This window comes from Garra rufa, chromosome 7 (genome assembly GCF_049309525.1).
Source record: "Garra rufa chromosome 7, GarRuf1.0, whole genome shotgun sequence".
Taxonomy (NCBI): domain Eukaryota; kingdom Metazoa; phylum Chordata; class Actinopteri; order Cypriniformes; family Cyprinidae; genus Garra; species Garra rufa.
In genome coordinates this window covers 1166777-1238865 of record NC_133367.1, presented here as the reverse complement: position 1 = coordinate 1238865, position 72089 = coordinate 1166777, and positions in this window count along the sequence as shown.

The following is a 72089-nucleotide window of genomic DNA, read 5'->3' as shown; positions in this document are numbered from 1 at the left end:
AATCATTTTGGTCTGATTTGAACGGCAGCAGACATACAGCAGGGTCACAGAATCTGATTAGGGGTTTGTGCTTAATTATGGCCCAGGACAGTGGTGCTTCCGGAGCAGAATTGGACACCCCTCTGTTACACCAACTAAACATTTTCATGTAACTTGTCAATCTTTCTCAGTTGTCACTAAACAGTTTTTGTCTTAGCAGTGTATCCTATTATGATATAAATACAACAGACACATTAATTTATCATGAAATGATTTAATCTTTCTGAAACAATTCTTTTCTTCTTTTGTAAAGGATAAAAAAAGAACTGATGTAACTTTCCAAATATGTACAAAATAATTCAAATATTTAAACTATTTACAATTATTCACCCTATTTACAGTAGGGGAAGCTTAAATCTGGCAAGCCACACAGCTGTAGAATTTGGTGGGGTCAGGCTCATCAACACACAGCATGTGATACCACCTGGCACACACATCACACTGGATCTGCATCAAAAAAGAAAAACAATCCAGCAGCATTTCATTTTAAGATACCAAGATTTTGATATTAATAAAAGTATATATATTTACCCAATTCGATGTCCTTCTTTGCTCCCCCACAGTGTTGCTCTCCCCACAAAAATGGCACAACTCACTAAGATCATCTGGTCAACATTGAAAACATTTTGACTCATCAACAAATGTATCAATGAGGTAATCATTTAAATATTTTATTAAAAATAAGGGACAAATCATGGTCAGCTTTGCAGTAACAATGAATGACATGGGGGCAAAAAGGCCAATTCTATAGAACAAATCAGATTCTTTTATGCAAAGTCACCCATTCATTATCTCACTTATGCCATGGTAATTTTCCAAATTTGTCTATAGACATTTTCCAGAAAAAGTCAAATGTTTCTAGAATAAAGTAGAAATTAAACATATAATATTTTGAGAGTGTATCCTATATTGCATGTTCAAATGGTCTGAATTGAGAGCACCAGCAGAAGTTGCCAGTCCACCAGAATTTAATTTAATAAGCTAGAGCAGGGGTGACGAACTCCGGTCCTGGAGAGCGGCGCTGCGGCTATCCCTAGTAACCTAGTAACCCTTTAGCTTGTTAAGGTGTTTGATTAGTGTTGAAGATAAACTTTGCAAGGCTGCGGCTCTCCAGGACCAATGTTCGGCACCTCTGAGCTAGAGCGATGACACTTATTCTGCACATGCTGAGTAGGATTCTCTTTTTGCCTGTAAAAAAAAAAAAAAAAAACACGATTATTTGACCTCACAATATTTTTTGAACAAAATACGGATTTTGAGGTATATAATAATTAATTTTGGGATATAGAATACTTCTCTTCTGCAGACAAAAGTTTAGATGACTACATTTAAACTTATTGATTAAAAAAAAACTAACATGAACAACCTATTATAATATAGGTGTGGCTTTTAGCATACAATATTTTATCATGACAAATGCAAATACTATATCCCAGTGCTCCCTGTCCGAAACATGCGCAATAGGCTATAAAGTATGCTCTCAAAATAATTTAACTTTAATCTTGTAATTCACACTTTTGACTTTATTCTCCAAATATTTTGACTTTATTCTTGTAATTTACACTTTCTTCTCCTAATAGTTACACTTTATTCTCGTAATTTCGACTTTATTCTCGAAATATTACGAATTTAATCTCGCATGATAATCTTAGATTTGTTTTAATGTGGCCTTTAAAAAGGCTTTATCAGAATCCGTGACCCTGCTGTATGTCTTCTGCTGTTCACATCAGACCAAAATGATTTCTACTGTAAGAAAAAGAGGACATTAGACATGACCAGAATGAATTTGGAAAACATTCAGTCATTCTGAGTGAAATAGAGAGGGGTCACTGTTGGAGAGGAAAGGAGACTGCTAGGTTCTGGCTCTAATTATAAATCAGTATACACTCCTGAGGTGTCAGTCAGGACACAAAGAATGAGGAGACCGGAGCTTCTTTCCAAAATGTATTCAGTATTAGTCTAAAATAACAAAACATAACATTAAGAAAAAATAAAGTCATTTACAAATGAATCATTCACTTCCTAGTCAAGAATGCTAACATTCGGTATCTTTGAATAACAGATAAAGCTCTAAATATGCAGCAGATGTGCACTTGCAGGTGATATACAGATCATACAACATGACTTCAGTAGGAATGCATATTACTAAATCCAGGTGCCTAAACGAACAGTGTAATTGAACAAATAAAATCACAGGAGCAATATTACTGGTTAAAATGTATGCAGCAGCAAATTTGACATATAACTGACTGATTACAAGGTAAACCTGATTCTGTAACTGAGTAATTAGCCTAATAACGTTGCACATTTTCGGACGATCAACTATAAATCGTTACACATCTGTGCATAATCATATTAAAGTACAACGTACAAAAAAACACTTCAAACCTGGTTGAAATTATTTAGAAATAAAAGAAAACTTACTTGAAGGTCATTTACTAACACTTTAAACTCCAAAACACCAACAAACATCCAAAGTACAGGCAGGACAAAACTTCTATGTCCACCGCTGATCAAAATCTACAATGACGCAGCAGGTAATAAACTATAACGATGATGCCTCCTACTGGATACATCAGGAACTGCACTCTTAGGCTAATCAAACAGAAGTGTCTTTATAAAGGTCTACCTATTTCTAGGAGCCTTTAATACAGCCGCCCCCAAAGGTGCTACGCAACTTTGTTCCTACTAAAGGCGACTCCACTTAGGGCAAGTTGGCAGGACAGGTTCCGTTATCTGGCAGAGCTGGCAGGATCACTAACCGTGCTACTGGCCGAGTATACACTTGCCCCCTTATATCTACATCAGCAGACCTGACATGTCCATCCGAACTGTGGTGAGTCTTGATGACATGTCCAACAGGCCAGAGAGCCCTTGGCATCTGGGGATCTACGATCATGACTACCATTTTCTCTTTCAAGTCCGGGGGAGAGGACTGCCACTTTTGCTGTGTCTGGAGGCTTGGAAGATAGTTTCGGATAAACCTGGACCAGAAGTTATCAGCCAGGACTTGTGAATGCCTCCAGCGCCTCCGACCCAACAATTCAGACTCTGGGTAGATTACCTGTGGCAAAGAATCATCCGGCCGCCCCATGAGCAGGTTGTTCGGTGTCACTGGGTCAATGTCCGCAACATCAGAGGACACGTAACCTAGAGGCTTTGAGTTTAGAATTGCTTCCACCTCTAGAAGGACGGTCAGCAGGACTTCCTCTGGAACTGATTGAGCACCTACGGTGGTGTAGAGGGCTGACTTTACAGAACGTACCTCTCTCTCCCACACTCCTCCAAAGTGTGGGGCTGCTGGAGGATTGAAACGAAACTGAATCCTTTGGCGAGCAAGTTGGTTCTGTAACTCAGGAGCCATTTGACCAAAGGCTTCCCTCAGTTCTCTTTCACCTCCTCTGAAATTTGTTCCTCGGTCGGACCACAGTTCGGCTGGTGTCCCCCTTCGTGCCATAAATCGCCTGAGGGCCATTAAGAAGGAATCAGAATTCATGCTATGGAGGAGGTCCAAGTGCACCGCTCTAGTGGTTAAACACTTAAAGATTATCCCCCAGCGTTTTTCTGTGCATCTTCCAATTTTAATTAGCATTGGCCCGAAGCAGTCAACACCACATGAGTAAAAGGCAGGTTTGTGGAGACGAAGACAGGCAGAAGGCAAGTCTGCCATCTTAGGAATAGTTGGCTGTGCCCTCCAACGCTGACACTTTGAGCACCGATGCTGGTGCCGACGAATGGCCTCACGGCCACGGATAATCCAGTAATGGCGCCGCATTCCGGCAAACACGCGCTCTGTTCCTGGATGATGCAGCTTGGAGTCAAAATGCTTGATTAGTAGCTGCGTGACTGGATGATGAGTGTCCAAGACAAGGGGGTGTAAGGTGGAATCATCAATGGACTCAGCTTTCCTCAGTCGGCCTCCCACTCGGATTAAACCACTAAATCTGTCTAGTTCAGGAGCTAAGGTAAGCAGACAGCTGTCAGACGCCACTGGTTTCCCCTTTCCCAAACGTTCCCAGTCAGTGGGGAAAGACTCCTGCTGAACCTGCTTGAAGATAAGGACCTCCGCTTGACGATAATCATCTGCATCAGGAAAGGAAGTCGACGTAGGGTTTACCTGAATTTCCTTGGCAGTGGCATCCAGGAGATCTTGCCAGGTATTATAGTTCCAAGCATCAGGTATACTGGATTGGGGTGGCACCACTGTAGCACCACAGAAGGCAGACTTCCGTAGCTCGTTGGGGTCATCTGTCAAGTCTGTTCCTGGCATCACTGGCCAGTTAGCTGGATCTTGGAGTAAGAAGGGAGGTCCTTGAGACCATCGATTGGTCTCTGTAAGGACTTTTAGTGGTTTGCCTCGGGTGAGGTCGTCAGCAGGATTGCGAGCAGAATCCACATAGCGCCAAGAACAATTTTCAGTTAGTTCCTGGATTTCAGCGACGCGATTGCCGACAAAAACTTTGTACTGGCAGGATTCTGAGGTCAGCCAAGTGAGGACAGTGGAGGAGTCGGTCCATAACACGGTGGTCTCTATTTGCAAGGTCAGTTCCTTTTGAAGTAGCTGAGCTAACTGAGCGGCCACAAGAGCTCCACAAAGTTCCAATCGAGGAATTGAATGAGAGCGTTTGGGGGCCGCTCGGGATCGAGCTACCAGGAAAGACAGGTACACCTGGCCTAATTTGTCAGTGGTCCTCAAATATGCCACAGCTCCATATGCCTGTTCTGAAGCATCTGAAAATACATGGACTTCGTGAGTGGAGCCATCATTCTCCACCTCAGGAGGGACGTAAGTCCTAGGGAGGCTGATGTTTGGTAGGTACTGAAGTTCATTCTCCCAGATGTGCCATGACTGCAAGAGCTCGGGTGGCAAGTTTGGGTCGTCCCAACCCCGCTGTTTATTCCATAGCTGCCTGATGATGACCTTAGCTCGTGTGGTGTAGGGCAACAGAATTCCCAGAGGGTCATATTGAGTAGCTAGGACCTTATAAATATTCCTGAGGGTGGGAATCTCATACACAACAGGTCGATGCTTGAACGCCAGGGCATCAGTCTGCCAATTCCAGCGTAGGCCTAAGGTTGACTCAGGTATGTCGATCTTGTCTTTAGCTAACCAAAGCTCCAAGCTCTCCGCTTGAGCTTCTGTGGGTAAGTGACTCAGAACCTCTGGAACATTGCTGGCCCATTGTCTTATTTCAAATCCAGCTTGGGAAAGCATGTCTCTCAGTCCATCAACCAAGTGCCTTGCTGCCTCAGGGGTGTCCAGACTCTGAAGGCAGTTGTCCACATACAAACATATCTCCACTGAGAACTTGATGGACTCATCAGCCATACTGTGCTTGACCACATGGTGCTGAAGAGCGTAAGTCGCACAGCAAGGACTGCATGTGGTGCCAAATGGCAACACCTGCCATTCAAAGACCTTAGGGTGCTCATCTACTTTCAGATCACGCCAGAGAAATGGCAGTAGGGGACGGTCTTCAGGAAGAAGGCGGACCTGATGGAACATCGCCTTGATGTCACCACTAACTGCAACTGGACGTTCCCGAAATCTGATGAGCACACCTAGCAACGATGCGCCAAGTGTAGGGCCAGGCAGCAGATACTGGTTGAGACTCTGCCCATGATATTGGTGGGAACAGTTGAAAACAACACGAAATTTCCCATTATGACTGACAATGTGGTGAGGGATATACCAACATTCGTCCGTGTCTGTGGTCTCTTCAACCACCTCCTGAACTGCTCCCGTCCGCCTGAGCTTCTCAATGTCTTCCTTATAGGTCTCTGCCTTCACCGGATCCTTCAGCAAACGTTTCTCAATACTACGGAGGTTAGGCATGACCGACTCCTTAGGGGCGTGCAACTGAGGCATATACTTCTGCCGTAGTAAGGGGGTTGCCAAGCGAAGAAGGCCGTTCACTTCTGTGTGGATGGTCTTGGCTTCAAGTAGCTTTAAAGCCTCCTGATCCAGTTTGGATCGAGTCACCTCTTTCTCCTCCCGGTGGGGAACAGCTTCTAGCTGCCAGAGTCTTTGGACATTCCTAAAGAGCTCATCTTGTATTGGAGGGACAGATGTCAGCAGGCAATGTTGGGAGGATGCAGGCCACCCCATGAATGATGCAGGGCCCTGGAGGGTCCAGCCCAGGCGTGTGTGGACAGCCGCAGGTCCGCCTGGAGAACCTAATCTGACCGGCTCAAGGGGGGTAATGAGATGTGGCTGATCTGACCCAATCAGAAGTAGAGGCTGAGCATCCTTCACCGGCAGAATGGGAAGACCACGTAAGTGTTTATACTTCTTCTGCAGCTGATCCACAGGATAAGACTGCTGTGACAAATTGAGGTGTTCTGCAGTGAAGGCATGATCAACTTTGTAAAGGGTTTGCGGTTTGTGATTTGGGGATACGTGAAAGGAAATAGATGAGCCGTGAAGAACTTCAATGTCTTGTCTTACAGTGTGCAATGGGAGAGCTTCAGGTGTGCCTTGTATACCGAGGGCTTTAGCAGCAGCTGGAAGCAGGATGGTTCTCTCAGAGCCATCATCCAGAAGTGCAAAGGTATCTAATGTACGGTCTTTATAATGAACATGTACAGGTACTACTTTGAGCATGACACGGTTCCCAACAATGGGTTTGTCCAGGTAAAATCGGTCTGGAGCAGAATTGGTAAGGCAGGTCTTCTCAACACTGACTGTATCCTCCTGGGAGGATCTGACATTTACATTGTGTAGAGGGCGAAGGTGTTTGCCTTGACACAGTGTGCAGGGCTTCCTCAGATCACACTGAGCAGCATGATGAGTCCTGGCGCAGCGCCAACAGCGATTATTATGTCGAATCCAGTCTTTGGCTTGGTCGGTGGTAAGTTTAGCAAAAGCTTTACATTGACTCAAATAATGCTCAAGGCTATCACAGAAGGGACAGAACCGTTTCGCTTCAACTGGCTTAGTCCTTTGAGTAGGACCCTTCTGAGGGACCTCGGTAGTTACAGGTTGAGCCTCTCCCACCCCATGAAGAATAGCTACAGACCTTTTACTCTGTGCAGGTCGAGAAGTATGTCGGTCTTGAACTCCATGTGAGGCAATCTCAACATCAAAGTCATGGCACCAGGCTTCATAGCGGAGCCAGTTTGACAGGTCATGGAGATTAGGTACGGTTCCAGCTTGCCGGAACATGTGACGGCGGAATTCAGCTCGTTGGTCTGAAGGTAGTTTGCTCAAAAGTCGGGCAACATGTGACCCACAATTAAGCTCAATGTCACCTTCAGGTCCTAATGTCTTTAACAAGCCCACCAACGACTGTACCTGAAGTGCAAATTTCTGGAATGCAATGGTATCCCCTCGCTTTACATCAGGGGCTTCCAGGACACTGGCAATTTTCCTCAATGCTAGCTGGTGGGGCTGACCAAACTTCTCATTGAGGGCCACCATGGTATCAGTAAACGGAGTAGGGGAATTCAGGAATGCATCGGCAATCAGTTTAGCCTCATCCAACTTTAAGTGGTCTACTAGTATTTGATATTTAAAAAGTTCAGTCCCATCTGGCGGGAGCAAATTCTCCAACGCTATCCGAAGTCTAGCGAACTCGCTTGGATCTGGATGGCTGAACTTGGGAATAGAAGGGGTAGGCCCTCTATAGACATACTCTGACCGTGAGGTGGGGGTTAAAGGTGGACAGTTTGACTCTACCTTAAATGCAGGTGCTGGATGGTTCGACTTCCCTGGCATGGTTCCATGTCGGGCAAAGGAAACTGGAATTTGGGTTCGTGAAGGTTTCCAATACAAGGGCGGTGCAGCTGAGGAAAACAACTCCCTGAGGTCTTCAGGTGTTGGAGGAGGAGGTAGAACATCTGTATTTTGGGAATGATACTGAGAAGATCGATATGCTGGTGTAAGGGGAGCCTGAGAACCCTTGAAATCCGTTGGTACGTCTGATTGGTAGGTATTAGCGCTGGGGTCTGCTAACTGTAAAGTCTCCATACCTCTTCTCAGTCCTAGCTCGAGCTGCGGCCAAGGGGGAAGCTCAAGCAGCTCTTCATTCGCAACTGAGATCAGCTTTGCCTGGTCTACGTGGCTGGGAGGACTGGATGGCAATTGGGGTACTGGGCGCACTGGAGGACTATAATGGCTTTGAGATGGGCTAAGGTCAGCTCTAAGAGATTGGGCAACTTTAACAAGTTCTTTAAACTCAGTACGAACCGCTTTCAACTCCATCAGGTCAGCATGAAAGGCTTGTTGTGACTGTAGCAGCTGTGCATTCTCTCTACGAAGAGCTTGGAGCTCGTGATAGTGGTCAGGCTCAAGGGAAATGGGCTGCTGGGTTGCTGTGAATGACTGGGGAAGGGTTTCCCTTTGCTCTGTATAACTAAAACTTGGTCTTAACCGAGGGACTGTGCAAGGAACAGCTTCATCATTAGGGTAGTCAGGATTGCCCCATGAGGACTGGAGAGGTGTCATATGGGAAGGTACCTCCCAAGAAGGTGAGATTGCAGGTTCAATTACAGGTCTGCCCCTTACATACTGTACTTCAAAATCTTGAAGTCGTGCTGGTGGATGTGTTCGGCGTTTTGGTCGGGTCGCCCCCATGATCTCCTCATCAGACTCCATGGTTTCAGGAATGAACACTGATCCGGCTCGAAGGACCAATTTGTTGGAGAGGAAAGGAGACTGCTAGGTTCTGGCTCTAATTATAAATCAGTATACACTCCTGAGGTGTCGGTCAGGACACAAAGAATGAGGAGACCGGAGCTTCTTTCCAAAATGTATTCAGTATTAGTCTAAAATAACAAAACATAACATTAAGAAAAAATAAAGTCATTTACAAATGAATCATTCACTTCCTAGTCAAGAATGCTAACATTCGGTATCTTTGAATAACAGATAGCTCTAAATATGCAGCAGATGTGCACTTGCAGGTGATATACAGATCATACAACATGACTTCAGTAGGAATGCATATTACTAAATCCAGGTGCCTAAACGAACAGTGTAATTGAACAAATAAAATCACAGGAGCAATATTACTGGTTAAAATGTATGCAGCAGCAAATTTGACATATAACTGACTGATTACAAGGTAAACCTGATTCTGTAACTGAGTAATTAGCCTAATAAAGTTGCACATTTTCGGACGATCAACTATAAATCGTTACACATCTGTGCATAATCATATTAAAGTACAACGTACAAAAAAACACTTCAAACCTGGTTGAAATTATTTAGAAATAAAAGAAAACTTACTTGAAGGTCATTTACTAACACTTTAAACTCCAAAACACCAACAAACATCCAAAGTACAGGCAGGAAAAAACTTCTATGTCCACCGCTGATCAAAATCTACAATGACGCAGCAGGTAATAAACTATAACGATGATGCCTCCTACTGGATACATCAGGAACTGCACTCTTTAGACTAATCAAACAGAAGTGTCTTTATAAAGGTCTACCTATTTCTAGGAGCCTTTAATACAGTCACATATTATGATGGCCTTTAAAAAGGCTTTATCAGATTCCGTGACCCTGCTGTATGTCTGCTGCTGTTCACATCAGACCAAAATGATTTCTACAGTAATAAAAAGAGGACATTACACATGACCAGAGTGAATTTTGGGAACATTGCAGTCATTCTGGGTGAAATAGAGGGGGTCACATATTATGATGGCCTTTAAAAAGGCTTTATCAGAATCCGTGACCCTTCTGTATGTCTGCTGCTGTTCACATCAGACCAAAATGATTTCTACTGAAAAAGAGGAGATTAGGCATGACCAGAGTGAATTTTGGTGCAATATTAATTATAACTGTTATAATTACTGTTAATTTACAAACACATACACACACACACACACACACACACACACACACACATATATATATATATATATATATATATATATATTAGTGGTGGGCCGTTATCGGCGTTAACGTGCTGCGTTAACGTGAAACTCTTATCGCGCGATAAAAAAAATATCGCCGTTAATCTATTCTCAAATTTGGGTTGGGAGCTGGGTCTAAACTACGCAAGCTATGATGACTTTCACCTTGATAGTTTAACGCGGATGTATACCGAAGACTATAGAATATGGTCGTGCGTTTAAGTCTCCTCCGCCAAAACACAGACGGGATCGCGTCGTCCTCCATTCATAAAAACCGAATCTACTATAGCGAAATGCCACGTAAATTTGTCGTTTTTTGGATTCATAAATCAAATGTTGGTCAGTCACTTAATTCAAATCGCGATATGGACTAGTGTATGTGAAAACTAAAATGCAAAAAGACCGTTTTAATATGAATCCGATATGTTCCGTTTGCCTAGCTGTATGTATGCACTGCGGAGACGAGCTTTTACTACACGCATACTGAAACACACGTGACGCTCCCGGTAATTTTTGGCATTTTCATCTCACATGAACAGATAAACTCAATCTCCCAAACTGCTGTGAGTGTTACTTTTACCGTTTCATTTTTATGAAAACTAGCATCATATCATACTGTATGACACAGAAACTTCACGGCAACCTGTCAAAATAAAAGTATGGTGTAACATGTAATGGCCTGGGTAAGTGTTGACGTTAAAAAAACACAATCTAATAGGTAGAAAAAATAATTTCATTGTTAGTTAGTTAGTAAACACAAGTACATCTAATTGAACATAATTTATTTTCATCAACAAATTATCATAGAACAGCTTTATGAGCTTTATGATCCATTCTCAAAGACTTTAAGTCATTATTTGGGTAGCACACATATTCTGAATGCCTTCAGCAGAATTCAAATTAGCCATTTTAATCTAGATTAATCTAGATTAATTCCAAGATTTAATCTAGATTAATCTAGATTAAAAAAATTAATCTATGTCCACCCCTAATATATGTGTGTCGCCGCTGCGAGAGCAAAGCGTCTTTTTAAAGATGCCTTCCTGCGGCTCGTGCAGATGCCAATGGCGACTCTTAGGATTCGCCTGGCCTTCTTGAGTGAGACTGCTCCCCCGCCCGCCACGGTGTCGCGCCATAAAAAGCGCAGTGCCCAGCGGGCCCTGGAACCTTCCGACCAGCCGACAAAGCTCGCCGGTTCGCGCACCTGCTTCACCGACCTCGTCAGCCTCTGTTCGGGAAGTAGAGCGGCCACTGTCTGCCACCGCTTCCATCGACGCCGCTGATGAGGGGGTTATGGAGGAGGAAGAGGCTTCCCGTTTACCGCCAAAAGGGGAACGCGCATGTGGCTCAGCGAGAGTGCGTCCATCCACTTCTTTGGCGTTCTCCACAGTGGACGACGCCGAGAATAGAGGATACCTCTCTCGGTCGAAGAGGCGATAGCAGCCCATTTATGTCTGCCCTCCGCTGGACGGCGTGCTAAGTCGGCCCTCGCCTCTAAACTTGCCGTCAGACGTGAAACCTGCTCCACCGCGCTTTCGCCGCCGCCAAGCCACGTCAGCACTGCATAACATGGCCTCTCACCGTTGCTTAGAGGCACCTGTGGCTAATGCTTTCTGTCATGTCTGAGTCTGAGCATACCGCGTTTCTCGACACGCCGCTCTCACCCGGTGGCCTATTCGGATCTTCTATCAGGCCCAAGGCGCGAGACCGTGTTCACGCTCGTCTGGCCGCCGGACACGGCCCACGGCCCAGGATTGAGTTGAAACCTGAGCCTCCGAAGTTGTCCTAGCACAACTAGGAAAACGACAGTGTACGAGTCCCGCTGTCACCAGACCCCCACCAAAGTTATTCGCTCGTCCAGTTCCAGAAAATGTGACAGTTCCAGTGTTTTCTGCAGCCAACAAACCGGCTCCGTCGCCCGTTTGCCTGCACACAAAAGTCGTTCTCACGGCTACCCAGATAAACCCCCAATAGAGTGTATTTTCTGGTGTCCCGGCCACGGCCGATGGTGTTTCATGTGTAGTAAGCATGCCCACTACCCAGTGCCCATCTCTACACACAAGCACAGCCTGTCACACAGGTCCCGCGCACATAAAATCGACTCAGATCGATTGCACTTCACAACCGGCCACGGGCGATGATGTTTCATGTGTAGTAAGCATGCCCACTACCCAGTGCCCATCTCTATACACAAGCACAGCCTGTCACACAGGTCCCGTGCACATAAAATCGACTCAGATCGATTGCGCTTCACACGTGGTAAATGTGCCCGCTTCACAGTGCCCACAGACACCACATTATGCACGTCACACGGTTTCTGTAAAAACGAAACCAGCGTGCATTCGCTATATGGAGGCAAACGTTGTTTGGAGTGTGTTAAATGTGCCCGCTGCCCCACAGCCACATCCACACACAGACATAATAGTTCCCGCTATCAGCGTGCCCCATGCCTCAAATGTCACGAGCACGTTTTGCACGAAACCAACGTGCATTCGCTCCACGCAAGCGAACAATGTTTGGAGTGTGTTAAATGTGACTGTTCCAGTGTTTTCTGCAGCCAACAAGCCGGTTCTGTCGCCCGCTTGCCTGCACACAAAGGTTGTTTTCATGGCTACCCAGATAAACCCCCAATAGAGTGTATTTTCTGGTGTCCCGGCCACGGCCGATGGTGTTTCATGTGTAGTAAGAATGCCCACTACCCAGTGCCCATGTCTACACACAAGCACAGCCTGTCACACAGGTCCCGCGCACATAAAATCGACTCTGATCAATTGCGCTTCACACGTGGTAAAAGTGCCCACTTCACAGTGCCCACAGACACCACATTATGCACGTCACACGGTTTCTGTAAAAACGAAACCAGCGTGCATTCGCTCTATGCAGGCGAACGTTGTTTGGAGTGTGTTAAATGTGCCCGCTGCCCCACAACCACACACAGACATAATAGTTCCCGCTATTAGCGTGCCCCATGCCTCAAATGTCACGAGCAAGTCTTTTGTGCCACAGCACACCGAAACCACTCCGTTACTGAACGAACGGAGCACGCTTCATATTCAACCTCTAGCTATTCATGCAGACGCATGGGGAAAGCTTCCCGGGGCTTCAAAATGGGTGCTGGACATTATAAAAAGAGGCTATTCGCTACAGTTTCACCGACGCCCGCGTCGCTATACAGAGCGCATCGAGACCACGATACAAACAGAAGTAGCACACCTACTTCGAGCCGAAGTGGCGAAACTATTGAGCAAAGGGGTCATAAAAAAACAACAACAACTAGATCTAAGGCAACTGAACAGAGTGCTTGTGAAGCGACAGTTCAGGATGCTCACGACCAGAAAAATCCTCGCGCAAGTTCGCCAAGGAGACTGGTTCGTGTCAGTGGATCTGAAAGACGCGTATTTTCAAATACAGATAGCGTCGTGTCACAGGCGTTTTTTGAGATTCGCCTTCGAGGGCCAGGCATATCAGTACACAGTCCTGCCGTTCGGTCTATCCCTGGCACCCCGTACATTTACGAAGTGCATGGATGTGGATGCAGCGCTCGTTCCCCTCAGAGAAGGGTGTGCGAATACTGAACTATTTGGACGATTGGTTGATTCTAGTGCAATCTCGCTCAGTGCTCGTAGAGCACACGACCATGTTACTCGATCACCTCGAGAATTTGGGTCTCAGAATGAACAGGGCGAAGAGCTCTCTGTCTCCCAGTCATTAGACTTCCTTCCTGGGCACAGAATTGGACTCGCTGTCCATGATAGCTCGACTATCACCACAGCGCGCGGTAGACATTCAGCGCACAGCGGGCTCGTGTAAGCCTGGGGACTTCCTTGAGGATAAAAGTGGTGTCTACGGACGCATCCACCTCGGGATGGGGAGCTCTGCTAGAGGGCAGACCGTTTTTCAGCCAGTGGTCAGAACGGGAAAAGCTCCTGCACATCAACTGCCTCGAAATGCTGGCAGTTGAGAACGCGCTGACGCGCTTCTGTCCCCAAATAAAAGGAAGCCACGTACTAATCAGATTGGACAACATGTCAGTGGTGTCTTACATAAATCGCCAGGGCGGTCTCAGGTCCAGGAACCTGTACAGGCTTGCAGAACGCATCCTGGTGTGGGCTCAGTGCAACCTGCGCTCGCTGAAAGCAGTGCACGTGCCGGGGCTCCTAAACATAGGACCAGACAGACTGTCCAGGAACAACGTTCCAGCAGGCGAATGGTCTTTGCACCCACAGACAGTACAGCTACTGTGGAAGAAATTCGGCAGAGCGGAAGTAGACCGGTTTGCGTCTCAGGACAACGCTCACTGTCAGGAATTTTTCTCCAAGAGCAGGGACGCGTCTCTCCTGCCTCAGGTGATAGAGAGGGTGAAGGAAAACGGATGTTCAGTACTGCTGTTAGCGCCGTTTTGGGAAAACCAGCCCTGGTTCTCAGCGCTGATGCAGCTGACGAGCACTGCTCCGTGGCCGATATGGTGAGGAGAGACCTTCTCTCTCAGGCCGGTGGCTTGATTTGGCATCCTCATCCGGAGCTGTGGTCCCTTCATGCCTGGGCCACCAGCGAATATACGATGAGCCCCCCTAAAGGAGTGCTAAACACGATCACGCAGGCTTGAGCTCCGTCTATGAGACGGCTCTACTCCTCAAAATGGTCTGTGTTTTCGGGCTGGTGTACAGCCCGCAGCTCGTCACCCATTGACTGTGGTGTGACGGAGGTGCTTTCCTTCTTACAAGAGCTGCTGGACAAGGGCAGAACCCTGTCCACGCTCAAAGTCTATGTGGCGGCCATAACAGCGTTCTCAAAGACAACGCTAGGTCAGTCAATGGGAAGGAACGATTTAGTCATCCGCTTCCTTAGGGGGGCTAGGAGACTGAATCCTCCCAGACCTCCCTCAGTCCCCGTGTGGGACCTTTCTATGGTGCTAGAGGCCATGAAAGTTGGACCATTCGAGCCTTTGCAGACGATTGATGTGAAATACCTGTCTCTTCAGACTGTATTTCTGCTGGCTCTCGCTTCGGTGAAGCGAATAGGGGACTTGCACACGCTCTCCGTGGGCGCGACGTGCATGGAGTTTGGACCTAATGACTCTAACGTCATACTCAAACCCAAGCACGGTTACGTTCCGAAATCCCTCAACACACCGTTTAGGGCACAGGTTATCGCTCTGTCAGCCCTACCGGTTGCTGACGAGGAAACAGACGCGAGCCTCCTATGCCCAATCAGGGCATTACTCAAATGGTCTGTGTCAGTACGAGCTTACGTGTCTCGCTCGTCTGCTTTTAGGCAGACAGAACAGCTTTTTGTTTCATTCTATGGGCGTTCTAAGGGACTGGCCGTGTCGAAACAGAGCCTATCCAGGTGGATAGTTGATGGTATTGCGTTGGCAATGGATGCTTCCAAGGACATGCAGTGCCCACTGGGTGTCAAAGCACATTCCACGAGGGGCGTGGCCTCATCGTGGGCCTGGTCGAGTGGGATTGCCCTGCAAGACATTTGTACCGTGGCAGGCTGGGCCTCTCCGTCTACATTTATAAGGTTTTACAACCTGGAGGTTCCCGCCTTACAGGCCAGGCTACTGTCGGTCTAGTTAACCAGCGAACTGGTAAAAGACCTATATATTTCCCATCAGTTCAGGCCATGCTCCGCCCTGTCTGTATGACGAACTCAGCGTCTGAGCGATGCTGCACTACATGGAAGAGTGTGGCTTTGCCCCTCCCTCTTCCCGGACTCCCTGTGAGTTCGCTAGATGATTGTGCACTTTTGTGTCAGATCTCAGCATGCACGGCATTTTACATTGGGTCTCCTAGCGTAAGATATCTTAAGCAGTACGAGAGCCCTCTCGTAAGAGAACGTACTTGGTTACTAACGTAACCTCGGTTCTCTCTAGAGAGGGAACGAGTATTGCGTATCTTGCCGTGCACGCACACGCTCTGGTTGCTTCGATGATGAAAAACCAGATAATAGCTTCCTGCGAGCAATATTATAGGCCTAGACCACGCCCATTTTGGCGGGACGGGACGCAGTGGGCGCGAAATGCCCCCATTGGATCTAGCGGCACACCAGGCCTCGCTCGATAGGCTGATGCAGTTGCCGCAGAGCAGCCAATAGGCGCAAGCTGTATCGGCTATGTCTGTATGCTGCTGCAACGCGTTTTACATTATTACAAAATTAAGGATAATTTTTGGCTTCAACATCTCGCGGAAAAGGATATTCCCCTAGCGTAAGATATCTTACGCAGTACTCGTTCCCTCGTTCCTTAATTGCTGTTTAGTTTATTTACTGTTTAGCTTTAGAAGAATGTATATGAATAACAATTTCATAATGCTGTTACTTATATTTGTGATTTTGTCTAATTTCAGAAACACACACATATACCCAGATAATATAAAGCCAAATGAAAGATTGTTTGCCCATCCCTACTTCAACTGCTAATTAAATAACCTCAATTCAGCTATTGGTCTGGTTCCTGTGTCCTGACCCACATCCGGAAGTGATTACCACACAAATAAGATCCAGCAATAGAACTTATATACAGTCCTTTTAAGTCTCACTAACACCTATGTTGATTAGAGTATTAAAAAACTAGGCACTAATAGTAACCCTAATCATGTGTTAGCATTATGTTAACAACACGCTAACAACGTGTTAATTGTGTTAGCATTATGCTTACAACAAGCATGTTGCTAGCATGACGTTAACATGTTTTAAACAAGCTGTTAATGTGATTAGCATAATGCTAGCAACATACTAACATATTGTTAGCATGAGATTAGCATGTTGCTAGCATGATTTTTAACAAGAAGGTAACATGAGTAGCATGATGCTAGCAACAGTATACCCCATTTCTCCATGATATATGATATATGTACTTACAAGTAATTTGCCCACCGGCAACTATAGTTGCTGCTTGGACTTTTGGCTAAGTATACAAAAAAACCGATAGATTTCTTGTAAGATTTGTTTTGTCTGGATGCTTCTAGAGACCTTCATGATTATGTAAATATGTGTCAAAAAAAAATACTATGAATAAATTTTCTTTGGGAGAGATCGCCCTTGCCATTCTTTCTGGAAGTTGGGGTAGGACCTAGGTTGACAGCATCATGTGACAGGAATGCCTTTTTTTTTTTGTTCTTGAAATCCTTTATTCAGTTGTTTGCTTGCATGTCATTGAGATATAAAACATGGATAACATATAGAAAAATACAAAAGGAAAATGACAAACTTTGGCAACTATAGTTGCTGGTGGGCTTAATGAACAAAAGCACAATGTTTTGTTAATACTGTGAGTGTACACAATTAAACGTAGACCCTTTACAGGGTGATGGATGGTGTACTACTCTTATCTGTATGAGCAAAAATGATGGCATATTTTGTTTCTACTGTTCCACTGGAAAAATGCCAGTGATCATGCTGCATTAAGTCAGTGCACTACCAGCTTCCACACTCCACACAAACTCTTGGATAGGTGCCTAATAGTACACATTTGTAGTGCACCTTCTGTAAATAATGTACTTAATACTGTAAATACCTCAAGGACCAGCCATAAACGATCTGTCCATTTGGACCACATGACTTTGCCACTTCCTGTTTTTTTTTTTGTTTTGTTTTTTCATGTGACTAATAAAATTTTGGTCGACTAAGCTTCTTCTTGTCAACTAAGGTTTAGTCATCTATTAAGAGGGAAGCCCTATATCAAACCAAAAAACAATATGCCACAAGGTTTTGGCAAAATTTAGGAAGGCTTACATGTTTTTTTTTTTCACCATAACCCATATCCCAGACATACTATATGAATAAAAAGAGTACTTGAATATCTGGCCAGTACTTGCTCAATATTCTTGCAGCTCTTTTGTCAGCTTTTTGTTACTGTATGACTTTCCTAAAAGTTTCTGTTTGTCGGTTCCTTGAAATTTACATCTCAAAAAGCTGACATTTTAATAGGGGTGTGTATATATTTTTAACACACTACATATGATTTATCTGTAAGAGTGTGATGATGATGTCTGTTATGATCTCTCCTGTTCAACTTTTCTGGATGTGTTGTCATACACCACAATAAAAACAGCAGCCAGGCCCACCAGAGCAGAGATGACCAATCGGGAGACAACTTCAGAAATATGACAACAGAAAACACAATCTGAGGAAACAAAAGAACAAAATAAAACAGAATATTACATTTCAAGAAAATGAATGTTTTATCTGAGCAGGACCCTTAAATACTCTGATAATACACTTATTTATCATTGAAAATTAAGTGTGTGATTTCTGCACACTATGCCATCTAAATGCATTACTGTTCAAACAGGTTTAGTGAACACTCAACCAAATGTCCATATAGAGAATGTGAAGCTCGCGTCACGCTGTACTGAGTTCTAGAAAACTGCTTTGTCTATGCGCTATACTGAGAGGATCGCACTGCAGTTCCGCTATTTAGGTTAGGGCAGTACTTTTATTTTATGTCGTAATTGTGAAAATTGTTATCATTTTATGTCATTCATGCTTCATCGAGAATTGCAATAACTCAAATCATCGTATAATGTTATGCAAAAGCTTTTATTTCAGATAAATGCTGATCTTCGGATCTTTCTATTCAACAGAGAATCCTGACAAAAATTACTCAACTGTTTTACATATTGATGATAATAATAAAAATAAAATCAGCATATTAGAATGATTTCTGAAGGATCATGTGACACAGAAGACTAGAGTAATGATGCTGAAAATTTAGTTTATACATTTTAAAATATATTGGAATAGAAAACAGATATTACAGATATTCACAATATTACTGCTTTTGCTGTATGTTGGACTCATAAAAATATTTCCTTTATAGGTTTTCTCATTCTTTCAGTTGATTTCTGTTCACAGTCACCCTGACTATTACTGGACTATCTCTCAAGGCATTTTACGGAATAGTTTTGTAGAAAAGTAAAGGCAAATTCACCCAGCATCCTTGCCCTTTTACATCATGTCCCATAATTAAACACTGATAAAAAATCTTTACTTCCTAGGTTTGCTCATTCTTTCAATTGATTCTTGTTCACAGTCACCCTGACTATTACTGTATTACAAGTCATTTTACTGTATAGTTTTGGAGAAAATTAAAGGCAAATTCACCTGAAGCACATTGTCCCATTTTCAAACACCCATAAAAATCTTTCATCTTGCTCATTTTCTCAAATGATTCCTGTTCACAGTAACCATGACTACTACTGTATTCATTTTCCAGTCAATTTACTGTATAGTTTTAGAGAAAATACATGGCAAATCAGACCAAAAAACAAAGTGCATTCTAGCATTTGCAACATTTCCCATTTTCAAACACTCATGAAAATCTTTCCTTTATAGGTTTGCTCATTCTTTCAATTAATTCATGTTCACAGTAAGCCTTACTATTACTTTATTAATTTTCAAGTCATTTTATTGTATAGTTTTGGAGAAAATAAAAATTCATTCTAAGCACTGAAGATCACTTTTTTTTTATTTTATTTTTTATTAAATTTATTTTTTAAGTTTTATTTGTGTTTTAAAATAAAAAAGTGAAAATGTCCAGATCTGATTATGTTCTTGCAAAATGAAAACAAATCATTTTTTTTCCTGTAACAGTGCAACCATATAAAGTTATCACTAAGAAATATAATTATGCAAATTATTAGATTTTTTTTTTTTTTTTTTTTTTTTTGTGCGAATGAATACAAAAAAAGTACAAGAATATACTTTACTTTAAACTTTGGATTGATATTCTCTTAATTTCTTCCAAAACTATAATGTTAATTACTTGAAAATGGGACATGATGTAAAAGTGCAAGGATGCACTTGCGCTTTGGGTGAATTTGCCTTTAATTTTCACCAAAACTATACAGTAAAATGACTAATATAGTAAAATGAATACAGTAATATTCAGAAGAATGAGCAAACCTATAAAGTAAAGATTTTTATGAGTGTCTGAAAATGGGAAATAATGCAAATGCTGGAATGCAGTTTGTTTTTTGGGCTGATTTGCCTTTATTTTTCTCCAAAACTATAGAGTAAAATGACTTGAGAGATAACACAGTAATAGTCAGGGTGACTGTGAACAGAAATCAATTCAACGAATGAGCAAACCTATAAAGGAAATATTTTTATGAGTCCAACATACAGCAAAAACAGTAATATTGTGAAATATTTTTGCTATTTAAAATACCTGTTTTCTATTTGAATATATTTTAAAATGTAATTTCTGTGATCAAACTAAATTTTCAGCATCATTACTCCAGTCTTCTGTCACATGATCAGATCAACATTGTAAACGAAATTCTACAAAACTTGAGTTAAAAAATCGAATTATCATGCAGAGTGATAAAATACCTTCTCTTCCCTGCAAACGATACAATGAAGAACGTGATTATTTATTTAAAAGGCAAAAACAAAAAGAAAGGTAAGCAGGTATCCATATTAATTCAAGCATTTGTGGCAGAGGGCAATTCTCCCAAAATGGCGGTGGCTACCCAGCATGCATCGTGGTGTGATGTAGCTTCACATTCTCTATTGGACAGCGGTTCTTAATCCTGGTCTTCGCAACCCCTGAGTCTGCACATTTTGCATGTACCTTGGTACATGGTTCCGGGTTTGAGTCTCAGGTCTGGCAGGGATTGTAGGTGGGGGGAGTGAATAAACAGCAATCTCTTCCCCCCTCAATACCATGACTTAGGTGAGTCCCTTGAGCAAGGCACCGTGCCCCCAACTGCTCCCCGGGCGCCGCAGCAATGGCTGCCCACTGCTCTGGGTGTGTGTTCACGGTGTGTGTGTGTGTGTGTGTGTGTGTGTGTGTGCACTGGATGGGTTAAATTCAGAGCACAAATTACAAGTATGGGTCACCATACTTGGCCACACGTCACATCCTTTCCTTTCTTTTATAGACAAACTCACACTATTGGGTGTGCCAGTGTAACCCTGACTGGAGAGTTCAAATGAACAGAGCACTTTCTTCTAACACATCAAAATACATCAAATATGGGAATAGGATTGGGAATAGATTAACTCAGTAAACAAATGCCAGGATCACCTGTGGACATAGTAGCTGGACATATAACATAACATAACATACCTTCGCATGTGTGGCAGAGTTTGCTAATGTTAAGATATCTGGTCTGGTTGCTGATGGGATTGTTGAGCACACAGCTGTAGGTGTTGTTATCATGATATTCCACCTCCAGAGGTAGAGAGAGACTGATGCTGAGATCAGACACACTGATGCTGGACAATAAACTGTTTCCTTTGTACCAGGAGAGAGTCACATGACTCACATTCACCACTGAACACACCAATGAACAATTCTGCTGTGATGAAGATGAAGATGAACATTGTGAAGACTCTCTGCTAATGACAGGAACAGGCAGACGAGCTGAAAATAAACAAGATTGAAATGTGGGTTAAAATGCTGTCATGAGGTCATGATTTAAATTATACAATGCAAAAAAAGGAGTTACTGTTCAAACAGGTTTCCTGGTAAAAAAAAAAAAAAAAAAAATGGCAGGGAATTGAAATTTGGCACTACTGCCACGAGAGCAGGATTCTGCATTTGTGGTTGGGTTTTAGAAAAGAGATGTTCAGTAAGTTACCAAATCCTTTATCAATCAGCGACATTCTGACGAACAATTAATTGTATTAATTTTAAGTAGATAGCAGCTGAACACAGAGTGAATTTTAAGCAAGAGATGGTGGGCATGGAATAAAATAAAATCATAGAAACAAATAAAGTGAGCACAGAATAGATACATGCAATACTGTTGATCTAAATGTGGCACTGGAAAATAATTATATGGTAACGCTTTTTTGGAAAATCACTTAATGGCTCTAGTAAAATTGACAATAAATAACTGCTTCCTTATCTTTGAACAAATAATATTGCTGTTATTTGTAATGCTGTCCCCAGGTATACGTTATCTATGCAGGTTAGAAAACAGGCTGAGGTATAAACTAAGCTAAGGTCTCTAGAAAGAGGTTTGGTAAGTTTATATTTATGTTTCATATGGCTGGGTGATCATTCCAGCGGTAGAGGCATCTTCCACTGGTGATGCAGATTGCGTACAGTGGGGAGGGAACAGAGTTGTGTTCCAGTAGCCATTGATACACTGACCTGGAGTAAGCAGAACTTTAGTTGTGGCAAGAGGGTCCTTACAGTATAGACTGGGCAGTTGGGTCTTTACAGGGTCCTTTGCAGTCTGGCTGCATTGCTGAGGAGCCTTGTTTTTCAGGCAGTGTCTGCTAATGCAGAGTTACTGCACAGCTTTCAGAGCGGCACACAAAAAAGTCTCTTTTCTCGTTAAGTTTTAAACACAGAATGTTGCTGTGTCTGTTAGTGTCGTACTGAACATGCCGGAGACTCAATACGCTGGTGATTTGCTTTTTTGCCTCCTACCACAAAGTTCGGAAACTCTGAACCATGTATTGTCTCATCTTCACAGGCCGGAGATTAAAAATGGTTTATCTGTTGGAAGGGTTCTGTTATCCCTTTCTGATTAAAAGGAGATTGGAATTTTCAAAAATCATGTTTTTATTGTGTTAGCTAGCAGATTTTTTTTTTGTTATTTTTGCCTAATCAAAATAACCCAACTGCAGTTTAATTGAGATTAATTGGAATGCACTATGAAAAAACATGATTTTTGAAAATTGTTAAAAACGGAGTTTTTGCAAAAATCTGTTTTTGCAAATGAACTCATTTCCTTACCAAACCTCTTTCAAATTATTACTAACCTCACGGAGAGCTAAATAACATGACACAAAAAAGTTTAACTATATTTATTAATTCCATAACATGTTGACATTAATATACCAAAGCATTGACAATTTTTATTTTAACAAATTTAGCTTTGTGTGGAATAAGTAAAACAAAAATAGTTTTGCGTTGCTTGGAATCACTTCTGTAATATATAATTTAGTGAGTTCTATACTCACCAAAAACAGTAACATCGAATGTGTATGTGGTCTTTCTGCTGCTGCTGTTCCTGCTGCTGCTGATGGTCACTTCATAAGGTCCAGAGTCTGTGGTGTTGATGTTTGTGATGGTCAGAGATCCAGTTTGACTGTCCAACTTCAGTCTGTCTCTGAATCTCCCATCAGGACCATCATATATAGAAATATTTCTAAACTCTCTGCCAATTTTAGCTATGAGTGATTTGTTAGTTCCGAACTTCCACATGATCATAATAATGTTCTTTATGTCAAAAACAATAAAGTTTAGAGTGACAGATTCCCCTTCCATCACTGACTTCACTTTACCATCAGCAAACACACCTAAAGAATAAACAGAACATTTCTCAGTTACACATTCCTTACAATAAAGGTAAAAAAAAAAGAAAGAAAGAAAAATAGAAAGAAAGAAAGCAAAACAGATTTTTGAATTCACACATTGTAATATATTGAGCATTTAGAATTTTGGCTTAATGTTAAATAAATAAATTGAACAGTGGCAAAATTTTGTTATTTATTGATGGTGGAACAAAAGTTTATTACAGCTCTACAAAAATAGCATGCAAATATAAAATCATAAAACTTTTCTGCCACTTACCAACCAGTTGGAAACAGCACAAACAGCAAAAAGCAAATGTATGAAACATTTCCTTCATCAGATCAGAGGTCTGAAAAAACTTGTCAAGTCTGAAAACCCCTGCAGACTGAATTGGACAACGCCCCATATCTTCAAACACACTTAAAAGTCCTTAAATCCCGCCCCCAAAGAAAGACAACCATCAAGCTCTCATTAAAAACGCTATTTTATTTAATTATTTTTACAAACTGTCACATTTTGACACAACGATTTGTAAAAAGTCCTGTATAAATAATCTTGACTTGACTTGACAGAGACAACTTTCAAGACACTTTTCTGTAGGTAAATTTTCTGTGTCAAGAAAATAAAGAATCTCTTACAGATTTAAAGGTATAGTTCAGCTAAAATTTGCTGTTAATTTACTCTCAAGGTATCCAAGATATAGGGTGGATCTCAATCAGCTCCCTAGTTCTGTAGTTAGAGAACTCGGGGAGTCGGCCATTTTAAGAGTTGTCTCAATTGCAAAATCCTTCCAGTGCACTGGAACTTTTGAAAAAAATCCCACAATGCACTAGGCTGAAAAACTACATTTGAATTTTGTACTTAAATATCAATATTTGAATTATATTCTAATTTTTAAAGGGCATAATTTCAGTTATATTTGAAAAAAAAAAAGCATCTCCTTTGAGCCCACAAGAGGGTGCATAGAGCATAATATTACTTATGCACTTTTAATTAAAGCAATAAAATAACATGACTACTAAAAAAAGTGCATAATGTTTATAAACCAAACAGAATTACTTGTTACTTAATTTTGTTTTAGTGTCTGTGTGTAAATTGTCTGTGTGACCAGTTCACTGCAGTGATACAAATTAATATTTTCCAATACGTTTAAATTGATTTATTACCTTTATAAAGCCATTTTGTTAAAAAGTGTGCATCATTTTTTGAGTTAAATTCCTACATTTAGTTAGTCAATTATAATAATAATACATTTAGGCAGATACCAAACAAATGAAATCAGTATCAACAAAATTCATCTTTGCAGAAGCTGCATCTAAGGTGCCATTTAGATGTATTTACCCACTGTTTAAAACCCAGAGGAACATGGAATGCTTTAACCTGCAGTTGCAAATGCATAATTAATATTTTGATATTTTAAACATAAAACGTTGAATACTTATGTTTGAAATTTCAAAAATGAAAAGATACTTTGAATGTGAAATTAAAATCGCCAGTAGGTGGCAGTAAGTCACCGTTAATAAGTGAGTCATTGCGATTGAACCGAATAATTTAAACAGTTGATTCATTCAGGAAAGAAACACCGTCATGAGACACAAAACAGTGCTGTGGCTGTGTTTGGAATGATACCTGTTGGCAAAATAGAGCAAAAACAGCCAATATTGTGTCTAACTGTACGTTCTGTATGCAAAATCTCTTATTGTTTATTTAACTGTATCACATTTGTAATCATGTTGATATTTTAAGACAAAAACTGCACTCTTTGTGTGATATTATAACTATATGAAATTATATAAATATATACATTTTCTGGCCGATACCTTGAATTATGTGATTGTTCTTAATGCATAATAATAGACTGATTCATGCAAGAACTCTAAATGTGCACATGCACTAAATTCGTCTAACCAGACTTAATCTCTAATCATGAATGCGTGCATTTCTGTAGAAGTGTTTTGTTTGTTTTTTGCAGTGGTGGACGAAGAACACAAATCAAGTACTTGAGTAAAAGTATAAATAAATAAATAAATATATATATATATATATATATATATATATATATAGAGAGAGAGAGAGAGAGAGAGAGAGAGAGAGAGAGAGAGAGAGAGAGAGTATTACTCCAGTAAAAGTAAAAGTACTCCTTTTTCAATTTTACTCGAGTGTACGGTGCCCGCCAGGGGACACCTTCGGTTCACTTATGTTTGTCGTGGCCACGACATAATATGACGTTCCCACGAGTTAATATCTCGTGGCCACGACAAACATAAGTGAACCGAAGGTGTCCCCTGGCGGGCACCGTACGAGTGACAGTACAAAAGTACTAAATTTTTTTATGTACTTAAGTAAAAAGTTTTATCTATTTTGCATATTTATAGGCTACTTAATTTAATTTTATATTAGCATATTTTTTACAATCCTACTGCTCAAAATACCTGAGATTTTACCAAAATAACCACTAGCCTTACAAAAGCTTGTTGTTTTGCAGAAGGTCACAGTTACATATGATATGAGAATAAGGCCATTAGCAACATGGGCGCCGAAAAAATATGCCCTGCTTACATCCTGCTTACGCGTGCAGTGTGAAACCGGCGTAAGCCTCTGTTACTAATTTGAAAACGTCACTTTAGAACTATACTGTAGTAACGAAGTTACTGTATTATGTATTATGAGAGAGAGAAATGGTCTGAATGATCGTGAATACCTGCACTGATACAGCATTCATTCTTCATATTCACGTTGAAACATTAGTTTGAATGTCCGCTGGGGAAAGCGTTTTCTTTGTCATAATGTTATTATCCTTATTATCATCTGTTAAGGGTAATAACTGCTCAGTGCATTTGTTAGCTGCATCAAGCTGTTGTTGAAACTAAAAATAACTTCTGTTTCTAATTTTTCAGTATAAAAGTCTTTATTGCTGTACAGTCTCTTGATGCCATCTAACGGCTGAACAACAACAAATTATATCTCAAGTTTAACCACTACAGAGACATCAGAGCCAGCAGTAGATTCCAGAAGATCTGGCCGAGGTGAGGCACTCTCTTGCGGCTTCATGAGTGCTGAACGGCTGCTGACGATCCGGAATGCTCATGTCTGAAAATGTTGATGCTAATTTTCAAAAATACGCGATCTTTATTAACAAACTGTACATTTGAACTATAAACAAGTACATTCTCGTCTGAAAACCTCTTAAAACTACATTTTACATGGTTCTTAAAAATATATTGCTAATGCTTACAAGCTAGCTTTACACATCTCGTTGTGTCTCTCTATTTAAATAATAATGTACACTGATTTCGTAGTTATCAAAAGTTAAAAAACAAGACTTCATGTTTTCGTGGAGTTCTCTGACGGCTTGAGATGAACCACAGTCTGACAGCGGACCCGATGAAGGTGCTGTGTGCACCAAAGGAACCACACCAGCTCTGAGCCTCACTTGGTTCTTGCTTCGGCATCCCATGTTGAACTGTATCATATCGTCAGGATGATAATCCTAAAGTGTAAAGTGAATGCGTTTTTCGAAACAGATGCATTAGGCCCGTCTCTTCACCCGCACAAACGCACCCAGATATGGAAGATAGCACCGTTCTTTTTATTGTAAGTAAACCTGTGGACACGATGTCCTGGCAGGCTAGAGTTTGTGCAGCCTTCATAAACACAATAATTTACCATGACGATGATCAACTGAAATAAAAAAAATAACTACCGAAAACACTAACTCAAGACTGCTCCTACTGAATAGCAACAGAGCTTGGGGAATGACTCCCTCTCGTGAGGTCATATGATGTGGTGTGAAAAAAAGCTGTTTTTGAGAGCTGTCAAGGAAACCGTCACTTTTTCCTTGCGCCTTGTAAAACGTTTTTAAATCCTGCATTAATAGTTCATATAATATTTACATACAAGGATATATATATTTATCTGGAATTTTTTTTATCTGCAATATACACTTTAAAAATAAATAATAATACGAATAACAAGCACTTCTAATTAATAATTAATATTAGTCAACTTAACAATATTCTTAATTTACTTTGATCATATATGCCTACATAGCCCATGCTTACACTTTTATAAGTTTATTTACAGATTAATTAATTTATACCTTGTGTAAGTAAAATTACATTTTAATTTTTTTTTTTTATTATTTCTTATGGTTTTCGTATCAGAAATGTACTTATTTTATGAAACTGTCCAAAAATTGCTTGGACATCTGGCACGCAAAACTTTTTCCACCTTTGACCACAAGATTATTAACGTGGTAAAAAAAAGCTTTGACTAATGAACCTTTTCACGACACAGTTGAGGGGAAAGCCTCGGTGCTTCGAAAAGCTTCCTTTTCCCATCACTACTAAAAAGTGCAAACAAAATGTGTGTTGTTTCTTATTTTTCTCCCAAAGACGAACCCCGGCTGGTTGGCCATCGGTCCCCTTCTCTCTGTCAGACTTAACTTTGTTTGTTGTTGTCTTTTAAATAATTCTACGAGTGGGGCTTGATGAAGTGATGCCGCCTGCGTCTGTGCAGTGCGACCTGAGGCACACCCCTGAAGTGACAGGAAATACTGCAAAATAATATTAGGTGCGTTCGACTTCACGCGGCGCCGCAAGAAATCGGCTGCCGCCTTACAAAACAATGCATTCTGGTAAGATCATTTGTCCGATTTTGATCGGCGCTGCAGCCGCCTTTCGATCACGTGTGCCATCAAAGTACCGTGAGAGCAAAACGAGAGCAGTCGCAGAGGTCAGGCGCTGCAGCTGCTTAAAATCGGCTGCGAAAGCCTTGATGACAACACACTTTATTCTCATTGGTCAGATTATGTGACGACAAGCACGACGTGTGCTGCGTTTTTTCTTAAAAAAAGTTCCTGAATGGAATCAATCTTTATATCGAATATCTAATATCCAAACAAAACATTAATGATGAAAATGAAGATTAGGCGATATGGTATATATTCTTATTGTATAAGTGTAAAGTCCTCTTTTTGGATTCTCAGATTATGGTCACCCTATCTTTAAATAAGTTTTGACTAGGAAGAATTCCAATTCAAGATATCTCTAATCAAGTTTGTTGATTATGACTAGTAAAAACCCAGTTAGAGATATCTTGAATTATAATTTGCACTAGTGGCAACTCAATTAGAGATATCTCTAATTTCAGCCTTCGTCGCGACGCTGTGACGTAACATCCTTCAAATGAGTCCTCCAAAGGATGTAGACTCTGAATTTGGACACAGCCATAATAGGCTCGTTTGAGATGCGCCTAGCCTTGCCTGAAAAGTAGGTGAGATGAGGCTGCTGCAGTGAGGGGAGGAGTGAAATTAGCGCAGTCGAGACGGACAGTTCTGAGCCCTGGATGCGGAACAGATACCTACGATATCAAAGGCGGATATTGCGTTATTCATACTCACGTGCTGTGTTGCTGATAAACATGATATAATTTCAGTTCTATTGCTTTTATATGAAAATAAATACGATGAACAAAACACTCAAAGTGCTTGCTTTTTAATTCCATACGAAAAGGCGTATTTATCATCCATTTTTACTTTAATACAAACGTCTATTTTATATTTTTATAGTAATATGACAACAATCACAAATCACACACAGAGATCGCACTGTCATAGTGTTTGGGAATATTCATGCACAATTTAAACACAACCAAATGATATTAGATTAAAAAATAAAACATTTTAGAAAAGAACGCAACATCACAGTTGTTTGAACCAATGAGCATTAAGATGTGTCGTCAGCCAGTCGTTTCCCATCGTGCTTTTGGTCAGTGCAGTCAATGGAGAGCTACTGCTCCCTACTGCTCAATTCGACACAGCCGCCTCAACATCGCAAGAGTTTTTTGGCACACGTCAACATCATGTCAGAGCAAGTCGGACGTAACTCGGACACTTTTCTAACTGGCATGCATCTTGTGTTGATCACCGGTGATCGATTCTGCGCAGACTTTGCTCATCTTAAACGAGCCTATTGCTGCGTTCATGCCATATCGTAATTACCGTAATTTTGAGATGACAACACGTGACGTTCTACTCGGACCTGTTCATGTCCTCGGAATTATGCTTTTCTATGGCAACAATTTCAAAGCCTAAACAGAGTTTGAGTTGGTCAGGTGGCACAGCAGTCATTAGAATTTTATCGATCTGCGCAGCGCTGCATTAGGTCGAACACCTGTTGTCGTACTCAGAGGTAGCGCCTAAGTAGCACCAAAATGAACCCGACGGCGGTCACGTGGTACATCTGTAACTGGTTTAAATCGTAACATTCGGAGTTTACATGTTGTAATTACTAGTTCAGGAACACGTGAGGGCTTTGGTGTTGATAGTGTTGCCACTGAAACACAAAAATTCAGATATAGATTCAGAGTAGAATGTCACATGTTTTCATCTCGGAATTACGACATGGCATGAATGCAGCATAACTCAGCCACCGCAGTTTCTCCAGAGAGACTGCAGAAGCTCTGATGATGACATAGCTGTTTCACGATTGGCCAGATTCACCGCATGGCAATGATCATGTGTGTTTTGTGTTTATTCTAACCTTTTAAATTCCAATAATGGTCACAAATCTGTGTTTTAAGAACAGTACAAGTTTTTTTTACTGTAGTGGCCATGTTATATTGAGTCCCATGTATCATAAAACACAGATAAAGCATATATCCCCCCACTTTATTAGTATTTAAATAGTATGTTTATGCTGAACATTATTCCAGATGGCGAGGTATTAAGCAGTACATAAAAGTGTTTTTGTTGCTCATGAAAATGTTTCTGAAATGTCTGTGCATTTGCCATTGCATTTCATTCAGTAGGCAAACACCGCGTGAGCATCTCTACTGAGAGCAAAAAGTGCCCCGACTGCAACTGGCTGATCTCATTGACTGCTGCCTGTAACCCTGGTTCAAGTCAAACACACCTTATAATACACAACTAAACAAAACAAATTAACTTTTTAACACTGAGAGATTTTAGCATATTTTTTATTTTGTAATCCACATATTGTTATTTGTCAACAATATTGCATTATACATTTTATTATAGTCATTGTCACATGACCAGAATTTATGTTGTGTCTTGTCTCATTTTCGTCAAGTGATAAAGGTTTGTTGACGCCGATATTTAGTCAAAATTTCCGTTGGCAAAAGTAACACTACCCGCAGTCTGGACTAGGTTGGAGTAGTCTGTGACTGCTCCGGTATGGGGTCTCTTTTGCCCCCTCCGGTTGTGGCACTTTGTCTCAGTATTTTCCACGGTAATATTACCGTGTTTCCCCTTCAATATTTTACTCAGATATATTCTTCCAGCTTATTCCACATGACTAAAATGTTGTCATTGTCTCTGTCCCCCAACGATTGCTTTAGTACATCTGGCACCCTGGTGTGCCCGTGTATCCAGCTTACAGGGCATTGGGCAGGTTACATATTGAGTTCATTTGTCCTGACATGCTTGCCTGTCAGCATTTCCGGCTTGATTATGTAATGTGGTTCAGGATTGTGGCATTTTCTGTGGGTAGATCTCAATACATCACTTGATGTAACGTCTGAGTGAACTACTGAGGGGGAACATCTAGGTTACCCATCTAGGTTCCCTAAATCCTATGGGAACGGAGACGTTATGTCCCCATGCCACAATCCTAAACTGCACTGACTTCTGAGTCAAGGTTCGACTCATCAGCAGAAACCTGAGTGAGTGAATGCACGTCGCCTTCTTATATACCGGTATGTATGGGGGAGTGGCTGGGCATGCAGATTCCACTTGCCAGTGTTAATTGGCCTTTTCTCTTTAGCTCAGAGATGATTGGTCTCCCAAGTCTCTATTCCCTCTTTCAGGGAACAGGGATTACAGATGTAACCTAGATGTTTTGCTTCATAAGCTGCTAAACATATCCTCCAGAGTCAGGGGTATTAATTTTGTGCTACTTGATATGCTTTTTTTTTTTTTTAATTCTCAAATATGTGCAGCAGCTGACTTGCTTTATATGAATGACTAAGGACTAAGGTTCCAGCTAAAAATCTTTATTTTTTCACGGAAGAAAAATTTAACCTACATCTTGGATGGCCTAAATTAACAGCAGTAATTAACAGCAAATTTTCATTTTTGGGTGAACTATCCCTTAAAGTTGAATAAGGAGCAATCACACCAAGGGCCTGTTCACACGGAGACGCGTTTCGCTGTATACGTATACATTTTTTATCGTATTGGCGTTTCATCCACACGGATCTGGCGTTTTAGGAGACTGAATCCGCTATTTTTTGAAACCGGGTCCCAAAGTGGATAAATTTGAAAACGACACCCTCGCGGTTTCGTGTGTACAGCCAATACGTATATTTTGTGAAACGATGATGTCATCACATCACGTGTCGGCTGCGTCACAGCAACGGACTACATGATTGCTTTCGTGTTGCTACTAAGCCTAATAGCTTTATTACAGCAAAATCTATTGCTTCTATGCAACTGTTATGAGCAACAAGCGACAATGTTTGCATCTTCGTCTTCTTCGTCTTAGTTCGTATACAGCGCGCAAGGTTATGCGCATGCTCAAATTCTTCTTCTCCGTGTATAGCGTATCTCTATGGCAGAATTACAGCACCCCACACTGGTCTGGCATATATACTACACCGTTTTCAGCGGTTTCGTGTTTACGGAATTTTTTTTTAGAACGAGGAAAACAAATTATCGGATAGGGAACGCACTGGCTTCGTGTGGACGGAGCCCAAGTTTCTGAGCTGTGGTTTTATGTAAAAACAAAACCAAAAAATAAATAAATAAATAAATAAAGAACTGCACTGCTGCTGTATCATGTGGAGAAACGCTTATTACTGCAATATCACTGATAAATATTTACCTAAATATCTTATTAGACATGATACATTATTTTAAGTAGGCTTATTATAAATTATTAGTGTTAAATAAATAAATAAACATCAAATTTTAATTTTTGGGCGAACTATCCCTTTAATTTGCAGTGCAAATCTGGGCTGCCTTAATTTTTGTAATAGAAAATTATTATTATTTTTAATTTTTTAATAACTCAAAAGTATAAAAAGACATTGGATTTATTGCACATGCAGTGACATAGAGACAAATAACATATTACAGTCAGTCTAAAACTACGTCAAACTTAATCCAAACGTCCACATCAGCTGTACCATTTGGGACAATGTTTAATTTTGTACTACTTTTAAATAAATTATGTATTACAGCCTTCCATTGCTGTTGTCGCTGGTAACAGGATTGAGCACGTAATTAACCCTGTAACGTTCGTTCGATCACAGAAGGAAGAAGGCAGGGTCAGCTAGGCTGGGACTCGTGCTATTTTATTCACAATTTGCTCAAACAAACAGTATATAGCGTCAGATGCGCTCTCCCACAAAGGGTATCAAAAATAATAACTCATAACAAGTTGCAGTTTTCTCTCTCTGCTCCAGCGTCTGTGGCACGAGTCTTCAGCCAGTCTCTCTCCTCTCTGTTCGGGCGCATTCTCCTTTTATCCGGTCTCTCCCCGCCAATTACTGGAATGAGACACAGGTGTTCGTTATTTCTAACTTGAGCCACTTACCACTCGTTCACCTGCCTCTCTCTCCCGGTGCAGACCTCGCGGAACCACGCCCCCCTCGCCACATACCCCCACTGCCCGATCCAGGCCGGGGAGCCATCCGGCCTGCAGCCCCCCCCCCATTCCTGGAGAGGAAGTCCGCCACAGCCATCTGCGCCCCCGGCCTGTGGACCACCTTGAACTTAAACGGCTGTAATGCAAGATACCAACGGGTGATCCGCGTGTTGGTGTCCTTCATGCGGTGGAGCCATTGCAGGGGCGCATGGTCCGAACAGAGGATGAACTCCCGCCCCAGGAGGTAATATCGAAGGGTGAGGACGGCCCATCTAATGGCCAAACATTCCTTTTCTATGGTGCTGTACATCGTCTCCCTCTTAGAGAGCTTCCGACTAATGTACAGCACCGGCCGTTCCTCACCCCCCACCTCTTGGGACAGGACCGCCCCCAAACCCCTGTCTGATGCGTCAGTCTGCAACAAAAAGGGGAGAGTAAAGTCAGGGGAATGCAAGAGTGGCCCTCCACATAGGGCAGCCTTTACCTGGGTGAAAGCCCGCTGGCACTGCTCCGTCCACTGGACCGGATCTGGTGCTTCCTTTTTAGTGAGGTCAGTCAGCGGGCTGGTGAGGTCCGAATAATTAGGTATAAACCGCCTATAATATCCCGCCAGCCCCAGGAACTGCCTCACCTCCTTTTTGGTCTTGGGGCTTGGGCAGGTCGCAATAGCTGCTGTCTTATCAATTTGGGGACGCACCTGCCCATGTCCCAAGTGGAAGCCCAGATACCTGACTTCCACCCGCCCAATCACACACTTCTTCGGGTTGGCCGTGAGCCCAGCCCTCCTCAGCGACCTGAGTACTGCACGGAGGTGCTGCATGTGCCGCGGCCAATCATTGCTATAAATGATGATGTCATCCAAATAGGCCGCGGCGTATGCAGTGTGTGGACGGAGAATTCGGTCCATGAGTCGCTGAAATGTAGCTGGTGCCCTTTACAAGCCGAAAGGAAGCGTAACGAATTGGTGTAATCCAAACGGCGTGGTGAAAGCTGTCTTTTCTTTAGAGATAGGCGTTAAGGGGATTTGCCAATATCCCTTCGTTAAATCCAGTGTCGAATAAAATTGAGCAGAACCTAGCCGATCAAGCAATTCGTCCACCCGCGGCATTGGATAAGCGTCGAATTTCGACACAGCATTTACTTTGCGGTAATCCACGCAGAAGCGGACTGAGCCGTCCGTTTTAGGGACCAAAACTATCGGGCTCGCCCAGTCACTGCTGGATTCTTCTATTACTCCCCTTTCTAGCATGGCCTCTAATTCTATTCGTACCACATTCTTTTTGTGCTCGGGCAAACGATACGGCCGACTGCGCACCACCATGCCCGGCTCGGTCTCAATATGGTGCTGGATGAGATCAGTGCGACCCGGCAGGGATGAGAACACATCTGCAAATTCTTTTTGCAACTTGGCAATGTCAGTGAGCTGCGATGGTGAGAGGTGGTCTCCCCCTAGCGGCAGAGCGAGGGATTGACTTTTGCTGCTCACCTCTGGCCCGAGATCCTCCTCTCCACTCACCACCATCGCCAACATCACTGACTCCGCCTCACTCCATTTTTTTAGGAGATTGAGGTGGTAAATCTGATGTGCCCCATTCCTGTCGGTACGCACCACCTCATAATCGAGATCCCCTACTCGTCGTGTGACCTCGAACGGTCCTTGCCACTTGGCGAGCAATTTAGAGCTAGATGTTGGGAGTAATACAAGTACTTTCTCTCCCGGAGTGAATTTACGGAATCTAGTACCCCGATTGTAAAGCCGGCTCTGTTTGTGCTGGGCCTGTAGCAAATTTTCCATAGAGAGCCGCCCCAATGTGTGTAACTTTGCTCGCAGGTCCAGCACATATTGAACTTCATTTTTACTATTTGAAGGTCCGTCCTCCCAAGCCTCTCTTAGGACGTCCAACACCCCTCGGGGCTGACGTCCATAGAGAAGCTCGAGGGGGAAAACCCCGTGGAGGCTTGGGGGACCTCCCGCACAGCAAACAAGAGGGGTTCCAGCCACCTATCCCAATTTTTGGCGTCTTCGTGAACGAATTTACGAATCATGGTCTTTAACGTGCGATTAAATCGATTTAATGCCCAATAATTCGTAAAGTTCGCGGAGCATCCGTGACATAAACGCCGTGCCTTGGTCGGTGAGGATCTCTTTCGGGATCCCCACCCGGGAGATTAATCGAAACAGCGCATCCGCCACACTTTTTGCTGAAATGTTGCGGAGTGCTACTGCCTCGGGGTATCGTGTTGCATAATCCACCAGGACTAATGCAAAACGATGCCCTCGTGCGGATCGTTCTAATGGCCCGATGAGGTCCATGCCAATTCTCTCGAAGGGGACCTGCATAAGGGGGAGGGGGCACAATGGTGCTTTTGGAGTGGCCGGGGGATTCACCAACTGGCATTCACGACAAGACGCGCACCACCTGCGCACATTCTCGTGAATGCCCGGCCAAAAGAAACGGGTCATTAGACGATTAAGTGTAGCTGTTTGACCTAGATGTCCAGCCATGGGATTCGAGTGAGCCGCCTGGAAAAGCATTTCCCGACGGCTCTTAGGTACTAATAATTGTGTTGTATCTTGTTTTGTCTGAGTGTCCTGGGTCACTCGATACAACCGATCTTTAATAATGGCAAAGTAAGGATAGGAGAGCGGACGTGCAGGCTGAAGAGGCTGTCCATCGATAGTACAGACCTGTTCAAACGCATTTTTGAGCGTTTCATCCCGCGACTGTTCCAGGGGAAAATCCTCAGACAGCGAGAGGATTGGCCTCTCTTCCGCATTCCTTTCCCCTGGCGCAGCATTCGCGGGTTCTGCCTCCCCAACATGCACAGCCGCGACCCCTTCCTGCGCCTGAGATCGCCCAGAAACATCCGTGCATAAATGTCCCAATAAAATTTTAAAACCTGGCCAATTGGTTCCCAGAATTAGCGGATGTCTGAGGTGCGGGTTAACTGCAGCCTCTACACTATGCTTTTGTCCCCTGAATTGAACCGTGACTGACACTAGTGGATAATTTACCACTTCCCCGTGCACACACCTAACCGTAACCATGCGGCTTTTATCCAATGTCTCTGGTGGAATCAGGCTTTGATGAATGGAGGTCTGGTTACAACCTGAATCCACCAAAGCCTGATGATTATCTCCCCTTATACTCACAGGTATTTGATACAAGCCAGCCTGATCGGGGGCAGCCTGTGGAGCGTCAGGGACCCGGATCAACGTTCCCACCTCCATCATCGGACAACGATCGATAAAGTGACTCGGGTCCCCACAACGCCAACAGGCTGGCCCGGGCTTCCCCGCTGCCCTAGTGGCGGGAGGTGGATCAAGGGATCGGCGAGGAGAGAGCGGTGGGCCGGAAGCCGTGGCGGGGGTTATATTTGTCCCACCCCAACCTCGGGGCTGGACTCGCGGTGCCGCTACGGGTTCCATCCGGGACCGGGGAAGAGGGCGTGGGGGAAGATTCCCCCGTGACCTAGGTAAAGGGACAGGCTTAGGAGAGGAGATGGGGGAAGAGAGAGAGAGAGAGAGACAGATGGTAGAATTTCGCCGACCCCGGAGCACGCCACCATCTGGTCCTCCGCCAGTTGGATGGCCTGGTTCAGCGACGTCGGGCGGTGGCACTGGACCCACTGGGCAGTCTCCTTTGGTAACCGTGCCACGAACTGCTCCAGCACCACGCGATCTATAACCCCTTCGACGTCGCTTCCTTCGGCCATCAGCCATTTGCGGCAGGCGTCCCGGAGCTGTTGCGCCATCACAAAGGGCCGGCCACACTCACCGAGGTCCAGCGACCGGAAACGCTGTCTATGCTGTTCCGGACTGCGGCCGACCCGCTGGAGGATGGCACGCTTGAGGTCTTCGTAGACCAGGAGGTTCTGGACCGGCAGCTGTTGCGCGGCCAGCTGTGACTCCCCCGCCAACAGTGGAATCAAGCGTACTGGCCATTCTTCTTGGGACCACCCCCACACCTCCGCAGATTTTTCAAAGAGATCCAGGAATGCTTCAGGATCGTCCTGCGGACCCATTTTGTGAAGGGGTACCGGGGTGGCAGCTGGGGTTTCCCCAGCCCGAACCTCCCGGTCAATCCAGCTCCGGAACAGCTCGCGGTCCTCCTGCTGGGCTTTAATGAGGGCTTGGAAGCGCAGTTCCTGTTCCTCCCTCAGGCCCAGCAGTGCCTGATGTTGCTCTTGATGCAGACCCGCGAGCGAGTTGATTACCTCCGCAAACGGCGAGGATGACGGACTCTGCATGATGGCAGCGGCACTCTTCTTCCTTGCCGGGTTTCGGCACCAGTGTAACGTTCGTTCGATCACAGAAGGAAGAAGGCAGGGTCAGCTAGGCTGGGACTCGTGCTATTTTATTCACAATTTGCTCAAACAAACAGTATATAGCGTCAGATGCGCTCTCCCACAAAGGGTATCAAAAATAATAACTCATAACAGGTTGCAGTTTTCTCTCTCTGCTCCAGCGTCTGTGGCACGAGTCCTCAGCCAGTCTCTCTCCTCTCTGTTCGGGTGCATTCTCCTTTTATCCGGTCTCTCCCCGCCAATTACTGGAATGAGACACAGGTGTTCGTTATTTCTCACTTGAGCCACTTACCACTCGTTCACCTGCCTCTCTCTCCCGGTGCAGACCTCGCGGAACCACGCCCCCCTCGCCACAAACCCCTTCAGACCTGAATTTTATTCACTCAACACAATTTTTTTTCCCCACTTAATATTTGCTCTTCTCCAACATACTGTATAAATGAGTCTAAAAAAGAAAAATTTGTGCCAACTCATTTTTTATTAGATTTTTCCCATGTCCACTACAATGGACGCCGGGTCTGAAGAGAAACAAAAATAGAAGTTTGTGCACTATAGTTAAACTAGTGTTTAAGATTTTGAAAAGAACACATACTGTATGAATAAACAATGCAGTAAGAATGTGGAAAAAAGGTAAGATGATGTCACAGTTCTGTCAGTTCATGTCTGTTCTATTGGTTTCGCCCATTGTCTCCCCCTGTTGATCTGTGTCATTTTGGTTTAGCCCCATCATCTGTGTCATCACCGTCACCTGTGTTTAGTAATTAGTCTGTCTTTATAAGTCTGTTTGGTTCTTGAGTTCAATGTCGGTCTTTAATCGTTGATTGTGTTCGTGTGTGGATGTTCCTGCCTGTTCCTGCCTGTTATTCTAAGGATATATTAAAAGATAGTGTTTATTGTATATTGTTTCTCGTCTCGTCCGTCCAGCACGTCTACACCTTATAACAGAAAGACCGACCTCAACAGTTTACCCGGCACGTTTTCCCTGCGTTTATTTTTTCTCGTTTTTTACTCAGTGTTTATTTTTTCGGTGTATCATGGACCCTACTGTTCTCCTGATCCTCCTGAGGCAGGGGGAACGCTCTCTTGAGGACCACACACGTGAGTTTCTCTTCCTGGCTAACCAATCACACTTCCCGGATAGCAGCCTATGCGTCTACTACCACCTAGGACTGAACTCTGCCAACAAGGCGCTGCTATCCGGGGAGGGTCCTCAAGAGAGCCTGCCGGATTTCATCGAGTGGGTGCTGGCGTCCTGCCAATCTTCCTGGACTGTCGGCGTCGTCGAGGAGGACGTCAGCCCCACTCACGACCCAGAACCCAGCCAACCATCACCCCGACACGCGTTACAAAGTTACAGCCCGAGCCCACCGCAGATGGAGTGCCAGAGCCGAGAGCGACAGAGCCTGACCCATCTGACCAGGTGCGAGAGCCGGCATCAACATCCGTGACGGTGGATTGTCACGTGGAGCAAGAGAGGGCGATAGAGAGCCCTGCCCACTGCACCACCGCTGAGGGTGAGCTTGGATCTAATTCTGGGGATTTAATAGACTTCTTCTCGGATCTTGCCCAAGATAACTCATGTGACTTAATAGACTTTTTCTCTGAGCCACTGACCTGCATAGACTTCCCTCCCACCCGCCCTCGTCTGTCTGAATCTGCCTGGTCCCCGCTGGTTCCGCCCAGCCGTCCTGAGTCCCCGCTGGTTCCGCCCAGCCATCCTGAGTCCCCGCTGGTTCCGCCCAGCCGTCCTGAGTCCCCGCTGGTTCCGCCCAGCCGTCCTGAGTCCCCGCTGGTTCCGCCCAGCCGTCCTGAGTCCCCGCTGGTTCCGCCCAGCCGTCCTGAATCCCCGCTGGTTCCGCCCAGCCGCCCAAAGTCTCCCAGGTCAGCAGTCAGTCCCCCAGCTCACCCTCAGCCCACCACCTGTGCAGTGGGCTCGCCGCGGGACTGCCAGCTTCCATCGGCGTCTCGGCTGGAGGATCCCTCAGCTCCACCTCCAGCCTCCGAGTCCAGGACTCCGCCTCGGCCCTTCGACCCCGCGGTTCCACCACGGCTCTCGACGCCCTCCTCTTCACCGTCGCCCGTCGATCCACCAGCTCCACCGGGCTCCATCGTCTTTCCGGCTCCGCCCTGGTCAGTCGTCACCCCATCGGCTCCTCAGGACTCTGCTCCTCCGGCTGTGCCTCGTCGCACCGTCCCACCGGCTCCTTGGGACTCCTCCTTCCTGCGGGCACAGCCTCCATCCTCTGTCGCTCCGGCTCCGCCGCGGATCTCCGGGACTCCGCCTCCGCCTCGGGCGCCAGAGCCTGTTCCACCTTGGCCCTCTGGATCCTCGGCGTCACCCCGGATCATCGGCTCTCCGTCTTCGCCTCGGGCTCCTTCTCCATCTGCTCCGCCTCTGTCGGTCGGCCCCATGGAGTCGGCACGCCTTCGTCCACCATGGTTCCTCCCTCCGTCGGCTCCACAGTGGGCCGTCATCATGGCTGTGGTCTGGGTCTGTTCCTCCTGCCCTGGATCCCTCCTGTCTCCTCCCTGGCTCCTCCCTCCGTCGTCGCCCCCTTGGACTGTCTGTTCTGCCACCTGGACTTTTGTTTTGGTCCCCCTCCTGGTATCGCGTCCTCCGCCGAAGCCTCCTCCAGTGACTCTGTTGTTTTGTTTTCTTGTCCCTCTTGTTCATTTTTGTTTGTTCTTTCTACGGCGCGAGGACGCGCCTTTTCGGAGGGGGGCGTAATGTCACAGTTCTGTCAGTTCATGTCTGTTCTATTGGTTTCGCCCATTGTCTCCCCCTGTTGATCTGTGTCATTTTGGTTTAGCCCCATCATCTGTGTCATCACCATCACCTGTGTTTAGTAATTAGTCTGTCTTTATAAGTCTGTTTGGTTCTTGAGTTCAATGTCGGTCTTTAATCGTTGATTGTGTTCGTGTGTGGATGTTCCTGCCTGTTCCTGCTTGTTCCTGCCTGTTATTCTAAGGATATATTAAAAGATAGTGTTTATTGTATATTGTTTCTCGTCTCGTCCGTCCAGCACGTCTACACCTTATAACAGATGATATGAAATCTAAAAAAAAATGTTGTTTGATCCCTTTTTTTTGGTTGAAGTGGGTGAATTGGAGTATATGTATAAATGTCTTTGTGTGTGTGTGAATGGGTTTATGTGTACTTGCTGATTGTTTTGATGAATATATGATTGTGTGCTTTTCAGCAGCAAGGTATTAGTGTGCATGGAGGGGGTGTGAGTGTATGTATTGCATTGTATTCACTGATCACACATCCAATATAGCTGTTCTTCACTAAAATCAATGAAATATTGATTTACAGACTATAGTCAATTCAAAGACATAAATGAAATCATATTAATATTAATTTCATTAATTTACATTAACATTTATAAAACATTAACATTAGATTTTGTAGCTCTGTATTTAGCTTTGAAATGCTTCAACAAATTTCTCAACCTGTTTTACAATTAATTCATGAGGTTCCTGCTGATATCGCTCAAGACCTGATGTCCATTGTGATGGACATTGCATTTAAAAAAAATCCTGTGTTCTGCAAATCTGAAAGATCTTCAAATTAACTTTGAATTTTATCATTTGATAGTCTTAATTTTATAATAGATGCAAGTTGATGAGGCTACCATTAACATAACTCTGCATATAAAAGGTCAAATGTGGGCTTCCTCCTCTTCCTCTCTAAGTGGTGATCATGTCTCTCTTTTGTGATGCCTGCAGCTCAATCACAACTTCCGTATTTTGCACCAGAAATACGCAATTGCTGTGTAAACCTATTTCCGCCCCAGTATGCCGGTAACCAGTAAAACAACAAAGATGGCGAAAACATCGAGCAAGATTGTTTGTAACATCAATACCACGACTGTTATATTGCTTTAATAAAGTTGTACATGTCCTCTATCCATACATAACCTTATAACCCTAGTCCTCGGTCTAAGTGGACACACTAGTAATTTGTTAGCCTGATTGCTCTCTAACGTTAGCTACGTCACTTACCTTGAAAGTTATGGATACACGGGACGTTCTAAAACGCTTAAAGTTTCTGTCAAACCTTACTTGGAACAAACACTAACTACTATCAAAAGAACGAGCCCTTATTCCACAGATAAAGTGAAAAATATCACGTTAAGCGTTTTCTCCCCAATATAAGCCCATTATAAGGAAACAGCTTAACGTGGTTTACGTACCTCAACAGCGACCATGGAAGACCAAACTTCTGTTAAATTTTACTTATAATTAATACTTGCTGCTGTCAAAAGAACGAGTTCTTATTCAGCATATAAAGTGATCGCCCCCCATAGAAGTCCATTATAACAAACCATGTTAAGCTTTTTCCTTAATGGAGTTCTATAGGGAGAAAAGCGTGATATTATTCACTTTATATTATTCACTTTATATGCTGAATAAGAGCTCATTCTTTTGATAGCAGAAAGTGTTTATTATAAGTAAAATTTTAAGCCACGTGAGTTAGGTAGTAGTTAGTGTTTGTTCAAAGTAAGGTTTGACAGAAATTTTGTGTTTCCTGGTCGTTTTTTACGTACGTTAAGCCACGTTAAGCATTTTAGAACGTCCCGGATAAACTTTTATTGGAACAATGTATTTCCTTTATCCAATTTGTTCCTCTTTGTGACGGAGTTTTCCTCCACGACTCTTATCACGTCGGCAAAAGTTATCTTTGGCAACAGTGAGGGAAGTTGTGTAGACTCTCTCCATTTTAATTTTAAATTACCCGGCTTTCTGCTGTGTTGACATTACACAGGAAGTCTGCATACCCTGCGATTGCGTATTTCCGGTTTCTGTGAGAAAGGTCTATTAAGTGAGGAGTCATATCTTTGTTGTGATTGGTTGATCAGGGACCAATCAGTGACCAGGCATTGCTCATATTATAAAAACATAAAGTTGTATTGGTTTTACCAAAAAATCATGTGATGTCCATTTCAATGGACGCAGGGTCTGAAGGGGTTAACGCGTGCAAATAGAGTCCATGCATACTGATTCAAGCAGAATGTATTTATTTTGTGCAGGTGAATAAACAAAGCCTCAATCTTTGATTCTCCTTTCTTCGTGAACATGTGCATAGAAAAAATGTGCAACTTGTACACACAGCACATATCTAAATACTGCATTATCCCCATACTAGCAGGCAAGTTACCCTTTAGCACGGTCAAAAACCGTGTGCTTTCCCATTACCAACGCCACCTGGCTCATTACACAGGCGCATTACTTATACTAATTTAGCGCCACCCAGTGGACCACAATATCTCAACAATACAAAAAATGGCTCCTACATTATGGCTTCAAGCTTAACTCCACTGTTAGACATTTCTGTAATTTCTACAGTTTTTTACTTTATATCACCCAGTATAAAACAGCAAATACCCTTTAAAGTAAATAACTGTAATTCCCTTTGCATCATGGGAATTTTCTGTGACGTCAAACACCACATACAGAGACTAACTGTATTTTTAAAAATTGAGGTATACTACTGTATTTGTGGTAACGACCTCTTTGGCGCCACTCCATTGAGATAATTCTTTTCCTCATTTCTTACATTTGGACTGACAGGATTTTGCGGCACAGGAGTTTATCCTTCGTTTCAGAAACAGTGCGAGTGGAACAGCGTATTTAGAGTACTACAGAACTTCAGAAATATACTGGGGCATCAGTTTACTGTCCTGTACGGTGACCGGGAGGGGACACCTTCGGTTCACTTACGTTTGTCGTGGCCAAGACATATAAACTCGTGGGAACATGATATTATGTTGTGGCCACGAGATATTAATTCGTGGGAACGTCATATTAACTCGTGGGAACGTGATATTATGTCGTGGCCACGACAAACATAAGTGAACCGAAGGTGTCCCCTGGCGGGCACCGTAGTCCTGCATCTATTGTGGATAGTTTCACGGATTATAATGGTTTCTATACTGTCTTTTGTTGCGTCGCGCCGCTCGCGTCTGAGGACACGGAACCAGCGAGGCAGCGCCGGGGGTTTCCCCCGTGGATGGAACCCGAGAGCGGGAGAGTTCCGGAGAGCATCAAGGGGGTCGCACACCGAACGAGAAGCACAGCGTCGCGTCGCGCCGAGGACAGCTGAAGGTATCGCACACCGGACGCGCACATTCTATACCCGCCAGCTCATTTTTAGGCTAGATTCCCATTCATCAATTAGTAGCATTTTGTATTATTACAAGCAATTTCAACGTTCCTTATGCTGTAGCTAGTAATATGATTTGTTTGCTCAATAAAAAACTACATGCTATTTTGTTGTGTAAGGTATACTTATTTCTTTGTAAACTTCAATTATAATCGTATTGTTGTTGAGGCAGTTTATTGGAGTCTTAATTCAACATGAGGGTTTGTATTTAAAATAAAATAATTGTCATTTTGTGGTCAACAGTATTGATATTTTTAAGGACATGAAATGACAATGCCTGTACTGTACATTATTTTATGATTGTACTGTACAATTACATACAGTTGCTCACTATACATTTTACCTCAGATCGTACGTAAACAAAATTGAACATTAGCCGCTTTTCCACTATCGGGCCGAATTCTTAGAACGGTCGGGTACAGTTCCAGTTGTGTTTCCACCTGAGCCTGGTACGGCACGGAACGATTACAAACCGTTCTCGGCCCGGAATTCTCGGCACGGTTAGACAACCGTGCTGAACCGGGCTGGTAAAATGCGTGTGCATGACGTCGCCACGCTGTTGCCTGGCTACCAGTTTCTCTATGGCTCTGTCTGTGGCTAAGCGGATGCGCAGTAAGCAGATACGGTAAATATAAATGGCTGAGACACTTTGGTCTGTGGATGAAACATTTGCTCTAATATTGATATTTGGACAGAAAGAAAAATTCAACAACAGCTGGAGGGTGCAAAGAGAAACGAAAAGTTTTTAAAATTATAGCGCAGTGTCTTGCAGAGAAGGGCGTTAAGAAAAGTTCAAAACAGTGCCGGGAAAAAATAAAAAACTCAAACATACATATCGCGTCCAAAAGGACAATAACAGTACAAGCGGGGCTGCCTACTCTTACGTTACCAAGGCAACGACTGACGCATTTGTATTTACATTCCAAAGAGTTCCGTTATCTGCACCTCAGTGGAAAATCAAACCGTATCTGTGCTGACTGGCCCGGATCGGCACGGAACAGAACGGTTAAGCATTGAGAACGGTTCGGCCCGATAGTGGAAAAGCGGCTATTCTTACCTGAAAAACCGATGACATCTGCAATCTTCCTCCAAGCTGATGAATTCCTTATGTTGAATCTATGATTTGTTGCAAATAATTCTGGCTATTTCTATTTCCCTACTTCCTTGATCAGTTTTTCGTCGTCCATCGCGCTCCGCTACACCGTTATTTAAATGACCTGAATGACGGTTGTGACCTTGTAAATCCAATAGATGACAGTCAAAGACAGTGAATGTAATAATGACAGGCAAATGTTACATAGGACTTTAGATTTTGCGTAGCCTATGTAAAAATGTCTCGAGAAAATAAAATATGAATTAATTATATAGGTTTACATTTTTTTCAAGCTGTAAACCTAATGTAAGTAGTATTTTGCAGCAGTGGTATCTTGTTTTTTTAATCTAATAGGACGATTTGAGACAAATATGATGTTATTTAATATAAAACTATGCAGATGGCGCTCTGTGGCGCGGCAGAAATTTGAACAGCTTCCTGAGTCGTAGCTGGGCGCCGCGGACAGACGCCGAATGGCGCCGCCGGTGTGCGTATGCTCCATAGACTGTAAAAAAGGTATGCTCATAGAAAACTATTGCTGCATCCCAATTCGCCTACTTATACTATGCACTAAAAGTATGTACTCTTTTTGTGAAGAAAAAGTACATACTTTTGAGTATGTAGCAGAATAGTAGGCAAGCTTTGGGACATACTACTTCATCATAACTGCTTCTTTAACGGACGCTCTGTTGCTTAGTTACCTGAATCCCGTCACTGTTTAAACTGCCCTGTCAATCATCACAGTTAATATTTATATACATTTGTTTAATTTAATTTCCTACGGTATTAGAGAGAAATGAAGGCACTTTCTTTCACGAGTCTTTCATGCCGAGAACTCTGCTCTTGTGTTTGCATAATTATGCATTTAAACGTTAATGACCAAACCTATCATTATAAAAGTTCATAATGTTGCTGCACATGAAATATAACACAGATAACATTAAAAAAAAATAGGTTACACATTGATTATTTATCACTAAAACCCCTTTCTCTATCTGTCCGTTGGTCGCGCATATCCGCCATATTTGTAGTTTTTATCACTTTTTATGCGTGTTTGTAGTTCTAATAGAATCCTCGTTCACCGCGCAATGTGTTGTGGGCAATATTAGCCGTTAGAGTGTGCATTGATCCGCACTTCGAATTCTGAAGTTAAGTAGTAGACCATCCGGGAATCTTTGGAATACTTTTTTAAACATACTACGATTTGGGACATTCTAGCTGTGTCTCATTTAGAAGGATGCGCCCTCCGGAGGTCGCATTCGAAGGCTGCATACGTCATCGAGGCTGTCTCATTTCAGAAAAGCAAGTAGGACACTTCAAATGCGACCTTCGAATGCGACCTTCTTTCACAGAAATTCGAAGGATGCATGAGATGTATCCTTTGCTACTACATATAACCCACAATTCTTTGCGTCGCTGTAAACAACTGTCGTTAATTTGAAAAATGCCGGCACCGGCAGATGTACACACAAGCTAAGATGTGGTATTTATAATTTGAATAGGAAAAAACGGATAAGGTTGTTCTTAATATCCTCCTATTTTTTTCTCTAACAGATATGCTGCAGCTCTTGAAACAATGAATAAAATAAAACAAGTAAAAGCTTTTTTTTTTTCAAATTACTTTACAAATTTAAAAATAATTTTCCTTCATTTAAGTAGTGTGAGAGTGCAACGATGCTCTAAATGTGTTTGCATAGTAACGTGATAAATCCTGTTTCATTTTCCAACTGTCTTTTTTTCTTTCCTCCCGTCCTATGGAGGCTGTCTCGTTTTTGTTCTAAGTTGAGGACACTTCATATACACGTCCTACAGAGGATGCAACCTCCGAGGATTCGACCTCCAGAGGGCGCAGCCTTCCAAATGAGACACAGCTACTAATTCTATTTTCGAATACTATTTAGGACGGATAGTATGCGAATTGGGACGCAGCATATGTGTTCGAATTTTAAAGACGTGGCGCGACGCGACGCGGCGCTGCGCTTCGCGTTCGGTGTGCGACCCCCTTCAGCGCTGTGTATTGACGTACCTTACAAGCAAGCAAGGTAAAATATATATATTTTTGTTATTTGTATGTCTGTTAGTGTGTGGTTTGTCAGATTTTTGCCCAACAGTTTAACCTAGTAACATTTATTCGTCAACATTATGGTACATAAACTTTACCACGATATAAACTGCGCTGTAGGCTACTTTCAATTAGAAACGACGCTGTCAAATTATTAAATTACCAAATAAAATTATTTTAACGCGCAAAGCATAATCTTATATTAACAGTAAGTTAGCTAATGTGAAATTTTGTTCAGGTGTTATTTAATGTTCAGCATAGCCTATAGTTGAGAATACGAAATCGTATGTTAACTAGGTTAAACAAAAGTTTTATGACCAGCTGCCTTTTTTAATTGAATTTAATATTTACTGCATTTTGTGTGTGTGTTTAAAGGCAACTCAAATGAAGCATCACAGAGGACAAGAGCAGGTCAGCCACGCTGGGACTAATAATTCATGGTAAGATAACTTCACTATGATTTTGAGAGGTTTGTGTATTCCATATGGGGGTTTGTCTTTTACAAATGTGTCATTTCTTTTTTGTTTTTTTCTTTCAGGAAACAAATTTCTCTGTGTAACAAAGTGGACGGTGAGCAAAGGTGACCTTCGTTTTGGAGCAGCACCTGGAATGCCATTCGATGGGAGAAAGAGTGAAGATGCAGTGTTCCAGCATTGGAATGTTTTTTTCTGTGTTTCAGTGTTATATATGCAATGTTTAAATAAAGAATGTGATATTTTGGAATAATTGTGTTTGTTTGAATTGAATATCAGTAGTAACTATACAATTAATTCTATATAAAAATTATAAAATTAAATTAAATCTATATACAAAACAATGAATTACAATAATATATGGCAGTACATTACTACAGTACCTTACTGTAAACTGAAATACAGTTGGGTACTGTAAATCCTAATTACAGTAACTTACTGGCAACAGAAACGCAAATTTCAATAATCACATAGGCCTACTCTTCAAGATGTATACAATCCACGTATTATGAGACCCATATTTTTCATTTGTGAGGCCTGAAACCAGTACAATATTACACAATGGTTAACATGGGAAAAAAAAAAAAAAAAAAAAAAAAAAAACAGAACAGTTGTGAAACTGGACTACAGCGTCAACACACTGCATGCATGATCACTCATTCAAACACCAAGACAGAAGTAGATCTAAGGTTTCTTTACACGACTTTACTAGTCTAATATTTTCTAATATATATTTTAACATCTATTCCAGGTTGTTGAAAGATGTTTAAAGAAAACAAATATTTTTTATGGCTGTGCTTCTGCTGTATGGTTGGTAAGTTGCAAATATGTATTTGTTAATGTAGCACTTTTACATCTCAATATTACAAACTATTTAAATCATGCTGTATATATGTGCTCTTGCATTTATTCCCAGATATGAGAATTTAGACTTTCACCTTAATTACAGATTTTTTTTCCCCATTTGCTGCTTTGAAACAATCTGTACTGTATAAAGCGTTATGTAAAAAAATGTTACTTACTTTATATTTATGTCCTTTAATTAGAAATTTGATGCTATATGATTCCATCTTCACACTAAACCAAAACATATTAGAGTACAATATTAAGATGTGTGAATTCAAATAACTGTGCTTGGCTTCATGTGATTTAATTTTAAGGTTTCTATCTTTACAGAGTATGTAATAATTTTCAAAATGACTTAAAATTTAAGTTAAAGCCTTACAAAAAAAAACCTTAAATTGTACTTTATGTTTAACAGAGAAACTGTTTCTGTTCGTTCTCTAGGTGTATTTGCTGATGGTAAAGTGAACTCAGCGTATGAAGGGGAATCTGTAACTCTAAACATTATTGTTCCTGACATAAAGAACATTATTATGATCATGTGGAAGTTCGGAACTAACAAATCACTCATAGCTAAAACTGGCAGAGAGTTTAGAAATATCTCTATATATGATGGTCCTGATGGGAGATTTAGAGACAGACTGAAGCTGGACAATCAAACTGGATCTTTGACCATCACAAACGTCAACACAACAGACTCTGGACCTTATGAAGTGACCATCAGCAGCAGCAGCAGCAAAAAGATCACATCCATATTCACTGTAACTGTCAATGGTGAGTAGTAGAGAAATACAGATCACTACATTTCATATTAAAGGTTTGGCGTATTTATTGGGATAATTACTCTTAATACTGCAACAATAATTAAAAAAAATATTTTCCTACAATGTGTTTTACATATTTTTCTGTGACACTGTAATTCCACTTCAAATAATAATAATCCATTTTATAATAATACAAACATTTTATTTATGGGCATAAGTTTAAGAAAATTACAAGAAAACCAAGCCTTATCTTCAGACAAACATTTAAAAAAGACAAAATGGAGGAAGTTTAGAAGAAGGTTTAGAGGACTGATGAAACAATTAAACTGTATTACATATTCCCTGAAAATGTTTATAAGGGGCAGTAAATAAATGATAAATAATAAAGGGCCCAGAAAAGAACCCTGTGGGACAGCTGTAGTAATAAGTGCACAGTCTCAGAACTATGGCAATAATGGAAAACCAATTGGAATTGTTCTGTAACAACCTTTTCCAGGATTTTAGATAGAAATGTCAGATTAGAAACTGGACTGAAGCTATCAAAATTATTTGGATCAGAGCCTGGCTTCTTGATTACAGGAGAGTTTATTAAAAGTTAATAATAAATCATTTACATTGTTATAAAATATTTATATTTTGAATAAACACTTTTTAAACTTGTTATTCATGAAAGAAAAAGTGAAAAAAAAAAAAAAAAAAAAATCACAGGTTCCAAAAATCTTTTAGCAGCACAACTGTTGATATTATCCAACATTGATCATTCTAATAATAAATCAGCATATTAGAATGATTTCTGAAGGATCATGTGACACTTATGACTGGAGTAACAGCTGATAGAAATTCAGCTTTTCATCACAGGAATAAATTCTATTTTAAAGTATGTTAAAATAAAAAACATTATTTTATATTGTAAAAACATTTTGCAATATTACTGTTTTTTTCTGTATTTTTAATCAATTAAATGCAGCCTTGATGAGCATAAGATACTTCTTTAAAGACTATTACAAGTCTTACTGACCCCAAGCTTTTGAACGGTAGTGTATGTAACAAAGTTTAAAGATTCAGGGAAGAAGAAATTGGAACAGGCAAACTTAACTTTAATAACTAAATAAACAAACAACAAAACGAAAGTAGGTGGCATTGTAGCCAATATCTGTTGATTTCTGGAACACAATGGATGCTATTATTGAAAAAAAAAAAACAACAGGGTGAAAATGTATTATGAAATTATTAATGAAATAATAAAATAATTAATTTATCATGCAATTAATATAGTTCATTAGAGAACGCTGTCTGTCTACAATTTTCTCCTACTCATTCATTCACTCTAATGACTGTCCCTCTTCAGCTGCTACAACACCAGACCCACACACTCCCTCACAACCTACTTCACATCCTTCTTCAGGTCTCCCTTCAGGTCCTTCTGCTGGCTTTTCTCAAGGCCCTCCAATAATTTTGATTTCTGCTGCGGCTGCTGGATTTCTGTTGCTTGTGGCTTCAGTCGGAATCTTCTACATTTGTAGAAAACAAAAAACAAAAAAAAAACAAGGCAAGTATTACCTACTGTATTACCTAACTGCTGTAAATATATATGTATTATTTTAATAAACGAGTATACACTTTTAGAAAATGCCTCAAACAAATTTATTTGTTGGAGGAAAATGTATTTAATGATTCTGTGTTGATTTTTTGCATTTTTATCATTGATGAAACAGTTGAAACCCGCGAAGAAGAGATCACTTATGCTGATCCGACATTCTACAAAAGAAACACACAGAAACCAGTAAGATCATGTTATCTGTGTTTTTTTTTTGTTTGTTTTTTTGTTAGAGATCTTTAGTGTATCCTGGACAATGTGCAAGTGTGAACGGGTGTAAATAAAACTTTAAAAAAAGAAGCTGGGAAAGCTGACTTTATGCATCCACTACAAATGACTGCATAAGCAAAAATTATGGAAAAAAGTTCTAAGAAATTATTGTGCAACACACGTTTAATAGTTAAACAGGAAGTCCACCCGAAGCAGATGAAGACAAATTGCTTCGACAAGCATTGAGAATCTTAAAACTCTTTTTCTGTGATCATTTTTCAGGACTTTTCAGGACATTTTTATTTTAATTATAGCTGTAATAAAAGACAAGGAGAATGCCCTAAAGTAATATTTTCCTTTCTCGGGAAGTCTTTAAAAACAAAAAGTTTATGGCCATGACTTAAAAATCAGCTCTTTAATATGAGCTCTTAATTATACATTATAACAAATGATTTTCAGAACCAATTTCAGTACCATAGCAAAATAAAATATATTGGAAGTTTTTAATTATTTTATTCGCCTATTTGAACATAAAAATAAGTTAAAATTCATTATTTATGCTAACAACATTAAAGAAAAATATATTTAAAACATTTTAAATCCTTCAAATATTTTCAATTAAGTGTTGCTTTAAAGGGGTCAAGTGAAAAATGAGTGTATTCTGACTAACTTAAACACCTGGGGCCTCATTTATAAAGACTTGCGTAGAAACCATCCTTGATTTTATCTAAGAACTTTTCTGATTTGATCGTAAGAGCGATTCAGAGAAACGAACGTACACACGAAATCCATGCGTACGCCAGTCATTCGGTTATAAATCACAAATGATCGTGGAATTGTGTGCAGCTGAATGTTCCGCCGTCGAAACGCCCCTGCTTAATTAATTAACATATAAAATGAGCTCATTCCTAAAGCAAAAACTCTGTGACAATGGCAAGTAAAAAGGAGCGCAAGAAATCAAATTATAGTGAGGCTGAACTATCTGCAATACCAGGCATTACCACAAGGAAACGGTCGTTCGCCAAGCTGGAATCTGACGTGGAGATAAGTACTTTTCCACGTCAAAGACGGTTTTTATAAATCTGTACTTTGACGTGGATTTGATCGTACGAACACTCTAAGATCAAATCAGTGCGTAAGAAAGTTTTATAAATGAGGCCCCAGGCCATTGCATATCACTGTTCATAGAAAGTATTATAAATATGTAATATGTTCAGCGAATATATATTTTTAATTTTAATTCAGACCTTCAACTAAAATTACTACAATGCATTATTTTGTTTGGGGATATTTATTGGGAAGCAATTAATTGAATCAATATTTATCTGTCAGTTTCCACAATTTTTCGAAAATCTAAATTTTTTTCAGTGCATATATTTAAGTTCAGTAATTTCACTTAAATGGCAATTAAAATGACCTATTAATTGCCATTTAAGTGAAATTACTGAACTTAAATATACGAGCTTGATAAACATTTTCAATTGCCACTTAGAGGCTTTTGCATATATATATATATAAGAAAATACACATACTGGTGAGTATGAGGTATAAGGTAACTGTCACGGTGAGATAGAGGGAGGTCTGGGTCCAAATGCAGGGTAAGAAGGTTTTTAATGAGAACAACAACTAAACAAACAAAAAGGCCAACACGGCACAAACACGACTTGAATACAAAATAAACAGAACTGAAACAAGAGCTAGGGAACCGACTTCCAGAGACACGAGGACAGACATCTGAATACAATGAAACCCGGACGAGTAGTGGGAGATGAGAGACTAAATAGTCCATGGTGATCAAAAACGGCTGTGGGTGAAACGAGAGTGATTATCACAGACAGGTGTGTACAATAAAGGGAGTGGAGTGCGAAGGAAGGGAAACAGCGACCTCTGGAGGAGGAGGGAAAACCCACAGCCCAGAGTCATGACAGTACCCCTCCCCTAAGGAATGGCTTCCAGACATTCCCTGAGGCCGAACAAGTCTGGAGGGAGGTGGAACGGGGGACTGGTGAAGCAGGGGGAGGGATGGTGGGCCAGGCCCGTGCAGCGGCAGCAGGGCCAGAGACGAAGGCTCCGGGAGGCTGGGCGAGACCAGCGCAGGGCCCGGGAGCTCGGGCAGGGCGCGACCGAACTCAGGAGGAACGTCAGCGGGCACCGCCGCCAGAGGAACCTCAGCAAGCACCGCCGCCACGGGAACATCAGTGGGCACCGCCGCCAGAGGAACGTGAGCGGGCACCGCTGCCAGAGGAACTTCAGCGGGCACCGCCGCGAGAGGAACATCAGCGGACACCGCCGCCAGAGGAACGTGAGCTGGCATCGCCGCCAGAGGAACATCAACGGGCACCGCCGCCAGAGGAACGTGAGCTGGCATCGCCGCCAGAGGAACATCAGCGGACACCGCCGCCAGAGGAACGTGAGCTGGCATCGCCGCCAGAGGAACATCAACGGGCACCGCCGCCAGAGGAACGTGAGCTGGCATCGCCGCCAGAGGAACATCAACGGGCACCGCCGCCAGAGGAACGTGAGCTGGCATCGCCGCCAGAGGAACATCAGTGGACACCGGCGCCAGAGGAACGTGAGCTGGCATCGCCGCCAGAGGAACATCAACGGGCACCGCCGCCAGAGGAACGTCAGCGTACACCACCGCCTTCAGAGGAACGTGAGCGGTCACCGCCTCATCAGGAACCTTGTGAGCGGTCGCCGCCTCATCAGGAACCTTGTGAGCGGTCGCCACCGCATCGGGCACAGAGTGAGCGGTCGCCGCCGCATCGGGAACAGAGTGAGCGGTCGCCGCCGCATCGGGAACAGAGTGAGCGGTCGCCGCCGCATCGGGCACAGAGTGAGCTGTCGCCGCCGCATCGGGCACAGAGTGAGCGGTCGCCGCCGCATCGGGCACAGAGTGAGCGGTCGCCGCCGCATCGGGCACAGAGTGAGCGGTCGCCGCCGCATCGGGCACAGAGTGAGCTGTCGCCGCCGCATCGGGCACAGAGTGAGCTGTCGCCGCCGCATCGGGCACAGAGTGAGCGGTCGCCGCCGCATCGGGCACAGAGTGAGCTGTCGCCGCCGCATCGGGCACAGAGTGAGCGGTCGCCGCCGCATCGGGCACAGAGTGAGCGGTCGCCGCCGCATCGGGCACAGAGTGAGCGGTCGCCGCCGCATCGGGCACAGAGTGAGCTGTCGCCGCCGCATCGGGCACAGAGTGAGCGGTCGCCGCCGCATCGGGAACAGAGTGAGCGGTCGCCGCCGCATCGGGAACAGAGTGAGCGGTCGCCGCCGCATCGGGAACAGAGTGAGCGGTCGCCGCCGCATCGGGCACAGAGTGAGCTGTCGCCGCCGCATCGGGCACAGAGTGAGCGGTCGCCGCCGCATCGGGCACAGAGTGAGCGGTCGCCGCCGCTTCGGGAACAGAGTGAGCGGTCGCCGCCGCTTCGGGAACAGAGTGAGCGGTCGCCGCCGCTTCGGGCACAGAGTGAGCGGTCGCCGCCGCTTCGGGAACATAGTGAGCGGTCGCCGCCGCATCGGGAACAGAGTGAGCGGTCGCCGCCGCATCGGGCACAGAGTGAGCGGTCGCCGCCGCTTCGGGAACAGAGTGAGCGGTCGCCGCCGCATCGGGCACAGAGTGAGCGGTCGCCGCCGCATCGGGAACAGAGTGAGCGGTCGCCGCCGCATCGGGCACAGAGTAAGCGGTCGCCGCCGCTTCGGGCACAGAGTGAGCGGTCGCCGCCGCTTCGGGAACAGAGTGAGCGGTCGCCGCCGCTTCGGGAACAGAGTGAGCGGACGCTGCCGCATCGGCCACAGAGTGAGTGGTCGCTGCCACATCGGGAACATAGTGAGCGGTCGCCGCCGCATCGGGAACAGAGTGAGCGGTCGCCGCCGCATCGGGCACAGAGTGAGCGGTCGCCGCCGCTTCGGGAACAGAGTGAGCGGTCGCCGCCGCATCGGGCACAGAGTGAGCGGTCGCCGCCGCATCGGGAACAGAGTGAGCGGTCGCCGCCGCATCGGGCACAGAGTAAGCGGTCGCCGCCGCTTCGGGCACAGAGTGAGCGGTCGCCGCCGCTTCGGGAACAGAGTGAGCGGTCGCCGCCGCTTCGGGAACAGAGTGAGCGGACGCTGCCGCATCGGCCACAGAGTGAGTGGTCGCTGCCACATCGGGAACAGAGTGAGCGGTCACCGCCGCTTCGGGCACAGAGTGAGCGGGTTCCGCAGCCAACTCCACCCTGAAGGCCGAGCCCTTCAAGTACAGAGCCCGATTTACATACTGCTCCAGTGACTCCTCGGGAAGCCAGTATGATACTATGGACTTGAAGGGCTCAGCCAGACCCCCCCCAAAAAAATACCAAGATGCAGGTCCTCTCGGTGGTCGACTGCCTCGCCACGCCAATGAAGTCCCTGGCGTAATCTTCTATACTCCGGTCTCCCTGGCGAATGTTCAATAATCTTCCCGCTGGACCCATTCTGGCTGGTTTCATTCTGTCACGGTGAGATAGAGGGAGGTCTGGGTCCAAATGCAGGGTAAGAAGGTTTTTAATGAGAACAACAACTAAACAAACAAAAAGGCCAACACGGCACAAACACGACTTGAATACAAAATAAACAGAACTGAAACAAGAGCTAGGGAACCGACTTCCAGAGACACGAGGACAGACATCTGAATACAATGAAACCTGGACGAGTAGTGGGAGATGAGGGATAAATAGTCCATGGTGATCAAAAACGGCTGTGGGTGAAACGAGAGTGATTATCACAGACAGGTGTGTACAATAAAGGGAGTGGAGTGCGAAGGAAGGGAAACAGCGACCTCTGGAGGAGGAGGGAAAACCCGCAGCCCAGAGTCATGACAGTAACAGGTAAAGGTAAGGTAGCAGTTCCAAAATAGTTTTTGTTAATAAGTTGGTATGTGACGAGACCACAGTCATTTAGAAATACATTACAAAAACACAGTGAAAATAATGTGGCATTTTGAGGGTTAAGGTCTGTTACCATGATAAATTTGAGCATGTAATTGAAGATTGGAAAGTTCTGGGTTTTTTTAGGTGAGGAAATTTTTATTTTAGAACAAGTTATGAAAATAATGTTAGAATAATGACACTGACTTGAAACTTGACAACATCTCATTTGACCGTAGATACTGTATAAGGAAAAAGGTTTCTCAGGTACTGATAGAAGAGTCAACAGCTTCCACGCACGTCTTTCAAAATAATAGTCTAGGGTCAGAAAAAAAAACAGAATTATGTTTGTTGTTTCTTTGACTGCACACTCTGTGACCCACTCAAAACGTTTTTGCGACCCACCAGTTGAGAAACACTGCTTTAATTAATGTTTTTTGATGAATTAAGGTTAACTTAAGAGCATGAGACGTCTTCCTGTTGGCCAGTAACGTTAACGTTATTTGGCATAGTAGCCTATTTCATTCTGTAACAAACAGATTTGTACTGTGCTATTGTTTTTGATAGTGTTATACATTTCTTTCAGATATTAACGATGATCACTGTGTTTGTCTTACCAATTGTGATATCTTCCTGTCAGCAATTAAGTTGCAGATTGTCTATAAGCTTTTTTTATGAATGTACCAGTGGCGATTTCTTTAAGACTGCAAGGGAAGCTCAGCTTTCCCTATAATGTCACAAAATTAACGGTCAAATTACGTACTATTGTATTAACATTTTATTGACTAAAAATGCGTTAGAAAACGTTCATCTCAAAGACGAGTTCTTTCAGAATCAGTTAGATATAGCAGGTCGGCTGACTTGATTTTCTTCTCATACATTCCCGTAGCATCACAGTGCATTTCTCCGTTGAAGCCCAGCGTCCATTGACTTCAATACGGCGTTGAACGTTTTTCTTCAGTGCTTTGAAACAAGACGGTCATTGGATAAACGCTGCGATTATGTCCCGCCCACGGACGCTCAGCGTCTCTGGGGGTGAATGAGGAGTGGGCTGGCCTGGACTCCGAGCTTCTGTGTGATGATTGGAGGGTCTGTCGAAAGATTGCATTCAACCTTCTTTTGACTGACAGCGATTTTGTATTATAAGGAATCGCTGAAGCTATTCGCACTCAGTCCCATCGTGGATTTCTCAAGTTCAGTCGAAATAAAAACTGCTGCAACCTATTTCTTTATATTTGCTCGGCGAAATTGCTTGGCCTCGCTGTGCAAACCTAAAGCCCGCCCTTTACACACCTCATTGGATCAAACGTCACGAAACCCCTCCCCTTTCAGCGGGGAGATTGAAAGTTAGTCAGGTAGGCAAATAGGCATACAAAGTGTGATCATTGAACGAACAAAATGGAGAGAGCCGAAGCGGCTGTTTGTTTGCTCCATTCTGTATTTTCTTGTTGGAAGATGAGGCAGCGAAACCCAGATGCGAAGATGGAGGCTCAGCGGCATTTACGCCGAAAGCCTATGTTTGCTGCAAGGCGAAAAAAAGAACAATACAGCGACGTGGAAACCGGATACAGCGAATGCAGAAACGCCTTGTAATGTTGGCGATGTCTGTTCTGATGCAAGAAATGCTCTGCAACAGTTAATGCAGCAGCAATATTTGTAATATATTACATTAATAAATCACGTGAAAAGAAGCTTTATTTTTATGACCTACACACAAATCTTTCGTCTAACTTTGTATCACATAAAACAAAATGCTGCATACTATCTACACACTACTGCAAAAAATAACGACACCTTTGTACTTCTAGTATAATCTTTTATACCTTTATTTAGGTACAGATACAGTGTATGTTAACATGTTATCAAGGTGTGTTGGTGAGTTTTGGGGGGGTTTCTTTGGACGATGTGAATCAACTTCTACATCAGATCTCATTTTTATAGGATCTTATTTTCATTTGTCCAAAATTAAATTCATGAGTTCGCTCTTACATATAATAAACGGCGTAAAAGTTAAGCGTGTTTGGCGTGCTGTCCGGGAGAGGGCTCCGAGCTCGGCATTTGGCCGGAACCCAAAAGCGCTCCCCCCTAGCTGGAGGTGAAGAGAAAAATAAGGGAGGGGGGAGGGATGCTGAAAATCGGAGATAGTGAAGGTAGGACTGCTTGGTTATTTAAAGGGACTGTAGTGATTGGAATAGGGAGTGTGATAGCTGATGGTGAATTGGCCGTGTTAATTATTTGCGCGAGCTCCTCCCGAAACTTGTTAATGAAACATCACTAAGAGTATACTCATCAGACATGGGTTTAAATATTGTTTTCATCACATAGTTGTCTGTAACAACAGTTAATGGTGCAACTATTAATATAGGACCTGATTTACACAGGACACAAAAGGTGCCCCATCAGATAACCATCTAAGTAATGTGCCCATAGAAACGGCATTGTCCTCGGCCCAAATACTCAGAAGAGCCCTGGTATCTTCCACAGACCAGTACTGACGATTCTCCATTTAAAGTTTTTGAGTTCTTTGCACGACGTAATACAGCGAAATGCGCATCTTACCGCAGACACACTTTTACCTGACAGCACGCTTATCGAAACTTTGCATGAACTCCGCCTTTCACTTTGACCACGCCTCAAGCCCCAGCTGGCCCGCTTTGGCCCAAGGTTTTCGTCGGGCCATTGGCCCTGAGGAAACACCGACGAGGCACGATCAGGCCCCAGAAGTGACAGTGGAAACGCGACTGGCCTTGGCACGCACTAGCACGCCCGCTTTTGGCCCGACAGTGGAAACACGGCTAATGTGCTCTCAAGCCCCGTTCACTGATCTAGCTTCTCGCAGCAACATGAATTGCAAACACTCATGTGATATGAGGATGTTTAAAACGGCCAAATAATCATTCAGAGAGCTTGACATTTTATTTATGAATATGAAAAAATGACCGAGGTCCGAACCTCGGTGACCTCATAGCTGGCTACGGCCATGCCTGTGTGAAACTGGCGTTATGCTCAGCTGTTCAACTGTCAAACTTAGATTTGAATCCATGGCACAAGAAAGTGCTTCTGCACAAAAGAGGGGTTTTAAAGTCCCTCCACTGTTGTTTCTTATTTATTTACACACTTGTGCCGTCAAACTGTTCTATAAATGAAATATCACATTCATAGACATGAGATATGTCTGTATATCATATACCATTACCTATGGCCGAATCACAGCAGTGCCAATATACAGCCATGAGTGTGATATTGCTCATATAAACCGTCTCTCTTTTCTTTTCTGGTATCTCTTTTCAAATCTGGTATTGTGTATTATCAATTGACACTGTATGTTTTGTGTTTTCTTTCAGAGTGTTCAACAGGAGGATGATGTGGTATATGCACGGGTCGTCACCAGACGCTAAATATATCCTCTGTCCCCATTAATGATGTTCTGATCAAAAAAAGTTTACATGCATACTAGAAAGCCGATTGTTCCAACAAAGCTTTTTCAGATATAAATTTGGTGTTCTTGCTAACATGTACTGCAATAGCATCAGCTTATCTTCATGCAAATGCATACACTGTGTTCTTAAGTATTTTTTTTTAAGAGTGCATGTGTGTGAGACATATAACCAAAGTAACAGCACATAACACTGGTTTCTGCAAAAACCTAGCAATAAACCTTTTAAGTGCATGTAAACTCTCTTTTTTTCCAGATGTTTCAGAGTCATTTTTAAATAATCTGATTATTGTGATCCAGCATGTTGATGTGTTGAGATCAAAACAGTTACATACTGAAAAGGTAATGGGGCATTAACCTGATTTTATTCATGAGTTTATTGTAATTCCAGTTGTTTTCACTTTTATTTGTCTTGCACCTGAGCCCTTACTGGGTTTGTGGGATGTGCACACCTTGTATTATTGATTCTGATGTGAGAGCTCACATAGTATTGGCTGAGATATTTGTTCACAAGTATTTATTTTCAGGTTGTTTTATTTTTATTTTTTTTAAGTTTTAGTCTGTGTATGTTCAGGAAATCCCAGCTGACTTTCAGCAGCCATTTTTTATGTTCTAGCAGCTTATTCTCCTTCATATTACAAATCACTGGTCGATACATAAAACTTGAGCAATAAAATCTGCAGAGTGACAGTACACATTTACTTTCGTGATACATTTTAGCAGCAAACAGATGTTTTTGGTTTATCATTATCAGTACAGCATTTCAACTGACTCAAACCCCAGAAGGCCTCATTTTTAGATCTGGAAAGTAATGTGGTTTTGTCTGTTGGGTAGGCAGTTTGTACATGAGACTGTGGCTAACACTGGACGTTGGTGGTTAATGTGCAGCAGTGTTTGCATGTCTTGAGGCGTGAATAGTGTGAGTGTGTGCTTCTGTGAATCGCTTGAGGCAGAAAAACTTCCACAATTTCACTTCCTCTTTCTGAGAAATAAAGCTTTACCTCAAAATAAAGTAAAGAATGCCAAATATTTGACAAAAAAACATATTCTCTGTGAAATCTTACTGTGTATTTGTGAAATATTGAAAAAATATTATATACTATGTGTATCTGAAATATAAGATTCATGTTTAGTGGCATACATATCTCTATATAGCCATGACCTTAAATGCAGTGAACCTTAAGATAAGAAGTGTTAGTTTCAGTAAGTTATTTCCAGCTTCAGCAACACTTGGTTATTTCTGAGAAGTTTCCACTGTTCTTGATATCACACATATCTGTTTTGTATGTAGTTGATCTGTCAAAAACTTGTGAATAGTTTACAAATAAAAGCCTTGCAATGCATGACCTGTAATTACGCATAATGTACTGCAATTTGTGTGTATTATGCATAAGTGATTATTTATTTTCATGTATCGTTCAGGGAGTTAAAGTTATAAAATAACAAAAAAACAATAGCTTTATAAACAGTGATTTTTCAAGTAACAAACTTTTTTAATAAAGTCATTAGCGGTGTAGCATGCATGAGAAACACCAACCACCATAATGTCATGTGACTGATCTTTCTATAATAAACCTTCCGCCAGCAGTCAGTCAAAAACACATCTATCTTACACTCTAAAGAGCCTTCTATTTTTAAATATCCATCAATCGAAAGAGGGATTTTGCCTGCAGAACTGTATCATTACAGTATCTGACAACAGAGGCTAACAACTCTAAACAATGCAAACCGGCTAAACCCTGAGCCCCTAGTGTCATAATAACATAGGCTTACACTTTTAGACTTGTGCCCTCTCATGTTAAAAACAAGAATTTTCCTCTACAAGAATAATTCTACTGTTTACAGATTGGGGTTCACAGGAGAGGAGCAAATCAATGACAGTTTGAATTAGGGCTGGGCGATTAATCGAAAAATAATCGAAATCGACATTCAGAACCTATAATCGTTAAAATTTTTCCAGGAAGATTATTTCAATTACTTTCCCTTTAAAAAACACAAGCGCTCCGTTCCGTTATTCCGCCGACATGTCGATGGAGAGCTTAAACAGTATTTATACAGTAAAAAGTATTTTTACAGGATATACAAGGGTAATTTTATTTAGAGGAGATACTGCTTATTTTCTACTTTTAATATGAAAAACATTGAAAATTATTTATTTTGTTTCCAATAGTGCAAGTTATTTATTTTCACTAATTTAAGAAAAATGTGACTTTTCGTTTTAAGCAATGCTTGCTTTAATTTCAGTTGTTCAACACTGATGTTCAATTAATAATCATAGATCGTAGATAGTGTGTTTCCTTCAATTATTTTAAAATCAAGTAATGCACCCTTCATCCAAAAATCTCTCGCTTGTAATATGTGAACATATTTACTGTACAAAACTGGTCAGTGAACTATGAGGGCAAAAAAATAATTATTATATAAATATAATTAAATATAATTTTATTAATAAATAAAATAATCGTTCATTAATCGTAATCGGGTTAAAATGTTCAATTAATCGAGATTTTGATTCTAAGCCAAATTGCCCAGCCCTAGTTTGAATCTAACTTTTAAATTTATTACAATTATAAAATCTGCTATTTTGGTTCATATGTAAAAAATACTAAACATAAATAAATAATAATAACAATAATAATAATAATAATAATCATCATCATCATCTTATAAGTAAGAAGCTGCTCCAAATGATTAATTGGAGCAAAGCTGAATAAATCGTTCAGACTAAATCGCAAATCCATTCAAACCATTCTCCTAACCTGTTTGAACAATTCATTTAAAAAGCCGACTCAAAAGAGTGATTATTTACATAGGGGCGGACTGGGACAAATTTTCACTCACAAAACTAGTACAACAATTGCTACAAATAAATACATCTTTATAGAAAAGTCTTAAAACTTAAAGGAACCATATGTAAGAAATTTATGTCAGTTAATCATAAAATGGCCCTGAAATGTCACTAGACATTAAGAAATCATGTTCATTTCAAATACTTATATCACTGACAACAGTGGTCTGGCCAGGATATTGTCATTTAAAAGTGAGAGTTGCAGCCCACAACTGATGTTATTGTTGTCGTTTTGTGTTTTGGTCTGAGGCTCCACCCTCCAGCTATCTACCAATCACAAAATCAGTAGAGTTTCGTGAGACGGGTTGCCAGCTCTGTTACAGCTGCGGCTATTCTAACGTGTCGGATTAAACATGTATAACGTTACGAAACGAAAAAGACCTCGTTTTGAAACCGAAATACGTCGTGACAAAGTCCGAAATAAAACAAGGATTGGTATAGGATATGCCTTTGAAAGATGGAGACGGCTGAAAACGGAGAAGAATTTGAAGACAGATGTTTTCGTTGGTAATTTTTTCCTGAACAGGTAAGATTCATCTATGTTTGGCTAACTTTGCTTCAGTACTCAGTGGATTTTCCGCGGTCGGCCGAGCTAAATGCGTTCAAAAAAAGCTTTATATCGCACCACTAGCAGGGTTGGAAAACAACCTATGTTCCGACTGAAATGTGGTATTACAGTACATCTTTGCGAAATATTTGGCTAATCGCCATCTGTAAATTTTTGCGATACATAATTACTTCGCAAAACATCTCTTGTGAAGCATAAACATAATTAACAGAAGAAAAACAAATTACTGTGTGTCACTTGCTGTTGGAAGCTCCTTATTGCAGCCTACTCCTGCAGCTTAGCTGGCAACCTGGAGTCAGGGGGGGAGCGGGAGGGGAAACACCATTCTACAGTATTTTGAATGTGACTGCAGTACCAGTTTTGGCCACAATCCTACATACGGTTCCTTTAACATATTTTTGCATTATCATGGGTCATGTTTTTGTCATGATCGGGGCTGTGGGTCTCCCCTCAGCCTCCTGAGGTCGCTGTTCACACTGCACTTTCGGATTGCATTCACCTGTCTTTGTCATTTGCACTGATTACACTCACATCTGTTCACAATTATCATTTGGACTATAAGAACTCTTCCTGCTCACTCTGGATTCAGGTCTGCATTGTCTTTTGTCTGGTTTGTTTCTGTGTCTCTGGATCCCTGGCCTTTTGAGCTTGTTTCATGCTTTGTTCAGTTTATGTTTAGTTCTGGCTGTGTTGGCTTTTTGTTGTGTTTGTTTATTTGTTTAATTAAAAACCCTTTCCCTGCACCTAGACCCAGACCCTTCCCTTTCTTACCCGTGACAGTTTTGTCCTAATAAAAATTAACCATGGTATTATTAGGCCTATGGTAAAAGTATAGTAACCATGTTTTTGGCAGATTGATTACTATTGGTATAAAATGTGTTTTACTACAAGTACTATGGTGAAACAAGAACAACACAGTGTAGTGAAACCATTGTTAATTAGTGTTTACCATGGTTTAACTATAGTAACCATGTTTTGGTATTATTTTTAGTAAAACCATAGTTTTTGTATGGGTTGTGTTGTTGTCTGCATTATACCTCCCTCTAAACCTGTTTTAAAACAATGTGAATATTCGTCTGCTAAATTTCCCCTCTTTACAATTGTAATTAAGTCCTTTTGTTAACTTTGCAGTAATTGACTGCTACTGCTAACATTTGCTAGCAGTTTAATGGTTAACTAAGTAAACAAAGTCAAAACTACAATAGTCTGTTTATAGAGATACTGTAACTGACCTGCACTTTAAGTCCTGAACAGCACAGTTTTGCCGTTCTGCTCCACCTGGGAGCTTCCACTCCATTCTCAAATCTTGCATCATTTTGGTGGACGCACATATGTAATCAATACATATCACTGCAGTTCCCAACAGAAATGAACACTAGAGGTGGTAAAACAGCGAGAATTTGTAATCATTTTCATACACAGTTATGATTACAGCTCCATATGTTTCGCTTCCTGGATATAACAGGTTTGCTCAGCAGGCACGGAATTGGACAATGGATGCAAAATCCCTGGGTACAAATCCCATGAAAAACATGGCTTACAATAAAAGAGTTGAAAGATGAGAGATCGAAAATCAAGCTATAACGGCTTGCAATTGTGTTTCTACACCAAATTAGCTTTTGTTCATGCTATCGGGTAGGTTTAGGTGTAGTGCAGATGGTACATATCTTAAAACGTCATGGAAGGAACATTTCAAGTCAGGACTGCGGTGACACCTACAAAATCAACGTCAAATAAAACATACTTAGTGAACATTTCACATCGAATGTCACAAAATATGGTGGTACGTCTTTTGTGTTTTGCGAAAAAGTTCCCACAGGTATGTTTTCGTCATGAGATCAAGTTAAGATCAATACTTTAAGGAATATTGAGTAAAAATCCACAACAGTAACAGCTTGACTAATGAACAACTTTGTGACTTAAAACCTAACAATTCTACCACTGAAATGTAGCTAAGCTAATACTGTAGGTCGTTGACAACACAGACTGGTTGTAGATATATTTATACTAACAAATATCGCTAAAGCTGGTTCTAGAGATTATGAGCGTGAATTTCAGTCCAGTTTACAGATGTAACAGACAGAACATGCCCTTGTATTTATTTAAGAACTGTAATTTGTTCTGCGCTACACAACGCCACAAAAGATGATAAAAGCATAAAACTAAAACTTTTAAAATGCAAGTAAAAATATATTGCACAAAAAAAATAAATAAATAAAATAAAGCAACATTTGCAGAATAGCAAACAGGGGTCAATATTCAGTGTAAAAAAAAACATTTTAAATAACTTCAAACACACTTAAAATCATATTGCACAAAATATTATGAAATATTATTGCAAAATTCCAGACTTCCAGACAAAAAAATCACTTTATTTTTGTTTCCATGTTCTGTCCTTGATTTGCCAAATGATGTGGTCAAAGATGAATGTAAATCAGGGTGGGCTTAAGCTTCATCATTGGTCCACTAGCTCTAGATAAACAGCTCCTCCTCTAGTCAATCAGGTGAAGCTGGGAGTTGACGTCAGTCCAATGTACCCCATTAGCTGTTGATGAACAGTGTTCTGTTTATGTGTACAGGTGAAAATATGGATAACCGTCAGCTGGGGTAACGTATTCCCATATAGGACACTGCTATATGTGTCTGCCTCTCACAGCTGTACAATTAGTATTTAGTGGCATACGCATCACTCTATATAGTAATGATCTTAGATCTGCAGTGACTCTGCAGATAAGAAGTGTTAGTTTTAGCAGAACTTATTTCCAGCTCCAGCAACACTTATTTCTGTGAAGTTTCCACTGCTCTTGTTATCACAGGTCAGCTGTTTTGTGAAGAGCCTAATGCTGAACACATTATTTTAAATACTATTATTATTATTTTAAACAGTGACTTTTATGAGTAACATACTTATGTATTTATTTAGCAGACTCAGTGTAGCATGACAAACACTAACCACAATTGTCATGTTATGTGACTGGTCTCCCCACACTAAAACTTCAATCAGCAGTCAATGAAAAACATGTCTATTTTAAATGATAAAAACCCTCTTATTTTCTAATATCCATCAATCCAAAGGGATCGATTTTGTCTGCAAAATGGTATAATTACAGTATCTGACTGCAGGGGATAGCACGATAATACTAACCAAATAATGCTAACTAGCTACACCCTGACCTCCAGGAAATAGTGTCAAAAAACATTGGCTTCCACTGTTATACTAGCGCTCACTAGTGTTCACAATAAGAATTTTCCTTTACAAGAATAACTTGTTAACAGATAGGGCGCCACAAGAGCAGCAAATCAATAACAGTTTAAATGTAACTTAAGTAAAATGAATAGAAACATTTAAAATAAAAAAGCACTAAGTCACAGATACTTTAAATAGTTTCGTACATATTCTACAAATGTTTTATCTGCAGTAAAAAGTCGTTTACAAATATAAGTTAAACCTTATAAAAGCATCTTCTTCACTGACAGACAGTGCATTTAGGTTTGGTTTCAAATAGCTGTAAGTATTCACTTCATCCCGGTCTCTTTCGATTCTCTGTCTACTATCGCGATTCTAGTGAGAAATGATTCAAATGATTCTTCCAAACGGGCTTGATGAATCATTCAACTGAATCGCGAATTGATTCAAACCGTTCCGCTAACCAAGTTGGCCAATTCATTGAAGAGAACCGACTCAAAAGAACGATTCATTAAGGAATCTGATTAGTTATAATTCTAAACAGTCGACATTAAATAACAGGCATATCATTTGATTATAGAACTAGGCGTCATGTCCATTTAGTAGTTTACAGTAGGCTAGTTTACAGATGTAACAGTGTCTCAAAACCAGTTTATTGCTATCTACACAACAGTTCATTAATATATTCTTTCATGAACTAGCTTAAAATGATTTCAGCAAGAAATCATGTAGACCTATGCAAATTCTGCTCTTCGGGACGGCAAAAAGATACAAGAAAGCACAAACGCGTATCCAATGCAATCAGCAATTCAAAACAAATTTGACCAGCACACAGTCTCTGGAAATTGAAATATTGTAGGCCTATCATAAAAAGCCGTATGCTCAAGAGTTTTCCTTACCTTGAGGGATCTTGATGGCGTGAAACTCCAGACACAGATTTGTGAGGGTCTTGTGAAGATCTGCACCTGCTCCACCTGCCAAGGTGTTCTGAGGTTTCAGTGATTTGCTCTGCGGTTACAGTGATGTTGTGTGTGATTGCAAAGGTGGTTGTTTACTAAAGAGTCACATCAGTTATGATATTGCTCGGGTCTCTCCTGCGATGCAAGACTGGGGTAAATTTTCACCTGTTTTATCGTCCACCAGGTGAACAATGTAAACTCACAGTGTACAATACAAATACATGATATTATAACTGAAAAATATAATTTACAGATGTAAGGTTAATTTTCGTGCCTCAGAAAGTGGTGCTTCCCAACTTCTACTAAGAAAAAAATGCATAACGCCACTTAAATCGAATTTACAACTGTAGCGGAGACCCGTAACTTCGATGCTGCAGAGATGCGCGTGCATGTGACGTCACTCGAACATGGCGGCACGCAGCGAAATGGTAAACAAATGGTAATCATTCACTTCTAAACAAGTAAAATTGAGTAAATATGATACTATTGTACTAACACCTCTCGCGTTTGCGGAATCATTTATGCTTTTAATGCTACACACGCCAGCGTACTCGCTTTTGCGTTTGGCAGTGAGCTACTGTAAAGCTAGCATGTTTTTCCTTATACGTCATCGGTAAATTGACTTACGAACAAGTCGAAATATTCCACATTTAAACTATGTTAATAAAAAAAACTACAGAATTAACGAGGCCTGTGATGTGCTATATTTACACTGGCAAAATATGAGTTTGTCCTATCTTTTTTTTTTTTTTGTAAATAAAGTAGCTTTTAAAAGTTATAATTTTGCATGGTGTCCAGTTTTGATATGACATCTTATATGTGAGACGCTTCCGAATCGTTATCATTTCTGATTTCACATTTTTACCACACTTTTACAGGCAAAAATATCAATAACTATGCACTAAAATAGCATTTTCCCATTGTACATTACACGGACAAAACAGAGTTTGTTTGGAACTGCCTAATATCTTATTTTGAAATGTTAACAATATGTGCGGAAATCTACAAATAATGCAAAAGAAAAAAAGCCTTCTCCATAAAGTGTTAACCTACTACAAGAAGCATAAATACAGCATTATAGCGCCATCTAGTATTCTTAACCAGGAGCACCTTCCCACGATTTGCTCCATTTTCCAATAAAAACATACGAAAGAGAAACGTTTAATACACAAATTACAGTTTATGAATAAATGGCGCCATCGAGTTAATTTGTTCTGCAGGTGTGTTTGGCGATACAAATTAAATAAAGTTAGTGATGGTGGAAAAAAGTGACGGTGAGAAATGTATTAGTTAAATTAACAATGTGAATAATGATGTATATAATGATGTTCTTGATGGGAGATTCAGAGACAGACTGAAGCTGGACAATCAAACTACATTCAAAGTGCTAAAATGGTGACTGAATATAAACCAGATAATAGTTCAATAATATTGTATTACTACTTTAATAATGATTATTTTTATTGGTTTATTCTGTGATAGCGTGAAGTAGCACAACAATACATGTAAAACATTCAAGATAAATCTTTGGTAATTAAATGAAAAGAACAATCAGAAATCAATAAGCTCACACAACAGTGAAAATCATCAGAATTTACTATTTACATTCACATCTGTTCAGAAACACAGATGGGCACATTCACTTCAGTTAATATCAAATATAGGTAAAAAAGGTAAAAATAAAATGCAATTTTATAATAAACAATCAAAAAAGCTAAATAATTGAAATTAAATTTAAAAACTAAATTATTGTACAGAAAATCCCTGCAATAAAAGTGCTGCAGCTTTCACACAGTGTCAGTCAACGACAATGGACACAAACTCACGTGTTTCTAGCATCTTCTATAAGCGGAGAGTGTTAAAGTATTACAGAGAGACATGACATTAAGATTTAACATGCATACGCTGTATAATCTATAGATACCCACAACTCATCAAGTATTTTTGATAAGCAAGTAATAGAGAAGCAAGTATGAAACTGATTTTGAGTAATCTTAGATGATGATGATATATTCTTTGCATATTGAAGCTGTGTGTCTTCACTCATCAAAGGCATGTATGTCTCCCCTTGGTCATAGCAACTGTTTGCAGTGCAATCTGGGGAAATAAATGATGATTAGTATAAATAAATATGATATATACCTAACTGCATTTTGGTGCAGTTGCTGATATTTACATGGTCAAACTAAGTTAAAATTCTGCTATAAAAGGATTTCTGTCACAGAGGACACATGCATTTGTTCACAAACAGCTTAATGCAGTAAAACAGGTCTTGTCAGTTGAAGTAAAAAAAATAAAATAAAATGGACTTCAAAATTAATTAATGCATTCATGACGCAGAATGAACAATCAAAACACTGCAGAAGGACACACAACAATGATCTATTTATGGTCCAGATTAACATAAGGGCTTTCCTGTCACACATTTCCAAAGATAATAATTTACAGTGACATGATTCATCTGACCAGTCATACAAACTCACAAACCCCCATCTAAGCAGATTCACACTACTAGAATACGAAAAAAAAGTTAACAGATGAATTTATTACAACAAAAGATTTTAGTGACTCACCAGAGATGGTTGTCATGTGTCACAGAAGCTTATACTGTAAAAAAAAAAACAAAAAAAAAAAAACAAAGAGTTATGGAACATAAATATTAACAAGAACAATAAAAAATGACCAGAAGTGAATGCAAGAAACTTGCTTCATGTGTGCATCCCGCTTCCTGTTCATTAAATCAGTATTCATATTCTGCCATTTTACCACCATCTTTAAAATTTAAGCACATTTTTCTTATGCTGGATCAGCTGTAATACCAAGAAAACACAGAACGGTCCCCTAGCGTTCTCATGGTTTCATTTGGTTATTTTTTGGGACACAACAGTAACAGCTTGACTAATGAACAACTTTGTGACTTAAAACCTAACAATTCTACCACTGAAATGTAGCTAAGCTAGTACTGTAAGTCGTTACCGACACAGACTGGTTGTAAATATATTTATACTAACAAATATCGCTAAAGCTGGTTATAGAGATTATGAGCGTGAATTTCAGTCCAGTTTATAAGATGATAAAAGCGTAAAACTAAAACTTTTAAAATGCAAGTAAAAATATATTGCACAAAAAAAAAAAAATAATAATAAAGCAACATTTGCAGAATAGCAAACAGGGGTCAATATTCAGTGTAAAAAAAATAAATAAATAACATTTTAAATAACTTCAAACACACTTAAAATCATATTGCACAAACCTGAAATATTATTGCAAAATTCCAGACTTGCACAAAAAAATTATGTTTTCCTGCTCTCAGTCTCAGACATGTTCTGATCATATTTTTTATTTTTTGTATGTTCATTCACTTTATTTTTGTTTCCATGTTCTGTCCTTGATTTGCCAAATGATGTGGTCAAAGATGAATGTAAATCAGGGTGGGCTTAAGCTTCATCTTTGGTCCACTAGCTCTAGATAAACAGCTCCTCCTCTAGTCAATCAGGTGAAGCTGGGAGTTGACGTCAGTCCAATGTACCTCATTAGCTGTTGATGAACAGTGTTCTGTTTATGTGTACAGGTGAAAATATGGATAACCGTCAGCTGGGGTAACGTATTCCCATATAGGACACTGCTATATGTGTCTGCCTCTCACAGCTGTACAATTAGTATTTAGTGGCATACGCATCACTCTATATAGTAATGATCTTAGATCTGCAGTGACTCTGCAGATAAGAAGTGTTAGTTTTAGCAGAACTTATTTCCAGCTCCAGCAACACTTATTTCTGTGAAGTTTTCACTGCTCTTGTTATCACACGTCAGCTGTTTTGTGAAGAGCCTAATGCTGAACACATTATTTTAAATATTATTATTATTATTTTAAACAGTGACTTTTATAAGTAACATACTTATTTATTTATTTAACAGACTCAGTGTAGCATGACAAACACTAACCACAATTGTCATGTTATGTGACTGGTCTCCCCACACTAAAACTTCAATCAGCAGTCAATGAAAAACATGTCTATTTTAAATGATAAAAACCCTCTTATTTTCTAATATCCATCAATCCAAAGGGATCGATTTTGTCTGCAAAATGGTATAATTACAGTATCTGACTGCAGGGGATAGCACGATAATACTAACCAAATAATGCTAACTAGCTACACCCTGACCTCCAGGAAATAGTGTCAAAAAACATTGGCTTCCACTGTTATACTAGCGCTCACTAGTGTTCACAATAAGAATTTTCCTTTACAAGAATAACTTGTTAACAGATAGGGCGCTACAGTAGAGCAGCAAATCAATAACAGTTTAAATTTAACTTTAGTAAAATGAATAGAAACATTTAAAATAAAAAAGCACTAAGTCACAGATACTTTAAATAGTTTCGTACATATTCTACAAATGTTTTATCTGCAGTAAAAAGTCGTTTACAAATATAAGTTAAAGCTTATAAAAGCATCTTCTTCACTGACAGACAGTGCATTTAGGTTTGGTTTCAAATAGCTGTAAGTATTCACTTCATCCCGGTCTCTTTCGATTCTCTGTCTACTATCGCGATTCTAGTGAGAAATGATTCAAATGATTCTTCCAAACGGGCTTGATGAATCATTCAACTGAATCGCGAATTGATTCAAACCGTTCCGCTAACCAAGTTGGCCAATTCATTGAAGAGAACCGACTCAAAAGAACGATTCATTAAGGAATCTGATTAGTTATAATTCTAAACAGTCGACATACCAGGCATATCATTTGATTATAGAACTAGGCGTCATGTCCATTTAGTAGTTTACAGTAGGCTAGTTTACAGATGTAACAGTGTCTCAAAACCAGTTTATTGCTATCTACACAACAGTTCATTAATATATTCTTTCATGAACTAGCTTAAAATGATTTCAGCAAGAAATCATGTAGACCTATGCAAATTCTGCTCTTCGGGACGGCAAAAAGATACAAGAAAGCACAAACGCGTATCCAATGCAATCAGCAATTCAAAACAAATTTGAGCAGCACACAGTCTCTGGAAATTGAAATATTGTAGGCCTATCATAAAAAGCCGTATGCTCAAGAGTTTTCCTTACCTTGAGGGATCTTGATGGCGTGAAACTCCAGACACAGATTTGTGAGGGTCTTGTGAAGATCTGCACCTGCTCCACCTGCCAAGGTGTTCTGAGGTTTCAGTGATTTGCTCTGCGGTTACAGTGATGTTGTGTGTGATTGCAAAGGTGGTTGTTTACTAAAGAGTCACATCAGTTATGATATTGCTCGGGTCTCTCCTGCGATGCAAGACTGGGGTAAATTTTCACCTGTTTTATCGTCCACCAGGTGAACAATGTAAACTCACAGTGTACAATACAAATACATGATATTATAACTGAAAAATATAATTTACAGATGTAAGGTTAATTTTCGTGCCTCAGAAAGTGGTGCTTCCCAACTTCTACTAAGAAAAAAATGCATAACGCCACTTAAATCGAATTTACAACTGTAGCGGAGACCCGTAACTTCGATGCTGCAGAGATGCGCGTGGATGTGACGTCACTCGAACATGGCGGCACGCAGCGAAATGGTAAACAAATGGTAATCATTCACTTCTAAACAAGTAAAATTGAGTAAATATGATACTATTGTACTAACACCTCTCGCGTTTGCGGAATCATTTATGCTTTTAATGCTACACACGCCAGCGTACTCGCTTTTGCGTTTGGCAGTGAGCTACTGTAAAGCTAGCATGTTTTTCCTTATACGTCATCGGTAAATTGACTTACGAACAAGTCGAAATATTCCACATTTAAACTATGTTAATAAAAAAAACTACAGAATTAACGAGGCCTGTGATGTGCTATATTTACACTGGCAAAATATGAGTTTGTCCTATCTTTTTTTTTTTTTTTGTAAATAAAGTAAATTAGCTTTTAAAAGTTATAAT